The sequence below is a fragment of the Diplotaxodon limnothrissa genome, linkage group LG5 (genome assembly GCF_057381915.1).
Source record: "Diplotaxodon limnothrissa isolate DT_005_m linkage group LG5, D_limnothrissa_male_GT1.1, whole genome shotgun sequence".
Taxonomy (NCBI): domain Eukaryota; kingdom Metazoa; phylum Chordata; class Actinopteri; order Cichliformes; family Cichlidae; genus Diplotaxodon; species Diplotaxodon limnothrissa.
The window spans coordinates 28,227,881-28,299,814 of NC_140600.1; the positions used below are offsets into that span (position 1 = coordinate 28,227,881).

The 71,934-nt window shown below is 39.0% G+C and overlaps 2 protein-coding genes across 2 annotated transcripts in view; one reads left to right on the forward strand and one right to left on the reverse strand.

Moving 5' to 3' along the window:
• The window catches only part of pck1 (phosphoenolpyruvate carboxykinase 1 (soluble)), a 5,352-nt gene extending 493 nt beyond the window's left edge, over window positions 1-4,859 (forward strand). Inside the window, exons 2-10 of the mRNA XM_085353383.1 lie at window positions 119-401; window positions 925-1,109; window positions 1,480-1,683; window positions 1,921-2,108; window positions 2,263-2,425; window positions 2,541-2,765; window positions 3,088-3,219; window positions 3,345-3,440; window positions 3,689-4,859. Of these exons, the coding sequence (XP_085209509.1) occupies window positions 178-401; window positions 925-1,109; window positions 1,480-1,683; window positions 1,921-2,108; window positions 2,263-2,425; window positions 2,541-2,765; window positions 3,088-3,219; window positions 3,345-3,440; window positions 3,689-4,146 (1,875 nt within the window). The 5' untranslated portion in view covers window positions 119-177 and the 3' untranslated portion in view covers window positions 4,147-4,859. The remainder of the gene's footprint in view (window positions 1-118; window positions 402-924; window positions 1,110-1,479; window positions 1,684-1,920; window positions 2,109-2,262; window positions 2,426-2,540; window positions 2,766-3,087; window positions 3,220-3,344; window positions 3,441-3,688) is intronic.
• A 16,973-nt stretch (window positions 4,860-21,832) lies between these two features.
• On the reverse strand, window positions 21,833-55,805 carry pmepa1 (prostate transmembrane protein, androgen induced 1). Its single transcript, XM_085354462.1, has 5 exons — window positions 55,260-55,805; window positions 26,386-26,540; window positions 23,828-23,881; window positions 23,361-23,716; window positions 21,833-22,973 (listed from the first exon to the last, which is right to left on the reverse strand). The coding sequence occupies exons 1-5, from the start codon at window positions 55,354-55,356 to the stop codon at window positions 22,661-22,663; spliced, it is 975 nt and encodes a 324-aa protein (XP_085210588.1). The 5' UTR covers window positions 55,357-55,805; the 3' UTR covers window positions 21,833-22,660.
• Between the last annotated feature and the right edge of the window lie 16,129 nt (window positions 55,806-71,934).

Genomic DNA, 71,934 nt, shown 5'->3' on the forward strand with positions numbered 1-71,934 from the left:
ATTTTTCCTCTTCCTTGTCACCATATTATTCACCCATATTATTCAATTCCAACATTCTTCTACCATCTTCCTTTTTCCCCTTTCCTTTTCACACCCCCACTTAAATCTTTCTTTCCAGACTTCCTGTCACCTTTTCCCCTCAGTCTATCAGCTCACGCTCTCTCCAGAACCTTCACCATGCCTCCTCAGATCCCGTCCCAGAACCAGAGTGGTCCCAGGATCCTGCAGGGTGATCTCAGTGCCCTCAGTCCAGCTGTAAGGGAGTTTTTGGAGACCAATATGACCCTGTGCCAGCCAGAGTCCATTCACATCTGTGATGGCTCAGACGAGGAGAACCTTGCCATCCTGACCCAGCTGGAGGAACAGGGGATGATCAAGAAGCTCACCAAATATGAGAACTGGTATGTTTGTTACACTCAGTGGTTTATGGAAGGCTTTCTTTTTTTAAGAGACTTATTTAGTTATTTAGTTAGTTATTTTTTTATGTGAGTGAGGGTTTCAAATTGAAAAACAGAAGAAATTATTGTTAACGATAGCTTTAAATTTCTTGAATATAGCTTGGATTGTTTTTGTAGCTGGGACAGTGGTGCTTTGGTGCAGCTGGGAGATGCCCAGGGTTGTTGCTGTTGATAATTACAACACACATCATTCTGTCATCAGCAGCTGTTTAAATATAAAACATGCCTGGAAAATTTCTACTTCTTGACAAACCAGTATGTCTAGGTAGCTCAATCACACCATTCAATTTTACCAGCTGATATCAAGAAGACATATTGATTATTATTATATTGATTTGTGGCTGCTTTAGGAGATTTTAAAATCGTTGCCTACTTTAAAATAAAGTACAACAAATTAAAATTTAAAACAAAAGTCCTAAAGTTTTCAATATTTGTGCACTTCCTTTTCTTCTCCCTCTTCCTGCAGCTGGTTGGCCAGAACGGACCCGAGGGATGTGGCTCGTGTGGAGAGTAAGACAGTTATTGTTACCCAGGAACAGAAGGACACAGTGCCCACTCCACTAGGAGGTGGAATCAGCCAGCTGGGCCGCTGGATGCCCCCAGAAGAGTTCGACAAAGCCATGGCTCAGCGGTTCCCCGGCTGCATGAGAGGTACCAGAGACGAACGTGTTTCATAAATGCTATCAGTTCTTAACTCAAATATAGGACTAGAAAAACTTGAGAAATCAAAAGTTTTCACTCATCAATAGTACACTGACTAAATGAATACATTTTTTCCCCTTTCCGGGACCGCATTGAGAATCTAGACAAGTATATCCACAGTGCAGCAGGTACTTTTTAGAAAGAAGAAACACTATCGGAGATTATTTTTACAAGTTACACTGCCTTTAAAGTGTTTAAATGAGCTGGAGGCAAATTTTCTTCTTTTCCTGACTGTCTGAATGTCTCAAATACCAAAAACCTTAAAATAATATTGAAATAACATAATAATAAGAACATCCCTGTCTGTATCTATCCTCAGGTAGGACCATGTACGTGATTCCCTTCAGCATGGGTCCAGTAGGTTCCCCTCTCTCTAAGATTGGAGTACAGCTGACAGACTCTCCCTACGTGGTGGCCAGTATGAGGGTGATGACTCGTATGGGGAAAGCTGTTCTGACCGCCCTGGGGACTGGAGAATTTGTCCGCTGTCTGCACTCTGTCGGCTGTCCTCTGCCACTCAAAAGTATGTCAAAAACTGATCGACTCATTCTCTTGCAGCTATACGGGGGGGGGGGCACAGTAGCAATATGGAGGACTACTGCATATTGCTACTGTTTTACTATGAGTATGAATCAGTTACTCCTCTGATTACTGTTGCTCAATAATATTTTCACTTATATTTTAGTTACACAATAGCGCTTTTGCCACAAAACTGCTAATAGACCACTGAAATGAACAAATGTACTAATTTGTCTTTCAGAGCCTCTGGTGAATAACTGGCCCTGCAACCCTGAGCTGACACTAGTCGCTCACATCCCAGACCGCCGACAAATTATCTCATTTGGAAGTGGTTACGGAGGAAACTCTTTGCTGGGAAAGAAGTGTTTTGCCCTTCGCATTGCCTCACGCATTGCTAAAGAGGAAGGCTGGCTGGCCGAACATATGCTGGTAAGAAATGAAAATGAGACTGTCACTTAAATTTTGCATTCATCCACATTCTGTTCATTTTCATCAAACTAAATTTCCGAATTTCCCAGAGGAACCCACCTGAGGGATTAATAAAGTTTTATCTTATCTTATCTCAAATATTTCCTGTGTTCAGATCCTGGGCGTCACCAACCCTGCTGGAGAGAAGAAGTACATGGCAGCAGCCTTCCCCAGCGCCTGTGGAAAAACAAACCTGGCCATGCTCTGCCCCACGCTGCCTGGTTGGAAGGTTGAATGTGTGGGAGATGACATTGCATGGATGAAGTTTGATGACCAAGGTAAAGGAAGGATGTCTTTTTAAAGGTCTTCAAGGATGTACAAATGTCAAAAATGTCATAAATCCAGTACAGCGGACTTTAACATTTCTAATTTGTGTGTTCACCCTGGTTGTAGGAAACCTCAGAGCCATTAACCCAGAGAATGGCTTTTTTGGCGTTGCACCCGGCACCTCAGCCAAGACCAACCCCAATGCAATGGCAACAATCATCAAGAACACCATATTCACAAATGTTGCAGAGACAAGTGACAGTGGTGTGTACTGGGAGGGAATGGACCAGTCACTGCCCGAGGGAGTTACCATCACATCCTGGAAGAACAAACCTTGGCGCTCAGAAGATGGTAAGCAGCTCTTTGATTTTAAGCAACAGCTCACAAAAGAAGAAAAAGAAGCAAGACTACAAGATGTCTAAGATTTAAAACCAGTATTTAAGGTGGAAACAGAAGTGTAACGAAAGCAATTTTCAAATGTCTCGTAACAAGAAAAAAAGCTTTTAATCTTTAATTGTTAGACCCAAATAATTTCAGAGTACAAGATTATATTATAAAAAAATAGGGATAAATAACAGAAAGATCATATACTTTAAAACTGAGAAGAAGTGTGTGAGTGTCATAAAAGTAAAAAGTTCTTAGTTTCTTTCTTTTTTCTTCTTCTTCTTCGTAGGCGAGCCCTGTGCTCATCCCAACTCTCGTTTTTGCACTCCGGCAAGACAGTGTCCCATTATTGACCCACAGTGGGAGTCTCCAGAGGGAGTGCCAATAGAGGCCATCATTTTTGGTGGGCGTAGACCAGAAGGTGAGAAGAGACTACAAAAGATGGAAATGAATACACCAGTTGCCCTTTGATTAAATACATGAAATAAAAATAATACATACATACTTCTCAGAAAATAACTGGATAATGAATCTGCTTATTTTCAGGTGTTCCCCTTGTGTATGAAGCTTTTGACTGGCAGCATGGTGTGTTTGTTGGCGCTGCCATGAGGTCAGAGGCCACTGCTGCAGCCGAACACAAAGGTCAGCATACGATAGTGTCCTTTTTTGGTATGAAAGACAATCAGTGGATGTTTAAGGAGTTTCTTAGATGATCATTTTGACTTTTGCCTAATATTCTACAAATTGTTTTAGACTAGCGACAATTTAATCTGAAATTCTGCAAAGAAAAAACCACTTTCAGAATTCTTGAATGACAACAAATAACACATGAATGTCATTCACGTTAACATACAGTGTACTGACAAATCTCTAATTACTTTTTCTTCCAGGCAAAGTAATAATGCATGACCCCTTCGCTATGCGCCCCTTCTTTGGCTACAACTTTGGCCAGTATCTCTCTCACTGGCTGAGCATGGCTGATCGCCCCGGTGCCAAGCTTCCTAAGATCTTCCATGTCAACTGGTTCCGCAAGAGCCCCACTGCCGGCTTTCTTTGGCCCGGGTTTGGTGAAAATATCCGCGTTCTGGACTGGATGTTCAGACGGGTGAATGGCGAGGAGGGCGCCATGCCATCAGCAGTGGGCTACCTGCCTTGTAGAGACTCCCTAAATCTCCAGGGCCTTCAGGGACATGTGGACCTGGATGAGCTGTTCTCCCTGGATCAGGAATTCTGGCAGAGGGAGGTGGATGAGATCAGGAAATACTTCACCACACAGGTGAACGCTGACCTGCCCAATGAGGTAGCCCAGCAACTGGCTCTCCTGCAGCAGAGGGTGAAGCAAATGTGAAGAGGAAAAAGCCACATGTTAGCAGCTGTAAACAATTGTAGGGTTAATTCTCCAGACTATTTGTCTGTAATTCTAGACTACAGTGTTGGCAATAATAGAATAACATGTAAGACATTCTGGAAATTAAATTAAGTAACTGGGAAACAACATCTTAAAATCATAGAACATAGTATGAATAGCTAGATTATCTCTTTGACGTAGTCTTAATTTATAGTAAGGCCTTTATATCCTTAAGAAAATGAGCAGTTTTCCTTACAGCATTTGGTTATTACCACTGTGACATTCTATAATCTGCTTGGGCTGTTCATTACAAAAAATCCATGCAAATCATGGAGAATGTAAATCATGAAACTGTAGGAATAGTAAAGATAAACCTTCCTGACCATGCTCATTAGAACTATCTCAGCGAGATAATATCAGTAACGACTGCTACATTTCCATGCATCTTCATCTTCATTTGTAGTAGCAATATTTTTTCTTCTGTTGTTCCAATGTATTGTCCTATTGTCAGAAGTCTTCTATTTAATAATAACTTATTGTGAATGCACATCTTACTGTCATTGTCGTATCGAATTATATGACAGAGACAGAGTCTACGTTAGCTCAGGTCTCACAAAAGGGAATTTTGTATTATTTTTGCCTTAATTTATTTTTATACTGACTTAGTATCACCTGGTTCTCTTGTGTTGTAATCTAAGCCCCCAATGAGGTGAAACAACAATAAAAGTATTTAAACTTACTCGTCGTTCTGTTTCATTTTTCACGGATCTGGTTTTGTTATTATTGTTTTATTTTGTAAGTGTTGAAAAGAATAAAATCAAGCATTATTATATCAAGCTGATACAACACCTCCATCACGTCATATACACCTGCTAGGAATAAATAATGAGCATTTAATTGAGTTAAAAGTCAAAACTAAACTTCAACTAAACTACATGTATCTATATATCTGTAAACAGCAATAATCTAAAAATAGTCTTAGTTTGTGCTAAAATATCTGAAATCAGTCTTTCAAATACTAAGAATGCCAAAACAAAGAAAACATAATTATATAATGCATCTTTGACACTGCTATTTAAAATAAGACTTTACACTTGGTGGAATACTCTTTCTTGGCAAGCAAAGCTGTCAAATATTTCATGCAGTTTGTCCTGCGGTTTGCATACATCTACCTCTCCTCTTTTCAGATCTTCTCATAATCTTTTAGTTCAAAGGTTGTTGCTTGGAAACCACAGAGCTTCATTTCTCTCTATAGGTTTTCTGTTGGACTAAGACCCAGACAGTGGTTAAGGTGCTCCATGACTTTACTGTACTTCTTCCTGTATGATTTGGGTTATTGTCTTGCTGGAAGACCTATTCATGAGTCACTTTCAGTCCTTGGCTGAGTGATTAATGTCATGCAGTCACCCTGTACTTCTGGCACAAACACATTCCCAAAGCCTAAAGTTTCCATCTCCATGTTTTGGGATAGTATTCTCTGTGTCATCTTCAGCAAATGCAACCAGTAAATTGATGCAAAAATTGCTCAATTTTGGCCTCGTCTACCACATCACACTCTCTCAAGGCCTGAACATGGGTCCTCCGGGATTTCAAACCATCACAGCACAATGTATTACAAATATTTTTCTTGGTAACTGTCCTCAGAGCTGCTCTGATATCTATAACAACAGAGGAAATCTTGCAAGTTGCCCCACACTAATTATTATTGATAGTAATTTCATTTTTGTTCCATTTGTGATTAATCAGACCAACAGATATGATTGTTTTTTTGTTTTTTTTTACTATGCTTCTTGTGGATATGTCTATTAGACTATAAGAGTGTGTGAAGTTTAGCAGTCTTCTTGCCGATATTCTTAGCTGGCTTTTTGTTTTTGCAGCATTCAAGATGTAAACAGGTCAGAGGTTCTGGGTGCTATTCATAGAACTGGTGCAATTAACTGTCAGTGTTGGCTGTTAATGCTGAAGTTGCTGCCAATTAAACTTTTATTGAACAGTTTACTTTTGTTTCAGTTCATGCTGGTCAGTACAAGATCAAAGAATTATTTATCTTACATAAATTAGCATTCATTTGTAACTCTTACATCTCTAATCCTGAATATTTTGTTGACATTCTATCATTTACTATTAAAATAAACCTACCACAGAATTCTAAGTGGCTAAAACAATGAGTTCAATTTGGAATCAATATGTATTTCCCTCCACTGTAGATCAGCTGGTCGAGGATACTTACAAGAAGGTCCTTGTTTTATTGTTCAACTAAATCCAATGATATTTAATCCTGATTTTTTTTTTTTTGTCTCTTTTCAGTTAAGGTTAGGATTAAAATATGTAAACATGACAGGTGACCCTGTAGTAGCATTTAGTTTTAGCTGCCAAAGCTCAGGCTGTTGGTGATGTGTTGAGCAAATTTTTTCCCCCCCACTCTTTTCAATGTATATGCCACTGTGTCATGTCATTAATTTTTGTCTGTTCTGTATGCAGTTGTGTATTGTTTGTGGTCTCTCTGTGCTGCTCTTTTCTTGAGCCTGATGAATGAGTGTCAGCAGGACTGACAAACTGATGTGAAGGTCTAGCTCTGTGCTGGGATGTCCTCTGGAGTCTGTGAAGGCTGTGGGTGAGAGGAGGATGACACCCATCATGAACAACCCACATCAGCCTCTGCATGAGCCTGTTAGTATGCTGAGCAGCTCCTTTAGTCACAGACAGAAACACCCTCGCTGCAGGAAGGAGTGCTTTCACAGATCATTCATCCCAACAGCAGTTAGACTCTATAACTCCTCAATCATGACATCATGAGTCACTGGACATTGTGGACATCACACACTTCATGCATAATGCACCTTTTTATATGTATGGACGTGTGCAGGTACATACATATGTATATTTAGTTAGTACGTGTGTGCGTGCGTGTACATTTCTATACTCATAGATATCTATTACTTACATAGTAATAGTAGTGGTTGAATTGTTACATTTATGTCTTGCATGTCTTGTCTTGGTGTCTTATCTTATCTTAAACATAAATCATGATACAAAATGACAAAAACACAAGAAAACCCAAAATGCGGGGTCAAATGACTCAGAACCATGACAATGGGATTCTTCTTCCCCACCATCACCAAGTGCTACTCACAGGGAGGTTATCTGAACATCTGCTTTTTTTTCTTTCTTTTTTTCTTTTTAGAATTTCTGTAGTCAAATAAAAAAAAGCTTAAATTCAGTTGCTGATTTTATATTGGTATCGTGTGTTTTATACAGTGCTTTATCACAGTTACAGACACAGTTACATAATATAGCCCACTGTATACACTATAGTCAGGGGTGCACATAAGTGGTCCGCAGGTGCGCATTCGCTGTCAAAATAAAAGACGCGCACCAGATAAGAAGTTGCAACGCGCGTTTGCGTACATATAAAAGGCACTGTTTTTGTCCGCTAGAGTGGGATTTTCACGGCATATTCTGCACCACATCTCTCTGCGTTCATCATTTGTTTGAAGCCAGCTCACCTCCTGCAACCACTTTTCCGAGAATATGCGCTTCTTTTGCGGTTCGGACTCCTTCTGACATTTATTTGGAGGCTGTGTAAAGGAGCTTGCTTCTTCGACATCTTTAAGAGTTCTAAACAAATGTCTGTCCTCCTCCAGAAAATCTTATGTACGCAAACGCGCGTTGCAACTTGCGCACCTGCGGACCACTTATGTGCACCCCCGACTATAGTCAGTCTCTTGCTATGACCTCACAAAAAGCAAGCTAATCCTGTTTTTAACACGAATGTTGCTACATGCAAAACATCATGTAGACAACAAGACAATCTGTACCGCAATCAGGTCGCCTGGACTGTGGCTGTGTGGGCAAAAGACCTGCAACTGACAAATAAAGGCTATCTCATCATCATCATCATTATCTCACATGTTTTTGTCCCATGGTACACTGGAGCTGTTGTGTAAGATATGAAGATAATGATATGAACTGTAGTTAATCATCACTAACTTGTTTTTGACACTATCTTTGACTGAAATAATGTTTCTAAGAACATAAAAAGACAAGTAACAGAAGTAACTTTTCCACCAGAGGCTGGTTAACCAGTAAAGACTCATAATCAGTGACAGATCATCCAGAAGAATCATTGCAAAATGTCCTACTTATCTCCACGTATGAGCACTTAGACATTAAATAAACACAAAATAGGTTACTGGGGAAAGTTTTTGTTGTAGCATTTCCAGCAACCAAAGTGGATTTGCAGGTAAACAGGTAAACATTTTTATTCAGGCTGCAGTTCAATTAAATCATACAGATTGTTAAAGTTTACTGCTAAAAAGATCAGCACCACTTCAATTCACTTTTTAAGTTAAATCAAGGTGTTATTATCTAAAGAAGAAACAACAAGTTTCCATAAAGAATTCCCATCAGAATCCAGCTAACTAACTGCAGGATGATTGGATGTGAAGTCCATACAACTCCTGTAAATGTACAACAAATGTACACAGGACACACAGGTTAACAGACACATGACTATTTACTCTTTTGGCCTACAATGTTCCTGCACCAGGACCTGGTAATAACACAACCAGCAACCTCAACGGGCAGAAATCACGACAATGCAGAAATGCTAATTACAGCAGTTTTTATAATGATCACTCGAGGCTGGAACCAAAAGGGATAGTTGGTAGCTGATGTATCTAATAGGCTTAGCCACCACAAAATCAAATCACTGATTGATCGCCTGAATGTGTCGGTTATCTGACAGTTCATATAGTGAACTGCCACAGGTCAAAGGCTCAGTTTTGGTTTATGACTCCACATTGTCAACCAGGCATGCAAGTGTTAGATGATAATTTAGCATTTTACTCTTTCAGTGTCCAAAGAAGAATCCAAAATGTTTATGCGAGCTGTGAGGGATTCACAAAAGATACCAAATGGATGTTGCATTGCAGTTATTTTTTTATTAATATTGAAGTGCAGCTTTTTTTCCCATTAAAATCACTTTCACACTCATTCTTATAAACCTGCCTTTTTTTCTTTAAATTGTTTTATATTTTGTATTATATGAGGTTTAAGGAAAGTGTCAGTTTCATTACCTTACAGTGAACTCAGCCATTTTTTTCAATTGGAAAAAAAGTTCTGCACCATGCACAAAAACATCTTATGTAACATAATTTTGGCATAAACAGGATTGTTTGTCTGATTGTGTTGTTAGCGATTCATCTTCTTTGAGACAATGATTTATTCCTTAAGTTCTGCCAGGACCGGACAAGTTGTATATTCTGTTTTTTCAGCAGTCTAATCTGAGGAAATAATTACCTCGAAACCACACAGAGGCATACTTCGACTGTATGTCTGAATCTGTTTTTGAGCAAAGCTCTTATCTAATGTTCTAGACTATGGAAGCTATTTTTACATCTATAAAGTGCATTATTGTGGCCTATCCATGTCCATGCTTTTAATATTATTTTAATATTATTTTATACATGTAAGGCAATGATTGATTTTGGGTCAACCATACAATAAGGCTGCACAAAAATAATGAATGACATTTAAATGTGCTTTTTTAGTACACAGCAGAAACAGACACATATAATAATAATGGATTGGATTTATATAGCACTTTTCAAGGCACCCGAAGCGCTTTACAATGCCACTATTCATTCACTCTCACACACTGGTGGAGGCATGCTACAGCTGTAGCCACAGCTGCCCTGGGGCAGACTGACAGAAGCGAGGCTGCCATATCGCACCATCGACCCCTCTGGCCAACACCAGTAGGCGGTAGGGTAAAGTGTCTTGCCCACACAACGACCAGGACAGAGAGCCCAGGGATCGAACCGGCGACCTTCCGGTTACAGATGCGCTTCCCAACCCCCTGAGCCACGGTTGCCCCAAGCCTCAAGCTATTTTGTGCAAATATCAACTCTGATGTACATTGAAACTTTGGTTTTCTCTTTGGTCTCCCTTGTTAATTAAATGTGTAAATATGACAGATTTAAAATGCATTTCATGATGAAAAATGTTCCACATAGTTTGCTGATATGTTAAAAAACTTTACAGTGCATATTAAATTTGTAGTCAGAGTTGTTTGTTGTTTGGTTTGTTAACTTTAAACCTGCAGCTTGCAGAGTTTTTGCATGGCATGAATAAATAAAGTTCTGCAAAGACGCAGACTGACACAAAATTTTGCCAGGTGACACAAACAGAGGAGAATAGACGATGCTGTAAATGTGAAGTAAAAGCCAGCTGAGATTCTCCAGGAGACTGTGGATGAGCCACTAACAGTCTGCTATGGAGGGCTAGCTTATTGTCAGTGTTTCAACTTCACTGCAGACACAAAAAGAAAAACAAAGAAAAGAGTTTGAAACTTTGCTTCACATCTGAACTAAGACCCACAGTTAGACTCACTGGGTTTCATGATGGAATGATGCCTAACCCTGTCACCTCCCATCAAGAAGGTTCATGAAGGTTCTGGGTTTCACTTTTAATTTTCTCTCCACAAGCCAACAACATATTTTAGGCTCACTGATGGATGTGGGCAGATGAAGTTCACAGAATAAGGTAAATGTATATGGTAGTGAAAAGCAGTATTAAATTCATTTCAATTCAATTTTATTTATATAAAGCGCCAAATCACAACAACAGTCACCTCAAGGCACTTTACATTGTAAGGTAGACCCTATAATTATACATACAGAGAAAAACCCAACAAACCAATCATATGACCCCCATGAACAAGCACTTTGGTGACAGTGGGAAGGAAAAACTCCCTTTTAACAGGAAGAAACCTCTGGCAGAACCAGGCTCAGGAAAAAATTGCCAGGTCCGAAAATTCACTAAGGAGTACTTACGTATTTATTTATTTATTTATTTATAGTGTGTCAGGGCACACTGTCCTGCTGGGAGAGGCCGATGTCAGTAGACTTCGTGTGCAATCAAATGTAGGGTGGTGGTTAGTGTCATAGTGATATTCACATTAATTGTCTTTCTAGCTAATATGTCATAATGAGGATCAGTTCTGTTCAGTTCACCTGCTGGAAGTTTTTACCTTATTCCTCTGTACTGACAAGCTCCATACATGTCCAAAAACAAGACATAAATAGCTCCGTTGAACTGATTGCTGCAAGCACACAAACACACAGTCGGGTGTGTGCCCATGCTATGTTTTTATATCTTTGTGGGGATGAAACAATTGAAAGTTTACTATACTTGTGGGGAATAACAATCCTTATGGGGACAAAATCCACATCCCCGCTAGTTTGAAGACATTTTTGAGACTCAAAATGTGGCTTTAGTGTCAGGGTTGCAGTAGTCATAGAGTTATAGATAGGGTTAGGGTGAACAGCTAGTGAAAGCATTATTATAACAATTAGATGTCCCCTCAAGGATATGAAAACACACACGCGTGCAAACACACACACACACACACACACACACACACACACACACACACACACACACAGGATTTTCCCTCCAGTAAGTGTCTGCTAAAAAGATTTAGTGATCTAGATCAGTATGTATCTTTATACTCCCGTGTCTTCAGTCTGCTTTGGGCTGTTACAGCATATTGAAAATATTAGGTTTTGAAAAACAGAATTAAACTTCCCTTTTTAACCACAGGATCTGTATATAAAATATAAATAACAATAAAAATATTTATCAATTGTCCAATGTTAATGGATATACCAAATAGAAAACATTAAAAATGTGATAGAAACTGAGCCAGAGTGACAAAAAATACAGTTACACAATGACAAGTAGCAGCATCAGAGCAGAGGTGAGGCCTTATCAGTTTTGTGTGTGTTCTTGTTTGGTGGCTGCACAGATGACACAGTGACATCACTGCTGGGCCACTCACCCTCTCTGTTAGACGTCAGCAGGAATGCCTCTGCGCAGTGATTGGTCCGTGCTCACAGGGAATTCCGATGACTCTACGTTTTGCTGAAATGTCCAGTTCGCATGCAACATCTGCCCACAATACCTCCCCAGTTTCATTTGTAGACTCCATCATGAAAATTTGATTTGCTTAGATGGATGACGATAAGGTATTCAAATGCTGTTTTCTTGGTTCAAGATATCATGTTTTACAGTACAGTACTTTAAATTTCAGTTCATGCCTTCCAGGCATTGTGTGTGAGTCATTTCTTTAACCCTCAGACCCAAGGATGTCTTTTAAGCCTCATAATTTGTGACAGCTTTAATTCTTTTCAGTGGTCCTTTATAGTGAATTCAGTAGTTAATTTCTGCATTGACAGCATCTGTAGATGCTATCTAACCACTTGTAAAAACCAGGATACACAGAAGAGCATCTCCACACCTCGACATCGACATCAGACCTTGTAGCAAATAAGCTACAGCTACAAATAGTAAATTGTGTCAGAGTGAGCAAAGCTGGACAACAGTTGAATGGAAATAGGCTGAAAATATCAACTTAATTTTATGAACAGCATCCAGATCATTTAATAAGCTACATTAGTCTTTTGAACATAAACAAGAGGATGCCAAGGCAAAGTTGACAACTTGAACTCCCTTCTGCTAAATTCTGCACACAGATTTCAAAGTTTCTTTGTTGAGGTGTTAAAGTGCCTAAATAAGTTCAAATGAGTTGGTATAAGAATATAGTGCAGCTTTTCCCTTTTTCACATCACTGCAACTCTGCTGCTTTTTCCACCCTCGTTCGACAAGTTGTACCATAGGGAAAAAAAGAAAAAACAGGAGAAAGATCAAAAATAAATTTATGCCTCCTGTCAGAAATTGATCTTTGATGTTTTTTTAAATGACTTGCTATAAACGACGAAAGAAGAAAGGAGAAAATAGTTTTGTGAATTCACTCAAATGATCCTTACATGATCCCTGGAATGACTTTCAGTAATCAACCCTCATTTCTTCATCACCTCATTCATTGTTCCATCTTCATTTTACGATGCACCCGTAACTCATTCAACCTTTTTCTGCTCTCGTAGGCCATAAAACAAACTGAATAGTGTTTGTTCAGTAGGCTGACTGCCAAGTGTGTAGCAAGACAGATAGTAGAAAGAGAAAGAGAGATAGGAGAATGGATGACCCTGCAGTATGAGGTGAGAGCTGATGTAGAAACTTGGCAGGAACAGAAAAGAGTGTAATCTAATGTAAGTTGTTGAGTCATTGGAATCTGTTCAGTAACTGGTTCAGGTTCATCAGGCTGGAAGTCACTCAATGATCAAGAGGCTGACAGCTGACAGCCACAGATCAAAGGGCAGAGCTGAGCCTTTAATGTCGACTGTGACAAGTTTAGTGCATTTTCAAGTTTACCCTCATTTTAGCCTCACCCAATCAAGTCTCAAGTCCTCCTGTGCATCTAAGTTAGGCTTTCAAACAACAAGACCAAGTGGGTCTTAATTAAATTCAGATAAATTCAAGCATCAAATCAGTCTAGGTTATTGTATTTGGCCATGAAATCTTAGAAACATGGTGTCCAACCAAATGCTCACCCTAGATGACATTACCTTATTCGTCAGTAAAACTGTGAGGAGTATTTTCTCATCAGTTTTGACCAGGATATGTCCTTCAAGGAAATATGTAAGATTGCTTTCTATCATTAGAGCAATGTTCAAAAACTTAGAAACATCCTGTCCAAGAGTGACATTGGAAAATTGATCCATGCATTTGTCACTTCAAGGCTGGACAATTGTAACCCCTTCCTATCTTGCTGTTCTAAAAGCCTTCAGTTAATACACAATGCCACAAGAGTACTAACAGGGCCTAACAGAAATGAATGCAGATTTAAGGTACCTCTGCAGTGGTTTCACATTACACAATTTAAATAAAAATTTTTTGAAATGTTTTATCCAAACATTTTTTTAAATTAATTTCAAACATGCACAGGTGAAGCATGTAAATACAGATATGTTCATGTCAAGTCTCACAGTTTTTGAGATCAAGTCTCAAAGCGTGTCTTACTTGTAGACAGGCGTTTCTGAATGTGTGTTATTGCTACTTGTATTACATAAATGTCTGAATAATTGATGACATTGTAAATAATTACAAATGTTTATAGTCTAACCATGCATGGTGGATGCCTTAAAACTGCATTCTTTCTATTGGTCAGCAAGGATCACTTTTCAGGTTGCAAAAAGATATTCAGTTGTGCATTTGGTTTTAAAACATCAAGATGGCAATGACAAAAATGTTCATTTTGAGCCTTCAAGTTAATTTAGGGGCTCAAGTTAATTTGAGGAATGAATGCATATTTTGTTTGTTTACTTGTTTTGTCATGTTTTTGTTTTCTTTATAATGGAGAGTGCAAAAGGCCCGTCGGAGCCACCTCAACAGGCAAGGTGGTCTTCCGCAGGGAATTCTCATCCGCCATCAGGCCTTCCTGGCTTTGGTGATCCTGACACTGGTACTTTTTAAAAACTGAAAACAGACAAACACATTTCCAGCCAAAACACTCAGGGCGCTTTCTGCAGCTTAATTTAAAAGACCCAAATGAAAACCTTAATAGCAAGGATAGTGAATGTAAAACAGCAGAGCACCAAAGTGAGGAAACCCAACCGTTAAACTGTCTTAAAACCTGCACAGGCATTTTATTTACAACATATTTTCACAGTGCCATCATGCAGCAGACACAGCATGTTCAGAGTATCTCACGTTTTTACTAATATGCAAAGTCCAAAAAATAACATTTTTACAAAAAGTCTGACACACTTCCTCCTTTCTGTGCTTTCATGTATTTTCAACAAATACAAACAACACAATCAAAAGGCCTGAGTCTCCCTGGTGGACCAGATCAGTGAACACTGACCCGTTAAACACTAATAACTAGAAATGAAGTAAATCTAACAATCATAACCATGATGTGGCCATTGAGCCTTGAACTCTAATTCAAGTGCGCCATCTGCTGGATAAATATTTACAGCAACTTAACTCTGCAGATGAAAATAAAATGTGTTTCTAGAGTCACACAACATTTAAAAGTTATGATAATTTTTTTGCTAATTTGGATGCCACATGATGACAGTAGGATCATATTTGAGTTTAAATATCACAAAACCAATCATCCATGTTGCAGAGTACCTTCTGTCAGATCAATGCTTCAGCCTGAATCAAAGTACAGTCAACAGATCTGCTGCATGATGCTATCACATCAGCATGGAACAGGAGCTAATCTAAGGGATGTACCAGCAGCTTTTTGAAATGTGCATACAAACCAAATCTTGTATGTGTACAAAGTGTCTGCGCATGTGTGTGTGTGTCTGTGTGGTGGATGAATGAATGTGTGTCAAAGGCTCCTTTCTTGCAAAAACAAAAAAAGGAAAGCCTCCAACAATTACTAAATACAAAATAAATAAGCAGACGAGACTCGGGTGAATTTATAAAACTTTTTATTTGTTTTTTTAAATCGAAGGCTAACTGAAATGTGTCTGATTCATGTTCTGTGACAACAACAATAAACCATTGTCTTGTGTTTGTAACAGAAAAGAAAATAACAACATAGCAAACCCAGCAACACATAGACCATCCAATATAAATTAAAATAAACTGTCTTAATACACAAATAAGCAGTTATTATCACTGAGAATAAGCAGGCCTCTATATAAGTGCATGAGCCATGCTGTGACAGATAACAGATTGAAGTTAAACCCTCAGCTCCATGTTCATTCTTTTTATGAACCTGGTGCTACGTTTGAGTGATGGGAAACCCAGCATTGCAGAGAACAGATCGGAGTTCCCACATTTTTATCTGACATCTGGTCCTGAGTGAAGATTTCACTCCAAAGCTGCTGATTACTTGTGTGCAGTTTTACTTCCCTGGACACAATCGCAGCATTTTATCATGCTTTTCTAAAACATCTGCACCAGCTGCACGTAGGAATCCTTACCAGAACAAACTGGTCTATTGTACAAGCCCCACAGTTTACATGCTTGCAGGATAAAACTCAAGGACAGGTGGAAGACTTCTACAATAGTCACTGCGGTGTAAGATACAGAGGCTTATTTAAATATGAACACATAACATAACTGCGAACAAGAGTGCTTTTGTATACTTTTTCTTCGACATTGTCAGAGGAAAGGCGCCACACAGCACTGATTAAAAGAGCAGAGCAAGCAGAGAAAAATGCGATGATACAGAAATATGAAGGGAGAAAATGGTTTGCTTGTATGCCGTCCGCCAGTCTACTTGTGTTACTTAAATCATCCTTTCTTTTAAAACTGATCAAACATGTAGCAAAAACTGGAGGAAAAAAAAAGATTTTTCCCCAAAATCGAAAACAAAAAGTTCAAGCTTGACTGAACGTTTTTTTCTTTACAGTGGTTTCGTCTTTGGAGATGTCTTAAATAATGTCACATATGAATCTGGACTGTGTGGTGTGTGATTCTTTGCAAGCAGTCAGAAATGTTAAAAGCAAATACTGCGTCTCATTAAATTTCTGAAGAAAAGCATTAATTTCAGCTGTTTTTAGTTATAGTTCCAAACATATAGAGCAGCAATAGCAACAGTAATTTGTTTTCACAAATTTAGCTTCTAATGTCGTGATTATAGAAGTCCAGCTTTACCAGGAAAAAGAAAAGGGAAGAGAAGTTGGAATGATAACATAAAAACAATAGAAGCAACCACACAGGATTTGCAGATATCTGCTTTTCCACATGTTATTTGTTTGTAGTATTTTAAGGACTTTTGGTCCATTTTAGCTTAGAAACACTGACTGTTTTTTTTCCCCTCCATTTTTTTTTCTTGGCCTGACTGGGCTTCCATACGTCACGGCTGTAACGTGTTAAGATTTTGTGCTGTCCGAGGTTTTACGTTGAAAGGCAACAGTAAAGGATTTTTTTAAGTGTAAGTCTCCGATCATGCTGGACACCAGAAGGCACACATCTTGACACTGGGTCGAGTAAGGAGACGCAATGATTAGTGGGTTACGAGGACTAGGTGCTTACATGAAGATTTATACTTGGAACTTATAAGTGCGTGATACAAATGTGCTCAAAAAGGTTCCAATAAAAGGGAACTTTAGCTAGCTTTAACATAAGCTCATCTCAAGGGATGTTGATGGGGATCTGTGGCGTCGATCCCCGCACCAATCGCACCGATTTGCTCTTCAGACAGCTGCACACTGACAACTTTAAACTTTAAAAAAGGGCACTTAAAAGCAGAAGTACATTTTCTTGTATTTACACATCCTCCCCAGAAATCTGCAGTTTTTGTGTGTTAGGTAGTTTTACACTCTCGATGTTTACAAATGAAAAAAAAAAAACAAACACATTTTTTAATGATATGAACTTTTGAATTGAAGTTAAATCTTTTTGTTCTCAAGTGAATAAACATCATCAGCAACAACAACAACAACAACAACAACAACAACAATAAAAAAAACTGACATTTAGCACACTACGTTAAAATATGACTAATATAATCAAAAAGGCAAATAGTAGGTGTATTGCAACGATCTTTGCGGTGTCACTACCAAAAACATCTATCTTCATCACCATCATCATCATCACCAACAGCAACAATCTCATCACCATCATCTATTCATCGTCATCATCTGAGACAGTGTGGCCTGGGATGATTGACAGCCCAAACTAGCCACTCACATTTTGCCTGTCTCAGCGCAGGCAGGCACACTTGTACGACATAGCAACAATAACAAACAACGAACGTTTCCAAGGAGACTCAAAGACCGCTGACCCAGCGGCAGCGAGGGCCGGTTCTGAAAGGAGCTCTGTCATTGGACAGCGGCCATCTCTAGGGAACAGGAAGAGCTCGTTCAGACAGGAAGAGGGAGAGGGAGGGGAGAGGCAATCAAGGTGTGTGAAATAAATGTTTTTGCTACCTTGTGTGGTCCGCAATAACAAAAACCTCAGTGTGTGTGCGTGTGTGTTTATTGTGTGTGTGTGTCTGTGTGTGTGTGAGGCGTTTGGTTCTTCGGTGAGTTTGTTTAGTCTGCTCTGTGTGTGCCTTTATGTGTTTAGTTTTTGTCTAGACAGCTGGAGGTCTTTCCCAGGGCAGGTGGGTGTACATTAATTGCACACACGCACGCACACACATACAGTGATCTCCTAACACTTTCAGTATCTCCACGATGGATTAAAGCAACAAAAACTATGTGATCTGAGCATTGATTGGTTTAATATCTCTCTTTTATGTGACTCAAATCGAACTGAATTTTAAAAAGAAACATAAATAAATAGAATTGAGAGTTAAAGAAAAGCTCACAAACACTGGTGAACAAGTACAACTGCATGTAAACACACCAGTCTTTAGATGTAGGCAGCGCTAGGGTATTAGCAGCTGTGTAGAAATGTGTGATCTGTTCTTCCTGTCAGCCTCCAAATGACTTTTCCCTCTTTCTCCTCCTGTCTTATTTTGTATTGTCAGCCAGCCCGGGTTTTCCCCTGAAATAAGAGATTGATTCTACACATTTTTCCAACTTCCTTATACATTTTTTAAGTTCCTATCACTAATATTTGTGGTCAGAGCCTGGCCAGCCTTCTCATACCCGCTGCAAGCCCTCTGGTGCAGGAAAGGAAACCATTTAAGGAAACAACTCTGTTCAAAAACAAGTATGAAACAGAAAAATAGTTCAAAGTACCTTAGGACTGAGAACCAGGCTGCTAACCTCATTACAAGATCAAAGATTATTATTATTATTATTACAATAATTTTTTTTTAAATGAGCCAATCATCTTTCTTTTGGGGCTACAGAGAGCTACAGACTTAAAAGATGATGGGAGGGCGAATCTTTTTTCTCACTTTTTGTCTTTACTTTTTGAGAGGAATTCAGTGTTTTCAGATTTAGTAGTTTGCCGAGTAATGCTACAAGATATTTTGAAGATCTTTCTAACATCATCAAAGACTTTTCTAATCAGTTAGAAGAGTCTTTTCAATCTGTTTTATGATTTGAAATGTTATAGTTTGCTATAGAACACAAGACTGCATCATTGCGATGATAAAATGACAAGAAACAAGACTAGCATAAACACATCCAATCCATCTATCAAGCTGTAAACGTTTAGTTTGTATCCAGCAACTTAAATAAGAATTTACATTAATATCAAATTTACACAGTTTTCTATGGGGATTTTTTGTGAGACACTCATTTTTGAAGTTTTTGGATGTGGAAATGTCACCGTTCTATTTAATGGAATAGAACTGAATGGCATTTACTATGAAGAGCTCAAAGCACCAAAAATTACATCTGAAATATTCTGCAGCAATGCCTCTTTCAAAAATTGTGAAGCTGTTAATCAAAAAACATCCACCAACATTTTTGTGAGCAGTTTCATGCAGGAAATATCTTCTTCAAACCAAAAGACACCCTCGCACCTGTGCAGCTACCTGATGTTACAGGTCAAATGAGGGACATCCATTCAATCTCCCACCAGCAAGAGCCTTTCATCACACGCACATGGTTGCTTTCTTCTGCACATGGACATTTTTCAAAATTGCGGATCGGTACGAACTAAAGAGTTCCTGCATGAAATGGCTCACTGTAAGGTTTGTGGATTTTTAAATTTTTTATTTTTTGAATAAACAGGTCACAATTTCCGGAAAGAGAAACTGCTGCCGTCTTTTTCACATTTTGGCACTTTAAACACCCCAAGCAGAAATTGCCATTTACTTACATTATATTAAAGAGAACACAGGCATCGCTGTAGCTGATTTCTCCAGAACTGGGCAATTCACACACCAGTTCAACACAATCCAGTTGGATAGGAATGAATACAAAAAAATTGGGAAAATACATAAATTTACCTTTGGGCCAAACTGTCCCTGTAAACAAGGTTTATACTGGGGAACAAGTTCAGCAGATTGAATTCTTTTTATCACGATAGTTGATAGATGCTACTGTGACTCACCATGGAAGGAAAGTACAGACAAAAAATGAAAGATTCACCATATGAGATTATAAAATGTATTGTTTTAGCCTTCAGACTGTCTCTCAGGAGATTTGGCTACAGTTTGGTTCAGTCCCTGAAGAGGGCGCTGTTGCATAAAGGCTGGACACTAGAGGGCGCTGATTTTGTCTGGATCAAGCAGCAGCTTTAAATACAAAAACTACAAATACTGATCAAGTAGCTCAATCAGCTACCTAATGCAACTCTATTAATTCTGCACTCTTAATGAGATGACACAAGACGGGCTGCTATTAACACTCGTGCCACTTTTCAACACTTCAGTGTGTCTAGTTTCAACAACCAGCCTTGTGCTGCATTCAACACTCAAAGAGTTTGAGTCCAAAGCTTAAAAGAATGAGTTTATAAACAAGAAAATTAAAAAATTTCTCCTAATTATAGAATATATTTGTTAAAGTACATGTTCAGCTGGTTTTATGGAGACCTGTGGAAGGATAGTTGAGGATTTAAAGTCCGTATGTCTTAAAGTTCTTCAATCTCAAAATGATAAATAAAGTTGTTTTTTATTCCAGTAAATGTTAAAAGCTTTGGTCCACAACTCTTTGCATCTCTTTAAAAGCGCATCACTAGTAGTTGGAGAATCTAAATCTGAATCTAAAAACCTAAAAGGTTCTACCGTTGTGTTTAAGCTTTATTGGTTGGTTGGTCGGCGCTGGCTGACAGAAGATTGTTGTCTCTTTCCTGGTGCAATAAAGTGCTCAGAGTGGCCTGCAAGAGAGAAAAACTTAGAGAGCAGAGTGTATACATGGGTTGAAAACGTGGGAGAGAATCTATAATTCAAAGGAACCAGAGGTACGTGACCAGAAAATTTGGTCTTTTGGGTGTATGGGTGACCAAAGTGGTGCACAGTCAGTGCATCAGATATTCAGGACCTGCTGGGCGACTGGCTTCCTTCCTGAGTAATACACTACAAGGGGGGTGTCATTGGTTTGTTTTCTCTCTTCTCATCCAATGAATAAAAATATCTGACATTCAAATAAAATAACAGGATTAAAAACTAAGTCTACGACATCCTACTCTAGTTAACATCTATTGTTACATTAGACTGTCTCGATTAGTCCAGACATTTGTTGTGTCTGGTTAACATGAATAAACTCTAATGTGCTTCGCTTGTTTAGTCGAGGTAGTAATAGCCAGCTTTGGGATTGGCTAATGATTCGGCCAATAGGATGAGAGAGAGTTAAGACTTTCTGATTGGACCCACAGGTTGGATGCTGACTTGTGGCTGGCTCGTGGGACTCAGACATTTGCATAAACCAACGATTATTTATTCATTTTTATCAATGGTACAGTAACGGTTAATCCGAGTCCGTTGGGCCAAAGTCAGAACCTCCCCTTACATTTATCATGATAGCAGCTGCTGTGCACCGCTCGGTCTGAGCCTCACTCACCATGTTCTTGCTTCTCTCTTGTTTTTATGCCGCAATAGACAGAGCTCCTTCAAAATAAAAGTCCCAAAAACGTTCCATTGGCGCATACTAAAAAATAGTGCAATTCTTTTCAGCAATTATATAAATAACTTTAAATTCGTGCTTTTCACTCTAGGTTTGCATACATGTGTCTGTATATATGCTCCATGTGTGACGTATATACACGTCAACATGTACGTTGCAAAAGGTGAAAAGTTGGCACCCCAACCGATTACTGATGTTTGTATCTTTTTTTTCTAAAACTAGACAACAAATAAAAAAAAAAAAACACTAAACAAAAGCAACACAAAAAATGTACTCATAGGAATCCATCAAGTATAGAAAAATACCCAAACTTTCCCTACTTTCTGTCTCTTTTCGATCATATTGCGGATTATTCTTTTTTCCGGTGAACAGTCTTGAACTTTGTGCAAGCGTTCTTTAAAAAAAAGAACATACATTTTTTTTAAAAAGGAAAAAAAAGAAACAACCATTTCAGTGGCAACTCCTGCATCGCTTAGGAAATGTAAGGCAGAACTTTTAGCCTTGTGCTACAACTCGCGGAATAAGCGAGTGTGCTAAAATGTCCCAGCGATGTGGCTAAAGCCTGGTGCAGAAGTGGAGTTTTGAATATGGACTAAATGGACAGAAGCAGCGTGGTGGTGGGGGATTATCACATTTAAAAAAAAGAAATCCTACAAATGGAAGAACCAAAAAGATTGTAACATTTCGCCATTTGCTTGGATAGGAATTTTCATGGATGTGTGAATAAGATAAAGAAAAAGTTCAACGGAAAAAACAGACCAAGTAAATATTCATTGTGAAAGGTGATTACGCACATCAGTCTGACAGAAGAGAGATGAGGAGGACTTGTTAAGGGAAAGAATCATCTGCTTCCATCTCATTCCCTTCTAAATCTTCCTCTCTTTTCTGACATCAATGGTTCATCAGAAGACATGAAGTAGGAAGCTGCAGAACAGGATGTGCCAGATGTTCATGCGACTGTGCTCTGCAGGAGCAATGTGGTTCTGGGTTATCTTACCCAGAGAAGCCAGTGGGGAAACTGCAAAACTGACCTGCAACAACTAAAACTAACCAGCTCTTAAACCCTTCAGAGTGGATTTTAACAACTTCGTGACTTTTCATCATTCTCCACTGGTCATTACTCCAGTGGTGAGCAGATGTAATCCCGGTTTTCTCACTGGAAGCAGAGAGCAGCACTGTCACACCTGCTGGGGTTTCTGGGATTTCTCCTTTGTATTCCTTGTGTTCCTGTTGTCCACACTTCCTTGCTGTTGATGCGGAGGTCGGAGCAGGCCTTGTATGAGCGAGGCAGGTGGTGCTTGTGAGGATATCACAGTCCGATTGTTATGGCTGGAGGTTACAGATGTTGGGTGGTAGTAGTGCCCAATCACCTCGCTGTAGGCTGGAGGAGCTCCTTCCACTCGAGAGCCCTGCTTCTGATGCCTGGACAAAGCCTCCTGGGCTTCCAACACACTGATGCCTGAATGGACACTTGGAGGGGGGGCCTGCAGTCTGAGAGCAAAATAAATGAATGAATAAATAACACTGATGAAGACAAGATGATGGCAGATAAAAAATGATTTGTTGTAGGTTTTCAGCTAATCAAATTTCTGCATTTAAAACCTTATAATGCATCATAATTACAGAAAATGAAACATAATTAAACATTAGGCTGTGAAGAGAGGATGTCTAAAGCTCTTAGTCTCTTTCTCCTTTACTGTGCAGTACATCTAGTCACAGTTAGTACAAAGTCGGTACAAAGAACATAAACATTTCTATGACGCCTTTTATAAGCTGGATAAGTCTCTGATAAAAATCCTTAACACAGGAATTAGTCAACACAACGACAAGTGAGTGATCCAAAACACAATAACGGACCACAGACTTGCTCATTGTTACCTGGCCTGCAGACAGGAGTTGGATGGATCGAGAGGGTGGGAGTCGAATACTGTTCGGTTGGGTGGCGCTCTGACCGACTCGCGGTTCAGCTCCATCTGCTGCTCGGGGTCTCTGAGCTGCAGGGTGCAGGGCCCCTGGTACGGCGGGGGCTCCTCTCCATCTGAGAGGGAGATGGTGGGGGGAAGATCGATGAGGCTCTGAGGCAGGTAGGGATAAGTTGGCTGAAAGCGACTCGGGGCGTATGTGTGCTGGAAGCGCTGGGGCTGCAGCGGAGGCTGGGAGTGGCTGTGCTGTACTTCCCGCTGTATATAGGAAGAGCCCCCTCTCTCCGGGGGGTGGGTGTTATACACCTGGTGCTGTGTGAGGAGAGATATTTAATTACTGCTGTGCCTCTAACTAATGTTGGTTTAAATGAATTTTGTACTAAATCAAACTCGAAGACCACCACTGGTTGAAGCAGCACTCACCTCATTTAGACCACTGTTTGTGCCTGTTCCCTCAGAGGACCACAGACTTCCCTCCTGTGTGCAAAAAAGTCAATTTATGTAATTAAATAATAAAAATAATTCTTTAATTTTTTCGCAGTTTGCATCTCTATTAGCAAAGAACAGCAGTAAGCAAAAGAAAATGTGGAGAAGAAGAGCATAAGAATGTCTGCATGGTGTAAACACTCAGTAGGCAGGGAAGCAGGTCTTGTGGTTGGCGCATTAGCCACTCATCTGCTGGCTGACCTCAAACCACATTTAGCACTATTTAAAAGTATAATTTATTCCTCTGATTTGTAATAGTTCAAATTTCAATAAAATTGAGCTGGTTAAGACATAGATACTAGAACGGGAATATACACTGCTGCTAATAATGATTTCAACACCGCTGTGTAATTTTTAGAGATGAGTGGTTGTAACTTCCTGTCATATATTAGTTCTTGTTTTAAACACTGTCACAAAGACTTTCCACTGCGATCGCCTTTCCCCAAACATAGAACATGAGACTTGGTACTGATACACTTCTTATTGTTTGCTCAAACTTTACTGGATGGACGGATGGATGAGTGCGTGTTATTTATTAGAGGACTCTGTTTATATAAACCTGTCTGTGCAAAAGTGTGAAGCTAACTATGATCCCTGCTATTAAAGTATTTTTAAATCTAGGTTATACTGCCTAATACTGTCTTCTCCAGTAAAACGTTGTACCTTTTACCTGTGTTTGACCTTTTCCTACAGTTAATATATGAGCTGTATTGTGTAATGTATGTGCATAATTTGACACTGTAAGCTTCACATTCAGTTAACAAAGTAAAAAAAATTTCTGTGCTCATTTAAAATCAGCAGCACATATAGTTTGGTACAACATTGCCCAACACAAGTATGACTTAAAACGTTGAAATTAAGAGTGTACATGAATCTATAATGGATTGAACAATACTTTGAGCTCAAGCTGATTTTTAGAGGGTGTCTCGATGCCTTCGGTGTCACCGCTTGTAGTGAGGAGAAGACAAAAGTAGTTCTTTGCTTCTTTAAAAAAAAGTCTGAGAGGAACTTTTCCAACTTTTGTAAAAAAAAATATATATATACTCTCTCTGGTGACAGTTTTCTTGCCTGCTTGTCTGGCTGCATGTGTGTCACCATGTCTGTTTGCTAATCCAAATTAACTAGGACACTATGACTCCCCTGAGCTTATAAGGAGCTCTATGTGTGTGTATGTGCATGTTTGTGCTTCATTCTTTACTCATATTTTAAACTGAAACTGAAGCCACACAGATACACACACAGACAGTGATTCAGTGGAATGTGATTCAGGCAGCACTAGTGAAGTCATATGTTTGAGGAAGCCTCAGGTGTAAGTCGGTGCGTGTTCTTCAAATAGACATCGGCAAGTCGCCATGGCCCTTAATGAAGAAATGAGTCAGTGCATTAGCGTTAGCCTGCAGCACAGTTTAATCACTGTGATCACATGCGGCCAGTTGGCACGCCTCTGAAACTGCTTTTATTGTGAAACTGTCTGAAACAGATGCTAACTTCCTCCAGGAAGTCTGTTTATAAAGATGAATGACTGTAACTATAAAAGGTCAGCGTGGTTGAGGGGTTTGTTATATGTTTTATCTATTTGTCTTTATAAATCATTTCGTTCATTTTTCATATATTTCTTTAACTCTCTCTCTCTCTCTTTCTTCCTACATATATCTTGTTCATAACCTTGCAAAGTTGGATAGCTTTACTGGAAAATAAAATTTCACCTGTCGAGACACTAACTTTATTCCATGTCTTAAACAGACTGTGCTATTTTATTTCTTCAATTAATGAATTCATGTATCTTACATAATATCTGCCACCATTTACAACTTTTCATTTTCTGTTTGCTCCACATATTCAAACCGACTTTATCTGTCTCTGACACAGAAACACGTGTATGTTTAAGCTATGTAAAGGCACTATGGAAAAATGAGCGGTGTAGTGATGCAGTAGGTAAGCAAAGTTGTCACTCATCTCACCAATCTGAGCCATGGTCTGAGTAACTCTCATCACTCAGGCGACTCACACATGGACTCTATACTCTGACCGAGCCCTTTGCACTACTTTCAAGCACTTTGTTCTCCAATGTCTGCCTTTCTACTGTTTTGTAAATGTTTCTCCTGCTTGTTATTTATTCCTCCTGTCTTATCATTTATATTTAATTCCTGCACAAAGCACCCATAATTTCATTGTACATGTACAATGACAATAAAGGGCTATTCTATTCTATTCTATTCTATTCTATTCTATAGTCTGGATACAAGTGCACATTTTGGTGTATTGAGGTTGAATAAAATGAATTTCTTTGAAATGAAAGAAAACAGTGAACTACAGGCCTTAAAATACATTTTCTCTTCTTTGCTCGGTGTGTCAGAACTGTGTTACCTTTTTAGCAGCAACATGTATGTAAACCCAACTGAATAAAAAGTCTTGCACACATAATGAATGAGCTACTGTAACTGCATAGCTTGGGCAACACATCATCATGCAGTCCTGGCATAAGTCTGACTTACGTTGGCCAGTGGCAGGTGTCTCCTGCGTGTAGGGGTGTGCCTGGAGAGAAGGGAGCGTGCTGATAGGCGGTAGTGGTTGAGAAGACAGGTGATGACCACCACCATCACCATCATGACTATTACGATCACCAGAATCTGGACGAACTCCAGCTGGGCTGCAGTGACAGAGAAACAAAGACTGACATAAGTACGAGTCTCAAGAAAGCAGAAAACAGTCCTCTGTGGCTCTTTGTACAATAACCCTGATGATGGTACAGTCACATTAACACCGTTAGGTCAGGCCTTGCAAGGACATGAAAAGTGTATGATGACATCTGCCTATTTTGCATTATATTTGAAGATCTAATATTTCTATTTATTTATTTATTGGAAAATTCAATCATTGTCAGAGACTTTTTAGATGGCCAAAGGCCTCATCCCCTGTATAGTTGCCTCAGATAACATAATCACCATCCTCTTATTACGTTTTAGGGCAATAACAGATCACGGCTCTCTAGTTTCATTCCAAGCAACAAAAAATACACATTTCAAAAGTTCAGGGCTTTCACAGAAACAAAACACTGTTGTACATCCTGATTTAGTTATTCAACTGAAATACTAATGATAATAATAACAAAATAACTCATGGCTGGATTTGAAAAATAGTATTGTCCATTTAATCATTGGGGATGTTGGTAGTTGAGGTCAAACAACATGGAGAGAGCTAAAGTACATAAAACAGTATTGCAACATATACCCAATAATTACTGTGTAAAATATATGAGTTCATCATCTTTTTTGGTTTTTTAGTACTACTTGGAGTGCTTCATCACATTCGTGGTTAAAAATGACTTCAACAAATACAAAAACACACATTTAAAGCAGGCTGGTATAATTGATGTTATTAGAAGGAAAAACAGAGAAAGATATAGTCTTCATGTCAGGTCAGGGTGTTTCACACACACACACACACACACACACACACACACACACACACACACACACACACACACACACAGCCAGCCAGCCGAGGCCAGGCTGACAGACAGGGCCACCTTTGTTGAGAGACAGCCTGCTTTAAATACCCCTTAACCCTGCTCCACCTCCCCCATCATCAGCACTGCCATTATCCACACACACAGAAACGGAGGCTTTTTTCTCACACTTTGTTTTTGTTTTGTTTTTTTCACAGGGAGCAGGCAGAGGTCAGGGCCAAGTCAGACACAAGAGCATAAAGTAACTAGCAGACAACAAACCAACCCTCCCCCGCACACCCCCTGCCCACACACACTGCATTCTGTTTTTCTCACAGTCCACACCGGTTCTCACAGTCTTGAGTTCCTCTTACCAGTAAACCATCACAGAAGATGAAGAAGTATAGAGTCAGATGACTCCTGTATCGCTGGATTCATTCACGTATTACTTTTTATCACATTTATTTATATTAGCTCACAGGCTACACTGACATATTAAAGCAAAAAAAGAAAGTTTCAGAGATGCGCAGAACTGTTTGATAGAGAAGCAGAGTTTTAAAGAATCAATAGAAGTGAACAGCCAAAGTTAAAACATATACTAGTTTCTGGGAACTAAGCACCAGTTTTTTAACAAAACAAATCGAACATTTTATTTTAACCATGATTAAAAGCATCATTCTTCCCCTTCTGTTAGGCACTTATGCTTAGCACGTATGGTCTATATCAGCGGTCCCCAACCTTTTTTGCACCACGGACCGGTTTATGCCCGACATTATTTTCACGGACCGGGCTTAAGGTGTGGCGGATAAATACAACAAAATGAAACTAGTACCGGTACCGAAAAAAAAGAAGATTTATTCATAACACACCTGAAAAGACCCAGGAAAACCGAGTTAACGATAAAAACGATAACAAAATAATGCTGAAAACCGATAAAAAACCCTGAAAACCATACATTTCACACCTGAGCCTCAACTATCGCGGCCCGGCACCAAACGACTCATGGACCGGTACTGGTCCGAGGCCCATGGGTTGGGGACCGCTGGTCTATATACACAAGAGGACCCCAAAGAACTTCAGGGAACGTGGTCAGAAGACCACTTAGGACAAACTTCTGTAAGACTTGCAGCTGCAGACTTCCTGGGATTAAAAGGATTTCCACAACAAGATAACCCAAAGTTGGCTGAGATGATGCATTTAAATGCCATTTCACTTGACCAACTGTCCAAATTTCCAAGATTTTTAATATGCAGTGACGCACATAGTAAACCTGCAAACTCCCACATGTAAGAAAAACTTTAATTGACAATTTAGATATATACATATGTAACTATCTACAACTATCTGAAAATATGCTGATTCGCATGCATTTAAAAGGAAAAATGAACTTAAAGACTAAAGCGTGCTTGCTTAAAAATAAATCAGACTCTAGTGCATACAAAGGAATCTGATAACATCCATCTTTTCATCTCAGATAAGAAACTCACCGCACAACTGTGTCTGAACACAGTTGTCATGGTTGTGACTCTGTGATGAAGGTTGCATAGTCTCGTCACTCAACAAGCCTCACAAAAAAAAAGGTTGATTTCCAGAGGACAGATCCCGAAGATCTGCTACTGAGGGAAAAGGAAGAAACCAACGCTAAACCAAAACAACAAAAATAAAAGAAAGTAAAACAAAACTTTCCAAGCTTCATATCCCGTGGATGCTCCAACACCATGTGTGTCCTCACCGGCCGTCACACACACTCTGAGCCTGGAGTAAGCTTTGTCTGCAACTTTTTCTCACACACATTCCCACACTGTCCAGACACACACAGGCGCACATATCGAGGAAACAGCTGACCAGACCCTTTCTTCTGCCCTCCCTCGCCACCAAAACCCAATAGCTGTGAACAAAAGGGGTCAGTGTGAGGGAGGAGGGGAGGCAGAGAAAGAGACAGAGGGAGAGGGGAGAGAAAAAGAGGGGGAGTGGTGGGAGCGTCTGGGAGAGGAGACAGATGGGTCAGTGGGATGGAGAGAATAATGATGAGATAGAGAGAGAGACATGGAGAAGGGAGGGGGAGCTGAGTTTGAAGTTTGAACTTCTCTGCTCATTAGGACATTCAAACACTGAGGCAATTAAACTCTTACAAGCAGAATACAATAGTTAGTACTGACTGCTTCATCACTGAAAGGATCGTTGTGGTCTGGTATGGTCTGTCATGGCACGGTATGGTGCGGCAGGGGTCAAGAACAAGAGCGCAGCTTTTTAAATATTATATGAAGAGATCGTGTATGAAATGATTCCCTGCAAATGTTGTAATTCATCCCTCTTTGACTCTCAAATCTATTTTTCTGGTGTACAGATGCAAAATATGGAAAATTGTGTCACCGTCCATAAATATCCAGACCTAAATTTAGCTGTAAGGCAACACCATCCCTCCAGGACAAAGCCCAATATGTTGTCTCCCACAAAATAACACTTTTATCCAAAATGCTAAGAAAACTAAGCAAAAGGCAAACCATGAGAATATTTAACCTCACACTAATGAAGCCCCTTTTCCCTCATATTACTTGGAAAATGTTATAATAATTTTTTTTTTTAAATTACCAGCCAATGTCAGGGGTTGTGGGGCCTAATTACATAAGTGGATTCAAGTGGATTGGACCCACATGTACAGTCGTGGTTTTTCGGTCCATCACAGAAGATCAGCTACTGTCACGTCTGCATCTTCTCTCTGTCTCTAAGTTCTTTGGGCAGAAACCAGAGCACCTGGATGTAACCCACACATCCACAGGGTGAACTCGGAAAGCCAGGTTGGTCCGAACCCAGGATCGTTCTTGGTATGAGGTGACATTGCTAACCACTGCACTACCATGCAGCCCTGTTACATAACGTCAGAGTTCCTGTTGACGTTGTGAATGCAGAAAAGACGGCTTGGAAGGTTTATAGTTACCAAAGAGGCCACTGTGCTGTGTACGGTATGTTGCGAAGGGAAAGGAAAGGGAGGGAAAGAAAAGTTGTGGGAGTTTAGCACCAGCTGAAAGAACAAGCTGTCAGCAGGCAGTGAGCCCACAGACACGCGCACACACACACACACACACAGTCTGGGTGGCTTCACACAGATGGCGAGACTGGCATCGCTGTATGTTTAAGTGCCTCTGTTCCTTTTTTGCCTTTGACAATAACAACAGTTCGCTTTAACAGGCAATGTGACTGTTTACAGATAATAATTTTAGTCTGTTTATGTTTGCTCATGTGGGTGTCTGTGTTCCTTTCCTCCCATGTCTGCTACAGTACGTCCCTTAATTTCTCCCTTTGATATCTTTCCGTCCTTCCTTTCAGTCCTTTTTTTTCTCCTTTCTGTCCGAGGTTTGAACATTTCATGGCAACATTGTTCAAAAATTAAAAGTGGATTTAGCACATAAAGCCATACTGTTGCATTCTGGCACTTACACACCTTTTTTTATGTGCTAATTTAGTTGTTTGCTTCCTACTGGATATCTCAAAACTGGTCATCTTAATATTATATTTATAGCACTTCTATTGACATATTTATAGCTTTGTAGTGACACTAGGCTTGTTTGACTCATTTTGGTAAAAGTACATATATAGCCAAATCTGATGTAAAGTGGGCCCCAACAGCAAAACCCATGCATATTAAATTAACAATATTAATAATAAGAAGTAAACATGTCCACCTTCTCCGTTGCTTTTAGTCTAAATAAGTAAAACCACATTTATTAAACCATTCTTTACAAAACACATGAAGAGCAGACTATAAGTGATAGATTAAAGTAGATCTACAAGTATTTTGGAACTACAGATTTGTTTTTTGTTTTTTTTTACTTTTTTACAGTTTAGACAACTTGTAGAGATAAAAAAAAAATACTTTTAAGCTTCCAGATATTTCCACACCCTTGTAATATTTTGGCATCGACACACCAGGGGTTCTGGCCCGTGGACCGAATGTTTGAAAGCTGCATTTACAGGCACAAGTTTGAGCCACTCTGGAGTGCCTTTCGCTGACGTTTTAATGTTTGTTATCCTGTTTCCTTTCGGCTTTTGCAAATTGATGCGTCATCATTCAATAAAAAATCCCTACTATTGCTATAAACACATACTCTGTCAATTCCCTTGAACACAGAGCTCCCAAAACTGCGAGGCCAGCAGGTCGGCCAGCAGCTCTCCTCCCTTCCCTTTCTTTTCTGCTCTTATTTTGATTCTCTCTTTTCTCTCCAGTGTCAATAATGCTGCGTTTAGCTCACTCCTTCCATTCTGCATGCTAACTGTGTTTTAATCCACTTATGCCGCTCATTTTAAGGTGCATAATTTTGCAGAGAGATTTTATTTTATTTTTTGCAGAATTTAGGGCATGTTTTTCCCCCACCCTGTGGAGATTTAAAATGCGCAGCCATTCCACCTCATTTTCCCCATTCCCTCTTCTTCTCTTTTCTCTCTGTCATCTTATTCTTCATCCTTATTTCTCTTCTCTTTCAATCGCAGAAGCCTTTTTGGTATGCCAAAATTATTTTTAAAGCAAATGTGTTGTGCAGATGCACCACTGAAAAACATCCTTGAGGCTAAAACATGCTCCAGCGAAGATACATAATAACACTGTGTCTGTGGTATGCTACAAAAAGCAGGTTTGTGCAAACCGCAGAGGCTCCAAAATCTCAGCTACATGCTCATATGTGTGCATTCAAAGAGACAAGAAAAGAAATATAAAACAAATAGGCAAACAATGATTAGGCTTTAGTGTATTTGATTTCTTCCTGGCAGACAAAAATGTGCACCGCCGAGTATTTGTGCCAAATGCAAACAGAAAACCGCATTCATGGGTTTATTAAGCCTCAGCCCACGCTGCATTGACAATTGCTAAGGTTATAAGTCAAAGAAATCCCTCTGCCCCAGATAAATTTCAAAAGACACTGCTACCCTTGTTGACTTCATCAAACTCTTTTATTTTTTGTCTTTAAATAATGGACAGTGGACTGTGATCCAAAAGACGACTTCTCTAACCCTAACCTTCATTGTATTTCACACAAATGGAGTCTAAAAAAATCTCTTACTAATTCATTAGCCATCTGGGGTGCAACTGTATTGTGCAAAATAATTTTTATTTAATCCTTGAATAGTTAAGGCGATATTTTCAGCTCACCTGTTTGTTCTAATCTGATCTACTAAAAAAATTGTCCCATGTGTGATGGTGATTAAAAATGACTTAAATGGCTCATCCAGTTTCAAATTATCTTCAGTTGACTGACTAATTGAATCAGTGCAGGTGCTTAACCTTCAGCCAGATTAGACAAGCAACCAAAATAACTGAGAGGATTCATTTATGACCCCTTATCTTTTATGCAGGAATATTTTTTCTAATGACGCCATTTGAGTTTATCATAGCTGCCGTCTTTCCTTAATCTATGACAGATGCCTTCTAATATATAATTGTATTGTGTAATTGTTTTAATCATTTTAATGCAATAAAAGCATCTCCAACTCGTCTCCATTAGTTGTTTTGCTGTTATTTGCCTCAAGGCTTCTGCAGCAGCACGTCTTGCTATTCTAGGCCTATTAGCTATGCTTCATTGCAACATTGTAGCGATCAGACACTGAAAATTAGTGCACGATTTTAAAACGTGCATATATTTTCAAAGTGATAAAAAACTGAAAAGTTGAAGAAGTCAAAGTTTGACTTTATGACTGAACTTAAAACAGTTGAGAGTTACATTTCATTTTTTGTTTTTATGAATTTGATTATGCCAAAAAGAATTTGCAGCATATTAAAGATAATCTCAGAAAAAGATGGTTTGTGTAAAAACTGATCATCAAAATAAAAGCCTGACATCTCTCATTTCATCCTGAGTCTGATTGCACAGCTTACATCAGCTTAGAGACTAAACAGAAAGTCTGTGGTGCTTTCTGGTTTATCAGGACTGAAACAAAAAAAAAATGGTGTCAGGTTGAATTATGCAGGATTTACAGTGTTGCACTAAAATTCAGCATATTTTCTTTTTGAAAGATCAAGGTTCAGACCTGTGTCTTCCCAGTGCCTTATCTTCAAGGAAGAACAATTCTAAATAGCCGTTTGAAGTTCCTTTAATTTTCCTTGTGCAATGCTAAAGAAACATTTTCACTTCTCAGAATTGTTGCATGAGAGAGATTGCTGATCGCTTCCCTCCCTCTGTGGTGTTGTCTAGACAGGAGGAGGCCGTAAGCCTGGCAGGCAGGCAGACACTCCATGGTTAATCTAAAGCAATTAGCTCATTTGTCATCCGCTGCCTGCTCTCAGTCTATCTGCCTCCTTCTCCTCCTCCTCCTGCATTCAACTAAAGGTCACAAGCGGTCATTGCCGAGTCAGATGGCTCTGAGAGTGCAGACAGAGAGAGAGAGTGGGGAGGGCAGGAGAATTGAGGGAGGGGTGGTAGGAGAAAGGAAGACAGGGAGGAAGAAAATATGGTGGGAAGGAAGGAGGGAGTGGAAGGGAAGAAGTTGAAGAGTGCAAAGCAGGGAATGTGAAGGGAGGCAGAAAAGAAGGCAGGACATGAAATATATTAGCAAAGGAGATGGAAAATATGAGGTTGAAAAGCTTAAAAAGGGAGGAAGGAAGGCAACCAGAAAAGAAAATGTAAAAAAAAAAATCAATGATGAAAAGAGTAGAAAGGGAGAAAGGGAAGAAGAGAGAGAGAAGAGCTCGCTAATTCCTCCCCCCTTTCTCAGTCCTCAGATGACTCGACAGTCTGGGTAGTCAGAAATAGCACAGACAGCTGTGTGTGTGTGTGTGTGTGTGTATGTGTGTGTGTGTGTGAGAGAGAGAGTGTTTGTGCAAGCTCCTATATGTGTGTGAGTGTGAGAGGCAGAGTTATAGGTCATAGGTTCACACAATTTTGCCTGCCAATTTCCATGAGAAAGGCTATAGGGGGCAATGGGTGGTGGTATATGTGTGTGTGTGTGTGTGTGTGTGTGTGTGTGTGTGTGTGTGTGTGTGTGTAAGGGAGGTTTGCACAAACACCCACACATACATACAAGAAAGACACACAAAATGATACACACTGTCTCTTCCCATTGACTTTGGAAGTCATAGTCATGGTGCAGCCAACAAGTGTGGGAACTTTGGTCCATAAAACTCCCACTGCTTGATTCAACAGTGGGAAAATAGAGACAGAAATGTGTGTGTGTGTGTGTGTGTGTGTGTGTGTGTGTGTGTGTGTGTGTGTGTGTGTGTGTGCATGTTTGAAGGGGTAAGTTATCATCCTTCCTCATCTTTCTCTAACCGTCATCCCATTTCTGATTCTCATCTTTCATTAGTCTTTGCTCTGACAAAATGTAAAACCAGAACTGTAACTTTACATGATCCACTTGCACAGTGTGTAATTTTACATTACCCAAAGCCTACTTTGCAAATGAGGACCAGATCCTGCTGGCTAGGGCATTGTTTTAGATGGTGGAAGAAACCGGAGCTCCCAGAGAAATACGTGCAAGTACGGAGAGAAGGTGCAAATGAGTGAAAGGCCCTGCCCGGGTTTGAACCCAGGAAGAAGTTAGAGGTAACAGCAAGCAAAATGTGCTGACATATGTACCTGAATCCATCTCAAATGGAGATTCTTTCCCTGTAAAAACAAAAAAAATGAATGCATGCAAATCAGTACAGAGGTTAACTATGTCAAACCACTGTACTGTAATAATAATAATAAAACAAATACCGATATCACAGTCTATATATCAAATTTTAAAACTAAATGGATAAGGGAAAAAAACAAAACAGCCATCACTGCCATTGTGATAAAGAGCATTATTTCACCACGTAAGTAACCACCTTATCTAAATGTTCAGTGCAGACATTTTACAACAAGACAAAATAAAGTAGAACTGGAGGATATGTAATAGGTGTAAGAACTGGGTGTATGGAATAGATGAGTGCTGGAGTGGAAGAAGGACAGAGAAGCATTAGTCTAAATTTAGAGTGTTAATCCAGGGAACTCCCATGTTAAATTGCAAGTCCCATCTGGAACGCTAGCTATGCTAACTCTAGCAGAGAGTAGGTCACTGACTCTGAGTAAACTAAATATCCTGACCATGAAACACATAAAGCATGCTGCCAGCTCTCACCAATACAATACAGGTGCTGTGACCTTTGACACTTTGACCTTCAGACTTTAATGACCTTTCAGAGTCCACCCTAATAACACATTTGACTCAGTTTTTTTTAAATACGAATGATAAAATACAAAAGTCTTTGTTTTTTAACAAGAACCAATGACAACTTTAATAAAACTGAATAATAATAATAAGGATTATTATTAGAAAAAAGTAAATGTGTTTGGATAGCATTAAAAGCTATAGTACTGAAACGTCTCATTGAGCAGGTCGCACTAATCAGTAAGTTTGGTGCTTTCATGTTTTATGCTGTTTTCACCTAAAACAATTGCAACACAGCTGATTAAAGTTCTACGAGTTCACAGCTTTTTGAGGTTTCTTGTAAAAATACTGGAAGAAGAATTACTTTCGTGACAGGTGGTGAATATACTGAGCTACAGTACTGTACATTAGCTTACTTACATTTTATTTTAAAAAAATGCAATTTCAATACCACTAATGCATTTTTGTAATTGTAAATAATTTGCTTTTTGGCTTGACTTTGTTTTACTCTCTGTGATATGTATGCGTATGTCTGTTTTCTGAAGTTGGCCATGTTTTGAAGTTGCTATTAAAAAGATATAACCATGCTGTTTGTTTGACTAGCTCTCATCAGCATGTGGGCTGTATTTATTATAGTTGTCTTGTGTTTGGCATCTGTTGTCCAAAGGTTTTACAGAAATAACTCATTTTTTATCTTTAATTCTGTTATAGCAATTGCACTGTTTTCACCAAAATTATTACAGTAAAAAATGTAAAACTGTATAAAAGACATTATCCTGACCACACAGTTACAGTTATGTTTCTGCATGTCTTAAGAATATTTGTTTTTTCTGGTTTGCAGGAGTCTGGCTGAGCTGTGGGATGATAAAGGAAATGAATAAAAATTAAATAGAATCCCTGCTGTGCTGACATCAGAAACATCAGCGAAATGGAAACAAGGCACAGACAAACGCAAACAACACACCTCGTGCTGTACTGGACACGCAAAGCCATCAATGTTAACAATGGAAAAAGTGACAGTATGTAAAGTCCAACAAGGAGACCGGAAATCATTCACTCAGTGTTCTCACACACACACACACACACACACACACACACACACACACACACACACACACACACACACACTGCTCCTCTGTGTACTAGCTGACCTGCAGAGCATTCTGTCTGAAACATATGAAAATCAAACCTCATTATCAGCTGCTTGTCTGGCTCTGTGTTTGTGTGTGCGCGCGCGAGTGTATGTGTGTGTTGCTCATTATAATTCTAGCCAGAAGGAGCTAGACTACCCCTGTCGTCTCGCACCCCCGCACACGCAGACGCGCACGCACACAGATAGACCTTCGTTCACAAACACACACGGTGTTCATTTGAATGAGAAAGAGACAAGAAAGTCACGGGGCAGGTCACATTCGCGTGTGTGTGTTTATAATGGACCTGATCCAAAGTGACACTAGACATAATAATAATCATTAGCAGCGTGCAATCAGTGGCTGCGCGCACACAGACACACATTTACAGGTCATCAAATAATTATTGTCCCTCATTCATTTTTTAAAAATTCAGCGCTCCTCTTTTCTTTGTAGCTGTGCACTTTTTGACCTTCTTTAAAAAAATCAGTTACTGGTTCAACTCTATTTCAAATAACTGAAAATCAGCCTTTGATCAACAAAATCTTTCTAGTGGGAATTAAAAAGTTGAAACACACTTTGCATGGATAAACCTGCAGAGGGCTCATTAATGGTTGGATCATTAATGATTGCCTACAGTTGCCTTTTTCTCCACATTGCTAATGGTCTCTTGCCAGGCCCACTTCACGTCAGGACAGCTCTCCCTCACTCTCCACATCTGTGCCGAGCCACAGGCCTCACTTGGACCCACAGTCTGGGCCCAGCTTTCAACATGATAACCCAGTGTTCCCACCACGTCCCCTGTTAATGAATGTGTGTGTTTGTAAAGCCAATAGTTAAATAATCACGATTTCATTTTAGTATACACAATTATTATTTCTGTCATAAAAGAACAGTACGGATATCATGCATATTATAACTGGCATACACTAGGGGCTGAGAGCCAAGGATCAGTTTTCAATATGATATTATTACATTAGGTTGTTTACAGTAACACATCACAGTACAGTGACACCCCTCTCTTCACTTTACCCTCATTCATTTTATACGCTCCACCATAAGGAGTCTTTAAGTGACCTAAGACTGGCAGGGTAGCCCGTTTAGATCTCCTGAATGCTTTAATAAAAATGTTAAGTATTTGGCACCAGTGTGTTGATAACTTATCACAAGAGGACGTGATTCAATATGAAAATGTGCCAGTGCACGATATTTCTTTCATAGCTCCAGCTAATGACTCTTCTGAGATTATTTCTGCTTATTAACCAAATATTTGTTCTATAAAACATTAGAAAAAGAATCGCTGTCACATTTTCCTAGACTCCAGACAGCATTGTCAAATGTCTAGCGGTGTCTGATTAACAGTTTGAAGAATAAAGAAATTCCGTTAATGTAAAAACTGGCACAGATCTGTCAAATGTTTCATGTTATTGGCCAGAAATGACTTCAATTATCCAAACAGTCGTTGATTAATTTCCTGTTGTTTGATTTAAATTAATGTTAATAATGAATTTCAATGTCACGATTTAATGCATTAAGTAATAATAATAGATTGCATTTATATAGCGTTTTTCGGGACCCCTCAAAGCACTTTACAATTCCACTATTCATTCACTCTCACATTCACACACTGGTGGAGGCAGCTACAGTTGTAGCCACAGCTGTCCTGGGGCAGACTGACAGAAGCAAGGCTGCCATATCGCGCCATCGGCCCTTCTGGCCAACACCAGTAGGCGGCAGGTGAAATGTCTTGCCCAAGGACACAACGACCGAGACTGTCCGAGCCGGGTCTGGAACCGGCAACCTTCCAATTACAAGACGAACACCCAACTCTCTACTCTAAGTAGTATTAAGATGCATCCTGTATACATGGATTGGGGAAATTGGGCTGATTTTTTTTTTAAATTTTGATGAGATGTTACTGATTTTTTCCAGCTACTATTAGTTTAATCTTAGTCGGTCACTTTAGTGAGCAAGAATTTGTAAGTGTGCTAAGTCACTAAATGGGTTTCTAACATCTAAGACATTTTGAGCTACGTCCAAAAGCTGAAAGAAACCAAAAGTTTGCTTTTATCTGACAAAACAGTTATAAATTATTTTACTTGCGTATCCTCAATAGAGAACTGTTTTAAGCCATGCTCCAAAAACTTGTTAAAAATGACTCATAGCATTAAATGTATCACAATAGCCCACTAATAGTGAATTTTTATGCATTTAGAAGAATATAAAAGAAATAATACTGAGAAAAATTAGTGGTGTTTCAGTGATAAAGGGTCACTAAGGAGGTATGAATTTAGTGTAATAAATATTCAAGGACAAACCTGTTGTGTTCTGCAGGTGTGTGTGCCTAAGATAAGCTAAAAGCAGTTATAGAGGTAATGAGTTTGCGATCAAGCCTGCAAAACGAGGCAAATATGTGTATGTGTGTGTGTGTGTGTGAGCCAGGCATTCGTCTCCAGCTGCCAAATCAAAACTCGCTCAGCCAGTCCTTTCATGCACACACACACACATGCGCACACACACACCTGGCTAGACAAAACAATGTCTGTCTGACCCTGTGTGCGTTTTTGTGTGTCTGCATGGGAAAATCAATTCCACATTAATAAACAATGGTTAATGAATTAAAAGCACTTCTGTCTGCGGCTACAGTGAGTGTGTGCGGAACACAAGCAAACACTGAGAACGATGTTAATGATTTACTGTGCACGAAAATCTGTTGTGCTCAGACTGGATGCCATGTGATTCAAGTACCAATCCCCACTAAAAGCTCTACTATTAAATATTTTGATATCAGTGATGAATTGGATGACTAAACATAATCTAAAATAGATCACTTGTATTGATGAATTCACAAATTTTACAGCTCTTTCTTTTAAAGACTTGCTAGGAAGCTGTGTTCATAATTAATCTCTTTTAAAAACGACACACCTGTTACGCAGTTACAAGTTACACACTAACAGCTGAAGAGGTGGAGGCCAAACAAAGACTCGAAATAAGGAGTAGGTTTGCTCAGAAGGCTCTTAATTCTAACTTTCATTATATATTTTTTTCTCAATAATGAACAATTTTACTATTGTAGGGTCTACCTTACAATAAAAAGCGCCTTGAGGCGACTGTTGTTGTGATTTGGCGCTTTACTCATTTATCTGCTCAGGATCATAGCGACGAAGTCCAAATTCCAAACATATTTGGTTTGCTTTTAGAATTTAAAAAACATAATAAGCAAACGCTGTCATTTCACAAGCAGCAACCTGTTGAAGTTTAAGGTTTCACGATCTATGCTTCAAGAATAAGTCATTTGGAAAAGTTGTACTATTTTCCTTAGTATCTTCTAAGACTTTTTTGTGGTTTTGAAGTGCAACCAGACTATTTGTGGTTGTATTAAAAACCAGAAAGCCTATCCTAACATACATTTTGCTAATTTTCTTAAGTTAGTAGCAATTCCCCTCCCAGGCAGTCGCTCCTTTTATTTCATTGAAGAATTGTAACAGATGCCAATACCTATGATGATGGTGGAATAATAATGTAAATGCTACATTTGATGATCTCTGTTTACATTAACATGCTCCATTAAGGAAATACTGAACCATTTGATGACTAAACACATTCTTACCCTCCCTTGACCAACACCGCCACCCTCACTCTCTTTATAAACTGCAATCCAACAATAGCAACAAGTGAACACCTGAATGCTTCCTTTATTATTCAGGTGCCGTTGAGCAAGAAACCGAAGCCTCACCTGCCTCACGAGAGCTGATTAGAGGTGAGTCTTTAAGAAAGAAAGTGCACTCTCAGAGCCCGGTGGCTAAAACGTTCAAAAACACCTGGCTCTGAGAGGGCACTTTCTTTCTTAAAGACTCACCTCTAATCAGCTCATGTCCTTTCTTTATCCTCCACATGAATCAACACGCCTTTGCTTTTGTGCCTTTGCGTGTGTGTATGTGTCTGTGTGCTAGAGATGAGATAACCTCTAGTTTAGACAAAACAATTTTCTGCAGAAACCCAAACAGCATGACTGCAACAAAGCTGAAACAAAGAACTGCATGGAAAGTATAAAAAGGAAAGAATGAGCAGGAGCGGGGGGTGGGGGGGAATAAAGGGTGAAAATATTTTACCGTCTGAATATTTTGTGGTAGACATGTAGAACTCTAACGTTTATTGCAAAAGACATCTGGCAAAAACCCAACATACACGTGGAAATCTGTCTGCGAGAGAGCAATGATATTTTCCCTGTACTTACAGCCGACAGTGTTTTAATGCTGTTGATGTTTCTCCGTATCATCAGGGTCAGAAATGTTTACCATAAGAGGGTGTGTGTTGTGAAAGCTTAATGGATGGATGGCAAACAAGCTGGGAAACTGGCTCCATGCCTCCAGAGCACAAAATGATATGGGCCTCACATTAAGCTGTGCATGCCAGCTGGCAAAGTCTACCGTCTCCTCACTGAGGAAGGTGTGGGAAGCTAGTGGACACAATGTGAGCAGCGATCGTGTTTCTGATGTAGCCAAGAATCTGTCAGTGCAGGTGTGATGGGAATTGTTTGTCTTTTTTAAAGAAACTAGCTATTTCAAAGTTTGTCTCCTGTAAGAAGACTCCTTCCATACTGTGGTGCATTTAGGAGACAAACAAAAAAACAACTTCTAAGAAGTTCCTTAAACCTTTCAAGTTGAATTTTCACTTCAACTGACTCCAAAAGGTCTTGTGGACTTTGTGTGGGGTAGCCAAATACAAATTTAAGTCTGATGCCATGGAGCGGCTGGACACTGAGTCATGGCTAAAAATAGTAAAAAGAACAAACCTTCATCAGACATGTACATCCGATGAAGGCAACATGTTGTTTTCTTTTAAATTTCCTGTTTTCTCATTCCTACCCATCATCATCAAGTCTTGTGGTCCCCATGCTTACATGAAGAGCACAATCAAGGCCGTCACAAAGACTTTAATGGACTAAAATTTGGTATGTTTACGTAAAACAAAAACAGCTGTCAGGCTGAGACACCACAGATGCTGGAAGCTCCGTTCACAGATTTTTCTGCCACTTGTGGGCAGCAGAACTATCTAAGTCCTTCCAAAAGCAAGTCTTAAAACTCGACAGCCATCTCAACAGCTCATCTCGATAGCATTCGAAGTAGTATTATTACCTTTATTGTTGCCGAGACATAAAAACTGCAAATACAGAAACATGAAACAGTCAAATATTTGCTAAATCTGACCAAAAATAAAATTTCAAAAAGCTTTCTTCTTCTGCTGAAAAATTCTCCTACAGCGTTTTCATCTTATATAGTTTTGAAGAATCTATATAATGCAATGCCATTATCATAATATTTTATCAGAAATAAACACTGAGCAGAAATTTGGAGAAACATTAGGCAGAGTCTTCATGTTAATGTGCAGGTCTGCGCGCCCTTATACAAATAGCATTAAGTGAAAATTAGTGCTGCAAAGGAGCCTGAAATTTGTTTTACATTGAACTCTTTTGCAAAGTGGTGAAATTTTTGAGATGGGCCAGTGCCACCCTATGTGACCCCCTGAACACACCCTTGATCATAGGATGTTAGCAAACCATTGCACCGTTATTTGCATCATTATTTATTTGGGGATATGTTTGTGTTCGAAATTCACTTTTTCCTCTGCTTGTTTTTTTACAGTTTAAACATTAAATATTTAAATGCATTGAAATGCACTCTGTGAAGTCTCCAGCCATTTAAAGCTCTTTTTCTTTCTGCAGTCTGTAGTAGTGCAGACATAGCTATAAAAAACTGACTGAAAAGCACTGAGGCTGCTTGTTTGTTTGACCAACAGTAAGTTTAGTTCTATTCTATTCTCAGAGCACATTAGTTTAAAGGTAAACCCCTTACTCCTTATAACCCCTTTCTAAAAAAGCGAATAGATTCCACCATAAGCAGGCTTAGGTTGCATACTTTTCCCCATGATCAACTTTTCGATTTTTCCAATGATCAAAAATCTGAGGCCAACATTTACATGTTTAGCTGCTCTGTAGACCAGGAGATCTGCTTTGGGCTTTGAAAAACACCATCGAATGTGAACAAAAGGCCACAGTGGAAAGGAAAAGATGTGTTTTCCGACTGAGCCAGCTTAGTGGGGATGTAGACTTGGCCACAGTGCAAGAGCATGATTGTAATATAACTTTGTTTTGATGTGCATGTGGGCTTTTATTTTCTCACCTTTTAGCCCTAAAACCATTAGAATCACATCCTTAATGTGCATCTGAAGCGGAGTACAGGGGCTGTCTGTGTGCTTTTCTAGCCTGCTGCTCTGTCTAGACACACTGAAATCCACTCAGTGTGTACGTGTGTAAATGTATGTGCGTTTGTGACAGTCAGAGAGTGAGGGGGTTACTTGGCGTTTAGGTGGAGCTTGGTTTGTGTCTATGTGTTTGAATGGTTGAATATGTAATGATAATTATTAGCAATATAAACAGCTAGGAGGAGTCACGGTGGCATTCTGTGTGTGTGTGTGTGTGTGTGTGTGTTTGAGGATGCAAATGATGTGGTCCCAGCTGTTTCCTGTGAGCCAGAGGGCAAAGGAGGCAGACGCGTTCTCTCTGGAAGTCTGAGTGTGTGTGCGCACAGGGGTCAAGCCCACGGTCATGAGCGTCTGTGTCGCGTGGGTGGGGGGAATGGGAGTGTATGTGTGTGCTTTGTACACTGAAGTGTCCATTGTCTAGACTCTGTCTAGCAGTGAGGGCAGCTGATTGGTTGACAAATCATCGTAAATGTCGCACAAAACGTCTTTGTGTGAAATCTACATCACGGATTGCTTCCGAACATAATGTAAGGTATATCCACACAAAAGGCCAAAATACGTATGTGGTGACTTACGTAACTCAAATTATTTTTTCACATTTGGTGAAAATCATCTATGCTTTTGTCTTTTTTGTAAGATGCTCTCCAGTAGTTGACAGTCATCCAAGTTTAGTCTTGACTCTTTCATGAACCACATACAGCCCAATTTAATCTCAAGTGGGCTAGATCAGTGAATCAAGGAAAAATAGCAATGAAAAAAACACTGTCTAAATTTTTCCATTTGTTTTAGAAGACACTCTGACTTCATATGAGCCATTCATTTCAAGTCTGAGATGTCTTCAGAAAAGTATGTGGAATCTCAATAATATGTGTCCGTCTTCCATATTCACTCAGGCTACTGTCACCACAAAGGCTACTGTCATAAATCAAATAAACACTTTGCCTACCTGGCTTAACAACTTTGCTTTGGTGTGGTAGGGCAGGCCACACGTAAGGTCTTTGTCAGTAAGAAGGCTGTAAAACTGGTGATGATTCAGACATCTGGCTTGAATGATACAGTATGAAAGACTTTCACGACATGATTCATTCTCAGACACTGTCAGCACAGTGCTTCCTTTTTCAAAAACCCAGAGAAAAGTTTAAAAGTTAAGACCTGCTTCACTGAAATTTTCAGACATTGAAAAACCATCCAGTGGGTTGTTTTGGATCTTCTGGCTGGCTGGGCATTTGACACTCATGGTTTAGACTTCTAACCTTAAATTTTAAGCAATAATTTCATTGAGCACTGCAGTTTCAAATATTTTCTTAGACAAGGACGTCAAAAAAATGTGTGTTTAAAACGCTCGTTTGTTCTAATTTTTTGATTTCAGCATGCAGATTTTTCATTTTTGGAGCCTGCTCCAACCCTGTGCTGAGACTTGGCTATCTATATTGATCTGTGGCTTCCTGCAGTCAGCATCAATATGTCCAGTTGTTATATTTACTGGTAGCTTTGTCAGCAGGTGGACAGAAACAAATCAATCAGTCATCAAAGGTCTCATAAATATATCTGCACTTAAAAAAAACAAACAAGGAACATAAAACTGAATTCATTAACATAATATAGTTAGTGAGGAGAAATATTATGGGAGAAGGCACACAAACAACCAAAACCAACCCCCTCCGCTGTGACAATGAACCTTTCACCCCTCCTCCTCCCTGCCTTCTCCTGACCTGACCCTTGACCTTTACCCTTAAAGATACTCAGACTGTTTCACTTCACCCACTGCCTCCCAGCAGATGCAGCACGACATTGGTTTCAAATGCAAAAATGCCACCATTGACACAGCAAACATTTGCATACATCTGAATATCCGAATGTCTAATGAAAATCTGCAAACTGAATTACTCATGGAGGCCTTTGACATAACTTAAACATAATCTTGATATTTCTTCCCACAACGTCTGAAATCACTCAACTACTTTCATGTTTCTTCAAGTTAGGTTAATGTGTGTTACTAACCTTTTAAGGCAAAAATATTGCTAAATGTTAATTAAACAAGATGACTCATAAACTACAGTTTTGATGACTTTCATTCTGAGTATCACTCTAATTCATTTAACACCAGAGATTCCATATTAATGCCATAGGGGTGCGATTCTAAATGACTAAATAAACATTGATCTTAAGTATGAACAGATTCAATTGGAGAAACTTTGTAATTGAGAAAACAAAGGAAAACGATTCACCAATTTACTTATGAAACTACTGACGTGTCACTCAGAATAGTCTCTACATGACATCACGTTTAAATTCCATGTAGACATCCAATCATATCCGTACAGAGGTGACAAAAACACAAACTCTTAAAGATATAAAATAATAATAATTTAAATTTTCTTTTCAGCAGACAAGCCTGCGTTCATGACCTGTTCCACATTAGCAGGTGACACCACGCTCTTAAAAGACCAGACAGACAAATTATGACTCAGACCAATTAACAAAAGCCAAGGGACACTTTAATTTCTTCTCAACACGTAATCAGACATTAACGTTAGCAACTTCCTCTGTCCCAGACTAATTAATAAGAAAACAGTCTTTTTTTTAAACTACACTGACACAACAATTGAAGTATTTAGACCAGACAGTCATAAAGGTTTATTTTTCGTCCTCAGCGTAATTAACGAAAAACAAGAGACAATCTTTTCCACATTACTGTGTGCGAGTCTATGCCTACAGCAGGCAGACAGTCATTGCCTTTATTTATAGAGCCAGCCTCTTGGACCTCAGACAGTCTCTGTATGGATTTATTCACACTGAGAGACAGACATATAGGGCTGGCTCTGACTTCAGACTAATTAATGGGACAATATGGGTCCAACAGCCTACAAGAGGCTCAGCTGAATGCTGACTGGTATGCAGATAATATGCAAAAAGCACACACTCACACAAACTCCCCAAAGTGTTGCTGACCCAGAACCCCTAGACACACACACACACTGCATGCATCTACATATATGATGATGAGAACATGCTGATGACTTTTTCGAGCTGTGTGTGTGTTGTTGGTGTCTAGACCGAGAAACAATGAACAGCTGAGAGGCTGAATAAAAAGGAACGAAAGGATTTAAACAAAGAATGAAGGAAAAAAACACTTTAAATCTGCAACTGTGTGTTATTTAATCCAGTAATTGTTGAATTAATAATGTTTTTTGTCTACTTAGTCAAAATTCAATTTTTAAGAAAAGAAAAATTATTTAAAAGTAAAACCTGACCATGTTTACTTTAAACATATTTATTTGTGTGTATATGCATATATACATCCTCGACCCTACGCAAGCAAAAGCTTTTTTTTTGGTGACTCTTAATTTACCTACGGATGATATATATGTTTAACGTGACGTGAAACAAACGGAAACAGAGACCATAACAACGTTCCCACAAGGAGATGCTGAAATAAACATAAAATATATGATATAAACCAACCAACATATAAACCAAATTATTTTACAGTTTTTGAATGTTTTATTCAGACTGCTTCACCCATTAAAGAGAAGACAGGGCGCACATATATGCATTATAATAAGATTACAGCATCACATTTTCACATTTAAAATTCAGTAAAAAGATGTTACAGCCCCCGATAATGCATTGCTTTAGATGGAGAGACTCTTGAGGGATGGCTGTTATGAGGAAAGGCTGCCCAGAAACTTTACCAGCAGCACACATTGTTGTGTGCCTCAACTTTCGGTCTTTCACCCACTATGGAAAAAAAAGGCACAGTTGGACGTTTCTTGCATTAGAAATTAAGTATGCAGGCTGATACTCATCTTCTAGTGGCAACTCTCGCTATCTTCTCTTGGAAAACTTGTTTCAAATTTTTTAAACGTTCTCTGGTTCTTCAAAGAACCATCACCAACTAAGGAACCTCTACTTATGCAGGTTTTTAAATTACAAAAGGCTCGGTATTAGTATTGACTTTGCAAAATATAAGTATATATATATCTACTGTGAAAAGACTGTCAAAGTATAACTGACCGGAGGTTAAAGCTGCCTGATACCTATATAGTTGCAGCTCGGGAGGTAGAGCAAGTAGTCTACTAATATAAGGGTCAGTGGTTTGATCACCATCTCCTCAAGTCCTTGGGTAAGATACTAAGCCCCAAATTGCCCCTGATGCATCCATTGATGGTGTGAGTGTGATAGGTAAGTGTTTAAAGTGATAGAAATGAATGATGTTTGAATGGGTAAATGTGGTTTGTAGTGTTTTAGGGCTTTGAGTGCTCAGCAAGAGTAGGCAAGCACTATAAAAACACCAGTCCATTTACCTCCCATAGATTTCAGTCCATACTTCATTGAGAGCAATGCGTCTCTCTAACATCTCTGAAAACCCTCATTTAACTTTGTCAGTAACTGATATTGTTGTTGGGTCACATACATTTTGCTCTGACTGAATTTTCAAGGATAATGTGATGGAAACCTGAAAAATTTTAAAATGAAAAAGACTTTTTCTGCTTCTAGGGAACAAAAAAGGAACTAAATTAAAAAAAACAACAACAATAAAAAACAATACAAAAAAGAAACTGATAAAGGGCATCGGCTATTCCTCAAATGATTAAATATCATAAATATTAAATATATAAATATGGTTGATCTCTGTTAAAAACCACTAATGAAAATGAATCAATTTGACATATCCGCCACTAGAATTTTAAAAAATGCATGAAATTGAATACAAGACAGGAGGTGAAATGGAAAAATCAAGGATGAAACAAGCAAGGAGGTGAGAAACGTTGGAAAGAGGCAATTTCTCACCAATTCGCAGTAAATAGGAAATGCTATTCTTTGTGCCCTTAAGCAAGACACTGAACCCAGTTACTCAGGAGTCGTGCGTTATCGGAAACTGAACAAAGGGGAAGCAGATGTGCCAACTTTTTGTGGTAATTCTTTTGAAGACAAATTACTATCTGTATATCGTACACGGGATTAAAGCGATTCTGTTTCTGGGACGATGCCAGCTGTCAGTCACAGAAAAATGAAACACAAAAGGCAGAATTTGATCCACGCCAACCCATCTTCTTTAGCTGCGAGAAAAGTCCAATAAGGAACATTATTGTTTATATTGTTTTTTCTTTCTCAATCCCCCCTCAACTGACTGCTCACACAGAAATACACTGTCACACAGGGAGGAAATTACCAGACAAACGCAGACTAACACATGTGAATGCGTGCGCACACATGCACACTCACACAGAGGACTGAGACAGCCAGACAGAGCGGTTTACATAATAAGTCTAGGAGGCCAGCCAGAACAGACTCAGTCATTTAATTTCCATGATTCACTGAGTGAGTGAGAAAGGAAGAAAGAATTTAACTCTATTTTCAGCACTTTGCTGAAACCCTTTCCCTGAAATAATACACTGTTTAATTATTCTGAAGAAATAATCAGTCAACAGCCCCCAAACAATGTGCCAATATAAAGGTGACAGATATGTCAAAAGGAGCGTTATGCGTCATTCCTGTGTTGCTACCACAGTTTACAGTAAAACAATCAAAGACAGATTTCCATGCAGGTTGCCTCAGGATGTACTTTCGTGCCAAAAATAATCTGTCAAAAGCAGAAATGGGAGAAAAAAAGTGAAGCTTTTTTTCCTGTTTTTTAATGCACATCATGTCTTGGGCCACATGGAAGCTGCAGCCCAAACAGGATGTGGGAGGGATTTTCATTTTAACAGCGTGACACATGATAGCGACAGAACGACGGGATGAATTTTAGATGTGAGATTGTCACGCTATACATAAAACTTACATGTATTCTTGTTGAATTTGGTGCAAGTAGGTGCAATTATCCAAACTAAGATCAGGAGAGAGTAATGTTCTTGTCACAGAATTACGAGTGAAAACTGGATTCTTTTGGTTGTGGTTAAGGTTAATCAGAGTCATCACTTTTACTGGTTTACAACACAAACTTCATATATTTAATTCCTTAAGAAAAAATATGTTGTTTAAAATGCAGGAAAGTGTAAATCAATTAAATAGTTAGGCTAGTCTAGTGAAATTATCTCCCTCTTCCGTATCATTTTAATGTGAAATTCTCTGGACTAATGTTTTATTTAAGTGGACCTATTAGGCTCCTTGTTTTCTGCCATACAACTCTGTTACAAGCATTTTCAATTAAACTGTTCAAGGAATCCCTGTCAGCAAAAGTTAAAACACCCTGTTTCAGTTATTTCTTCCACTCATGGCTCTGTATGATGTCACTGAAAGTGAAAATGTCATATACATTGAAATCCCATTCACCTGCTGGCCATATCTTTCATATACGATTGGGCAATCAGAGAGTCAGCTTTAAGAAAAGGGAAAAAGCTAAAACCAAGAATGATAATCTCATTTGTTTAGAAAATCTATTCATCTATCTCCCTCCCTGCCGTCTCCTCCAACCAGTCACAGCAGATGGCTGCTCTTCCCTGAGCCTGGTTCTTCCTGTTAAAAGGGAGTTTCTTCTTCTCACTGTCGCCAAGTGTTTGCTCATACGGGGACGTCTGATTGTTCTGGGGTTTCTCTCTGCTATCCTTTCAATTTCAAGCACCTAAGGGCAGCTGTTGTTGTGATTTAATGCTACATAAATAAAATTGAACTGGATTGAAAAGAATATTATATTAAAAATATGGAGCTGAAAATGGGTATAGTGGGCTTATAAATCATATTGTTCAGAGTCTGATCTAGTGTGTAGACATTTATAACTGTAAATAAAGGAGCAAATATGTCTTGATGATTTTCAGATTGTATATTACTTATGTTGCCACCCTTACAGTTAGTAGAGGGAACAAATATTGAAAGCTAAAGCCTGTTAGTATTACAAGTTGTCATTGTTTCATTACCAGATTTAGTAGAGGTAATTCACTGCTAAATGCAAGAACAAAAAATCAAGAACTGTCTTCAATGAACCTGTTAACAGCCAAGAAGTCACCAGCAAACCACATTAGCTTGCATTTTAGCAACATGCTAAACAAGCATAGTTTCAAAAAGCAGAAGATGTCATCTTGGAAATTGACTGTCTTTCATGCATTTCAACTCCTCTTATCTCCGACCAGATGAACAACATTTCCTTATGAAGCGTTGTTGGGAATTTAACCCTAACACTAAAAGGTTCACTGGCGATCTGGTGGATGCTAAGAGGTTAAAGTACAATGTGATCAAATAAGGGTTGTTGCAAGGATCAACCTTGTGACTGAACATGATGCGTGGTCACATTGTGTCCTTCCTCCTGCCAACGTTGGCGTCATCCTCCTCTCCACTCAGGAACTCTATGACTGTTTTTCTCAAATTCGTTAACCAAAAAACCCACACTCCTACCCTCCAGCTGAACTCACACATACTTCGACACACACTATTGATAACATTTATGTCAGCTATAGAGTCAGACTGAGGACGTGTTGATGTTAAGGCAGCCAGACATGTAGTAACAAATGAATAGCGAAACTGAGCTACTGGTAGGAAATGATTCTTACAAGCTGATACCAGCGATGACTTCACTCCCCCTCTCCACATACACACGGCTAGTCTGTGAGTAATGCTGATGTCATGTGCTTTGACTATCAATATCTGCTGCTCAGAACAGATGTGTTTTTGCATATGTGTGTGTGTGACTGCACAGGTACACAAAACCCTACAATTACAACTTGTGAGACAAAGGAAGGATGCGTATGAGAGGAAGCGAGACAGATAAATGATAATCTGAGGTGACTCAGAGGATCTGCAGCTCTTTCACAAATCTCAGATGAATGCTTTTATCTAAATTCAGTGACTTAAAAGTGTTTAAATGCTTCAAATCCAGCTTTGAAGGTACACGGTATGGGATGCCAAATTGGTTTGAGATGCATTATGTCTTTAGAACTCAGCTAGGAGAGCTGCTTTTCACTTAATTTCATTTCCAGTGGTCGTCTCAAAGTGTCTATAAGAAATACTATTTTAATTATCTGCTAGTTAGATGCACCATTTGTGTTGGTTAATGCAAAATTAACACAACCATGTTAACGTCTTTTATAAATCTCAGAAAGAGATATAAAAACTTGGACAGATAAAGCTGAAACTTTCTGATTTATACCGCTCAAGTGAAATGACTAAAGATGGGGTTTTTTTTAGTTTTTTTTAGAGGTGAACTGAACCAGGCAGCCTTAATATATGCAGCAACAGATATGTCAGGTGTCTGCTATGAAATCTGTGCTTTCTTCTTCAGATCTATTTTTAAGATCTTCAGAGGTAAAAAATTTAGGGAACCCCTCCTTTTTCTATCATGTCATCCTTTGATCACCGCATCAAGTGCATAACGGGGATTATCTTTTACTTTGTTCTACTGTGCTTTTCATCTTTCCTGTCACACTCCGGTGCTTACTGCCCAGTAAAGCTGAACAAGCTTAAATGTGATATTGTTTTTGGTTTTTTAATAAAAGCCAACGCATCGTTAGTTTCAGTCTGTCAACTCCTACGCAATCTAAAATTCACCAGAATGTCTTTTGTTCCGTTCTTTTTTCCTCTTATTTCTCCTTCACTTCCTCTGTCGTTTTCTTTTACAGACACCGTATTTGCTTTTTCCAAAGTTTTGACATTTTCTTCTTGCTAACTTCTCTCTCCGCTGTCTCTCTAGTCTGCTCAGTACTCTTCACTGTCTGCCTCTTTGGTTTATCTGTTTCCCTCCTCCTGTCCTCCAGACTAAACATCACGTCTGTTTTCAGACAGAAGAATTGAGTATGCGCCTCTGTCTGCATTCTTATCTTGCCTCTCTGTTACAAGTTGAGGCAACTATGGTTATCACATGGCTTGATTGCCATAACCCCTATCAACATTACTACATGCTTACATGGACTTACTTTCTTGGAATTCTAGTTGGGAGATTTCGATCGCAGACTGGTTCTAAGAATAAAAAAATCCTATTTATATTACCAAAACATTTCATGTGACTTACAGCTATTGCATTTCTACAGCTTGGATCGGCACTACAGTGCTTTGTCAAGTTGTGCACCAACCCAAACTGGTGATTGAACATTTTAATGCGCTTGTCATGCTAGCTGCCGTATTTTGCTGATATTTACAATAGTCTGCTTATACTTCTTACACTTAACGTTTTTACCTGCTTAAACAACAAACAATGCTATATCAAGTAATACCTGCTAAAGAGCTGCTAGCTAGCTGTCACTGGGAATGAACCAGCACTGAAATCTACCATCACACATTACATTTTGTACTAAAACTTGCTGTTTGGAGTGTTTCATATATGTCTAACCATAATAACAGCCAGAAAGTTGAGGGAACACATCGTGTCATCTTAGCTATGTAGCATGAGAGCTAGCTGGAAGGGGATATGTCATTAGAGTGTCTAGCTGTCTGTCAGGCACGCATTGTGGAATAACTTGGGTGTTTTGTGCATTAAGAATAAATTGTAAATATCTGCAAAGTGCAGCATATGAAGCAAATGTTATTTCTTGGTAAGTGCACAACTTTCTACACTATACTGCTGAAATCTATACATCACAAAAGTAACTCCATTGAGGCCACTGACACACTGACCTTTCTAACTGTCACAAGTATACCATTTGTATGTTTTCAAGGCATTGCACATAACTTTATTTATCATGCATTTACAGAATCAAAGTATATTCAATATGGATTATTGTTGGGAAACCTGGTCTGACAGCATCTGCTTGGGACTTATGTCATCTCAACATGGCAGCATGGAAAAATGACAGGTGACACCATCATGAACCATTTCTGCACAAAATACATTAGTCACCGTTCTCCATTATCATGGCTTCTAAATTTTAAATGAGAAAAACACAAAACTTGTTAAAATATTGCTTCAACCATCCAGAAAAATCACTTTCAGGAGAAATTAAGCCTTTTTATTAATGCTTCAGTTTAGGTCTCTCACACATTGCTCAAAAGGCTTTTCAGTTTTTAAAAGGCAGCAAATCACGTCATCATCTAATCGCTCATTTGGATTAAGCTCTGCAGATGTGATTGCGAATAAATATCTTTTAGTTTTGATCTATTTATCAGATCAAATAAGACTTCTAATAACGTCACGTCTGGCTTTTTATCACTATTTCTGGCACTTTAGAGGATGTATGATTTATCTACTGAATGAAAACTAAAAGTAATCATTTTTACAATTGTTACAAATACATCTTCCCAATTATGAAGGTGAACTTGCAAATGCTTAATCATTTCATCAATAACCATTTCACTGATGTGATTTATACTTTGTCTGGTTCTTCACTATAACTCGTTTTTATTGTCTGTTGATGCAGATGTTGTCTGTGGCTTCTGTGTGTGTCAGCAGGATTACACAAGCCGAATTTGATGAAACCTGATGGAGAGGTGGAACATGAGCAAAGATGGAGGCTGTTCAGTTTTGGTACAAATGCAGAACATTTTCTTTGAAACTGACCTTGGTGGAGATAAGCGCTCTGTGTGTAGCTTGCTTGTTTAAACCTGCAAAACTGCAAAGATTTGTTTGCCCTAGATCTTAAATGTTTAATTCGTCATACATGACAAGATTTGGATAAGTGGTGAAGCAAAAGACATTAAAGGTGCTGTGGAAAAGGAAAAGGCCATCTATCTGAAACTGCTGCTGGAACCTCAAACATGATTAAGAGAGATATATTGCTTTACTTGTGACAATCATTGTGATAATAGGGTAAGGGTAAGTAAATAACACCCAATACAGACTTGGTGATTGGTCCATGACTATCTGGTAATCACTGGTCGTGAGGGAAAAATCAGTATTCCCAGCCTTCTTAGCTACCAATTTCACCTAGTGAGAGCCAGAAACCTCCAAGAACCAATGCCATCCACTTGGGAACAAAAACATTTTCCCTCAGCAACTGACAGTTGGATCACATCCAATATGGCAGACCAATATCGAGCAACATGTGCATGACGTCACATTAAAAAACCTCAATAGGCTTAAATTGTTTGCAGTGTCTGTGTGTGCACTGTCTTCTTCAACAACCTAAACTGCGTCTGAAGCTGTCTGAGTGACACACACATGCACACACACACAGCTTTCATGTCTTAAATGACCTCACAACATTATGATTGTTTGCAGTTTTAATAGTAGGTGTCCCCAGCTGGAAGAACCCCATAACTTCACTCAAGTACTTTAATGAAGCACAGATTGCACTACAGTGTACTCTATATTTTCTGTGCAAATACTGTACTTTGTGATCCATGGCATTTCTTTTAAAGGTTTAGTTACATATTTTGAAGATTTAAAAACTATAGATCATACTCATGCATCAGGAACTATGATCCAGTGTTATCATGTCTGCGATTTATTTTATTTAAATATACTGGGACTGTGAGTTTTACTCAGCTAAAAAGACCTAAATCACCGTCGTCAAACATGAATCAGGGAGTCAGATCCAGCTAGGCGAAGGGTCCCATGGACAGGGCAGTTAAGTCATTAATAACTCCAATATTACGACGCAATAGTAAGAACACATTTTATATATATCTACACAGACAGGGACCGCTGCTGCTTTACTGTCTTGCTAGACCAAACAGCACACAAAGATTCCGACACAAAGTATACGCCAATATAAACACACGCAGTGGAACACAGGGATTTCCCGGATACGGCCACACACATAAACACACGCGCGCGCACTCTCACACGCGCGCACACAGACGGGCGGCTAGACAGCCGTCTGGCTTTGCTCGAATGACGAAGCGACGACAAAACTTCCAACTCCCCTGCTTTGTCACCGATCAAACCCAGGTATTCCTAGGGCATCAGCTTTCAGTGTCCCCCCAAGGTAACGTCCTGACAGTTTCGTCGCACTTTAAGTCTTACTTTCACCGTCAAAATCCAAAATGAAGGAGCAGGTTTTCTCTGAAACCCAAGTCAGCTGAGCGTTAAGTTCAAAAGCAGACAGAAAACGCCAACGGCTCAGAAAGTCGACCAAAAAAAAAAAAACACAGCAACCCCAAACTGTCAAAGTTAGCTGACATGGCGAAGAAAACAGCTCGAAACAGCCATGATGTGATATAAATTAAACCAAACAGAAGAGCTTTTTCATTCCGAGTCTTCAGGAAGAGATGGGGAAGCCTGAGGTTTTTGGTTTAAGTTCAAAATGAGGCGTTATTAATCACAAACGTTAGAAAAGGAGAAAGGGTAACGTAATATTCACCACAGTTAATAATTGCAGGGAGTACCATGACACATATTAAAACTAACAGCAGATTCTAAACTGACTCAGAACGGAAGACTTAACTCCAGTCGTTTAAATAAAAGAAATAATGTGGAAAGAGCAGAGGGAAACAGAAACTCTTCCGAGTACCTGCAGCGAAGCTTCACAGACGCATTTTTAAGACACTTGAAAGGAAAAAGTGAGCGAGGTAGAGGCAGAAAAAAGTCATTACTCACTGATTTCCATGCTCTGGAGGGAGGTGTAGCGCTTGCAGTTACAAGTACAGGAGACATTGGCGGCGGTGGCGTTTAAAACACCCATCAAGTTTAACATTTAAATGCTCCTAAAATCAGACATAAATACTCCGGGACAGAGAGGACGAGTGGAGGAGGAGAGGCGACCGGAAGAGAGAGAGGAGACTAAAAAAAATAAAATAAAAATCTCACAACAAACTCCCCTCCAAAAAATCCTCCTTTTTTCTCTGCTCTCTCTCCAATCTCCTCTCCTTTCCCTCCGGTCCTCCTCCTGTCTCGGTTCTCTCCTCCTCCTCTCTGAGGTTTCTCCTCCTCTTCCACGAAAATCTATCTATCTATCTATCTATCTATCTATCTATCTATCTATCTATCTATCTATCTATCTATCTATCTATCTATCTATCTATCTATCTGCGTGCCGCTGAAGTATCGCTGCAGCCTTTAAATGTAGTTTCAACGTTGTAAAAATGTACTTCAGCTACTTTCAGTCCCTTACAACAAATCAGCTTTAGAGGATCCGCGTTTTGCGCCGAGTGACCGGCGACTAAACTGCTGAGGGAGTCTGTCTGGTCCTGTCTGTCTGTCCCCCTCTCTCTCTCTCTCTCTCTCTCTCTCTCTCTCAGTCTGTCTCTAGGGATTTCTCTCGCTCTCCCTCGCTCTCTCCCTCGCTCTGGCTCATCTGCCAGGTCGTACAGGCAGGGAGGAAACCACAGATAAAGCAAAGATCACACATTTGCCTTCCTCAGAGAGGCAAACCTTGCAGAATCACATGACCCTTATTTCATATTATGAATACTGTAATCATAAATATCTTTTTTTACTGATCCATTTTATTGTCATTTTTATGTGGTTTAAATGTACCAAGGGGTTCTATTTTGTACATTTATGCGCGTCATTGTCATGATTTTTAATCATAAAGATGTTTCCCACCATGTATATGTCGACTTCTTGTGCAACTTTTTTCTTTTAAATATTAAGATAATGGAAATGTATGTACGCTATGTAAATTAAAGTTGTGATTTTTCAGCATTATATGCTTTGCTTTTATTGTCAATTGTTAGATGAGTTGCCCAAGCAGTAATTTGACATACACAGCTGCAACAATCTAAATATTCTTGAGTATAAAAAATATCTGCAAGACTTCTTTTTTCTTAAATCAGACTCACAGCAGAAACAAAGGATAAAAAAGAGAAAACAGCTTGACTGTGATGGATTCATTGTAATTTGTTCTTCATTAAAATATTACACAGTCACTTGTTCATCTATATTTAATTATGACAATGAGCAGAAACTAACAGACCAGGGTGATTGTCTAAATAAATGTGATTTTGTTCATATTTTAAACTGCTTTGATTAAGAACACTGACTTATATACGAGGAAAAACAAGCAGACAGCCATTCAAAATAACTTTTCGTCACAGGGTTGGTCACTTAAATAATGTTGCATGGAACCTTTTTTTTTTCTTTCATTTTTCATTATGGAAGTGCAGGTATCAAGGAAAAAATGTTGCTACTAAAACTATGCAGAAAACATTTCCAAGGTTTTCATTCTCAGCAGGTTAGACTATTGGGTGCTTTTGCATGCAAATACAGCAGCCTGAATCCTCACTAACACCAAATAAGTAGAACATATTAGTGTAGTCTGTGCTCCATAACACACAGCTTTCTGCATTTCAAAGGCTAGATTTTAAAATCCGGTTACAGAGTACTAAACGGACTCAGGCCCAGATGCATCTTGATTTTGCTTGTGCCTTAGATGATATTATGTTTCTTGAAGCCTCTCGCCATCAGGATCCTAGCATAAAAAAAACAAACTTCTAGTTTTCATACTGCTCGGCAGTGGAATAAACTTCCAGAACACCTGAGAAAACTGGGAGTTTAAAACTTTACCATTTGGAAATAAATGAGAAAAGGATCACGTCTGCTATCATCTGAACTTTTTTATTTTTTTTCTGCAGTTTTCTGTTTTTGTTGCGGGTTTTTTATTATTTGCCTCTGCAAAGAACTTTTAATGGCTTTGTGTCTGAATGGAGCAATACAGATAAACCTGCCTTACAAATATGTGCAATATGTTTAAAAAATGTACCAGAAAATTACTTAATATTTACTCTTGAGGACTGTGCATACACATTTGTGCTCCCAGATTACATCATTTCTGCTTTTGAATTAAATCATGTGTACAAATGACTAATTTGTGCTCTCGGATGTGTGCAGCATGCGTCCCCTGAGTCAAGTGACACAATTCTAAAACCGTACACCAATTTATGGCCACAGATAATAAGCAGAGTGCCAATTATTCAAGCTACTGAAGTTGCATAATTTGTCCTACTGAATTACTGATTTGTGCTTGCAAATTCACAGAATGTAAAATTCAATGCACTGACAAAAACAAACAACTTGAAGTCCAATTACCAGAGTTTTTAACAGACTTAAATATGTGTCGATATGTGACTAAAGCCCCACTTAGCATACATGGTAGTCTGTGAATTATCCACTGATGAAGACTGTGATGCAGTTGAAATCTCCTTGAAATTGATTCCACTGCCATATACCTGTGTTGTCTTGTTATCCTTATTTTAAACTGATCTAAAGTTAAATGAAGGTAAAACTGCCTTATGTCGAGTAAGACGTGATGTGTCAAGACGTGATTAATGCCTTTCATGGTACAGGTGTGACATACAGTAGCAGGTAACTTACATGTGGATATGAACTGAAGCTAAATGACTAAGTAAATGACTGAGGATAGATCAGTAAACTGGTTTAAATGAACAGAGTAAATCCTCAGTTTATACAGTTTACATTCAGTGCTTAAAGCAGAACTTTGTTAAAAAAAAAAAAAGATACAAGTATTACAGTTACCAGCAATATAAGCATTTCGATATGAAAACCTGCCCTTTAATTTTAAAAGAATCATAAGCACATTTTGAGGATTTATAACAGACATAATCACTTACATATCAACTTTTAACTTCATCAGTTGATGCATCAAGAAATGTAATTTTGGATAAATAACAGTTTTCCATGCATGTTATTAAAATAGAGAAACATGATATGATATAGTAATTTCAATAACAGATAAAAGCAGGAATATTCATGATCCATTATTTCTGTCTTTTTTGCAGCTTTTTTAGATAGTGTGTGATTGTAGGACAAACTTCATTTTAAAAGCAGCGAGTTAGCCCTCAATGTCAAACCACAGCAGCTGAAATTCAAAAGATTCTGCAGCAGCTTTCCAGCCTTTCTTGTGTCTGCTTGTTTTTCTACCCTCATTCTGTTTCTCTCGCTAATGAAAGAGGCAAAATACGGGTAAAATGAACTTCAGTAAAGCTGTAAATGACAAATACACAAACCCACACCATTTAAAGCTGTTTTTTTTTAACACTGTGTTGCCAAAATTTGAGCTCACCTAACTGACATGCAGGCAAAATCCCATTAGGAATATAACTGCATGTGCATCAATATACACACACACATATATATATATAACCTTTATAATGTTCATCATTCCAAAAGTCCAATAAGAGTTGATTCAAAATGTTGAATATTAGTGTTGCAGCAGATCGACAGAGCCAGACAGCATTACGTCAGCCCCCATGACTGACAGGCCCCAGGGACCAATGAGGCTAGACTGTAACAGCATGTCTCATCTGAGTCAACTGCGTCTAATTACGCCTGCTGAAGTTTATAGCTGCATGTTAAAGTGGTTTTATTGCCCAGCTGGACTCCCCAAAGCCCTAATCATGTAGACAGAAAAAACTTAATCACCCAAAATACATTGCTCAATATGTACAGAGGGAAAAAAACTGAAGGAGGAAAAAAAATACAGCAAAAAATGTATAGATTAAAACATGTTACAGTTTGCTGTGAATATGAGCAGTGAGATGAACAGAGCAGGAGGCAGCATTTTTCCAAAGCTCTGAAACAGAAAACAGGTGGTAAAATGCTGGAAATGTTGAATTATTTAAGTTTTCTACTTCTTGATAGAAAATGGCACGGAAGATGTATTTGTAGATGAGATCATAGCTAACTTAATAATTGGTCATCTCAGCCAAATTAGAGAAACTATCATAATTTATAATAGATAATCAAGGTAAAGTAAAAAGGGAAATATACAAAATTTCAATACCTCAAACACCCCAAAGGAGTGCCCCTTTCATTGTAATTTGTGTAAACTGATTTTTAACATGTTTACCATGATATGATATGGGACTGTATTCAATTAAACAGTCTCACTATCCTTTGTGTCATATTGACACTGAAAAGCAACTTAAATTAGATAATAAACTAAAACCAGGTCAGTCTATCCATCTAATTAAATCAAATCTGATAGGATTACAGAGCATCACTGTCCAGCCAATAAACTAGATGTGCCATGTTAAAAAGTGTGTAGGGCCTCTGCTGCCCCCTGCTGAAGACTAGCGGCAAGGCTGCACAGAGATGGGACTAAATCATGTTGTATGAATGGAAAGAGTAAAGCAATTTGACTCAAATTGCTTTAAGAAAATTTTTAATTTTTTTGTACTGTTATAACAGTACAAATAATCTGCATAAAGACAATAAGCTTTAAAGAATTCAAATTAAACCTTAGTGCTATTGCTGCCATAACTAGAGCCTATCCCAGTTGTCTTAGGGCGAGAGGCAGGGTACACCCTGGACAGGTCGCCAGTTTGTCACAGGGCTAACATATAGACACAGACAACCACTTGCACTCACATTCACTCCTGCATTCACACCTAAGGGCAATTTAGAGTTTCCAGTTAACCTATCCCCACTAACTCCATGTCTTTGGACTGTGGGAGGAAGCCAGAGTACCCGGAGATAACCCACGCAAACACAGGGAGAACATGCAAACTCCAAATAGAAAGACCCGGCCTGATGGTGGACTTGAACTCAGGACCGTCTTGCTGTGAGGCAACAGTGCTAACAATCAATCAAACAAATATCAGGCAGCTGACTGTGTATTTTAGAGAACGAGTGCTGTTGCGTGAATGTGTTTTCATTGTCTGACCTAAAGTGGACTGAAAATTAAGGATCTGTAAGTGTTCAATGAGTTCATATATTTTTATTATGAAATAATTCCCAAACCAGTTATCAAAATGGCTGCAAGTTTCAAAAGTAACAACACAACATCCAGCACACAGACATTAACATTAAAAAGCCAGGTGGCAATTTGGGAAAGCCCAAATATAGTCACAAAACATTTGTCAGTATTAAGAAAGACAAAATGGCATACACACATGGAAGATTATTAAAGAAGCTATTTGCATGAGCTGAGAAGTGCTTTGAGCTCTTAATTTAACTTCCCTCTACAAACTCTCTTGCAACAAGATGCAACCTAAATCATAAAGCTTTTTTTCTACCATCTCTCTTAGTATAACAGCAATTGACAGTATAATTGTGTCTTGGCATCTAAAACTGGGACTGGAAAATGAGCTCTGTGAAATAAAAGATATGAAAGAAATTTGTCACAGTGGCTTATAAATAAAAATCTGCCAGTGACATGCTGGTTGTTTACTGGAAGTCTCCTAGCCCAATACGCAGCTCCTGTTTTTGTCTGTGTTTCCTGTCGAAGGCCCTGACACATGCAGCAGACTGAGACAGTGATAATCGAGCTGGCGGTGAGTCAATTTACCGTCTGAGGGGGCTGAGTCACCAAAACGGACAACAGGTGTGGTCATTTTTCCTGTCTCTCTCTTTTTCTCTCTGTATCGTAGCCTTTCTTTGAAGACTGAAGTGGGTGAATCATTTGGTTAAGGACTTGCTCTTTTCCTGCTCGCCTGACTCTCTCTAAAGAGTGAGTGTATCTATTTATCACTGGTGCTCAGACAGAAAATGGCTCTGTATTAAAGGCAGGGGCTGCACTGGTAGGGGCATGTTGTTTCAGTGACTGGCGAGAAGATGAAATACAATCCAGGAAGGTTAGCTTGAGTAACACATCCTTGGGGTTGGCTTATCTGATGAAAAAAACACTGCACACTGCAGCACACTTTTTTCTTTACTGTTACAGAAGTTTACAAGTTTTTATGGCAGCATTTATTTAATCCACTGTGAGACATGCAGTAGAATGAGATTTTATGTTTAAAGAGATGTATTTGCTGTTTGCACACAGTTGCACACTGATATGGACACCTTAATCTGGGTTGTCAAGATGGACAAAGGAGGTAGAAACCATAAGCCTTTGGGATTATCACAAACAAGATTGCATGTAAACTGGTTTGTGCTTCAAGTTCAGCCTATTCTCATTCCTGAGGTGTCAACTAATGCACCTTTGTCAAACCTCATGTTCTTAGGCTTTGAGTAACATAACAAGTCTGTCACTCCCAGCATGGACGGTTACTGTTGTGAAAGTGGGGGCAGAATGCCTAATAGGAAATGAACCATGGTCTTATGACTGATATTCTTGCAAACACCTATACCTATACCACCACCACCACTTCAACATCTTAATGTGGACCATGCAGTTATCTAAACTAGAACAACTCTCACTCAGTGCCCAATTTCGCCTAGTCTAGCACATCAGGGATCTAGTGCTAAAAGATGCCTTGTGTATTATAGTGTGCTGCAGCCAGCATTTGAGAAAACTGCTGGCTGAGTCCTGTGATTCCATAGGATAAAAATGCGTTGTGCAAGTCAGTTTTGATTTTTGATTTTTTTTTATCCTTGAATCAGTCGTAAGCCAGTGTACCCCTGCCAGTCCCAAATGGGAGGGTTGAGTCAGGAAAGACATACAGCATAAAATCAAACATGCAGATTATAATGAATGCGATTTGCATATGGATCAGTCAAGACCCAGGTTGGTAACAACCAACTCAATCACCAACAACCACAGAGAAGGAGAAGTCATTTTCTGAGGCATACAGAGAGAAGGAAAGGCATGAATTTGGGGCTGAGAGTACGACCTTGTAGGTGAGATGTAAGGACTATGACTGGTTAAAGAGTGAGGGTTGGCTGATATGATACAAAGAAGAAACTTAGATTTATTGTGTGGGCAGGAGACCAAGGTGAAAGGTAACCAAGGCCTGGAACACTGGGTGTGGATTCAAGTTGTGCTATGATGGTGTAGACAGGAAGAGAAATGGGGTGGGGGTAATCTTGAAGGAAGTCTATGTGAAGAATCCTATTGAGGTGAAAGGAATGCCAAGTGGCAACATGAGTTTGAAGCTGGATATCAAAGCAGCGATATTGAATGTTGTCAGTGCATATGGCAAGTTGAACGTCAGTTAGAAGAGACAAAGGAATTCTGGAGTGAATTGAATGTTGTGAAGAGTGTCTCTCCAAGGGGTAGAGAGTGATCACTGAAGCACACTTCAGTGAACATGTAGATGGAGGGAACAAAGGCGATGAGGAGATGCTGGGTAAGTCTGGTGTTAATGAGAGAAATGCAGAAGGACAGACGGATGGGGATTTTAGCAAAATGTTGGAAATAGCTGTTGTGAAAATGTACTTCAAAAAGAAGGAGGAACATAGGGTGACATATAAGCAGTGTTGGGTAAGTTACTTTAAAATAGTAACTTAGTTACATTACTAGTTACTTCTCTCAAAAGTAACTCAGTTACTTCAAGTTACTCGTTACTTTCAAAGTAACTAGTTACTAGGGAAAGTAACTTTGGTTTTACTCAGAATTCTCTTGTTAATGTGTTTCTTCCATAACTTTGCCAGTCTTCTAGCTTGCTTACTTGCCACAAGTGCACTGTGCCACCTACCAATAGAAAGGATATGATAACGTGCATATTTCCACGAGAGAAATCCCACGCCTGGACCGTCATTGACTGCTGCCATGATTCTAGCCTACGTCACAGCGTCATGTGCGCCTTTTACATCCAACACAAAAACTGCAGTCGTGGTGCTTTCGATTGTACTCAGAACTCAGAAATTCTGCCTTCTGAATAGGAAGATGTAGGTAACACCAGACTGCAGATGAGCTGCATACAGGGCTGGACTGGGAAAGAAAATTGGCCCGGGCATTTTGACTAGAAACTGGCCCACCATTATAGGAAAAATCATAAAGCCTTTGAATGAAAACAAACACTGTTGTGACAGTGATGTTCACTGTTTTGATGGTATATATGCATCAATCTATCAATCGTTTGTTGTAAGATTCAGATAATTATTTTTTAAAAGCTAGACATTTTAAATGATAATAAGAAAGAAAAGTATTTCTTTGTGCCCCCCATTCCCTGTTAATGCCCTACATGCCCCCTTGGCCACACTTTGCTAGATCCGCACCTGCACAGTTACCAGCTGTCAGCTACCTAAAAAAGGATCCTGGGGTTATTTGTCTCTCAGAAACAGTTGATAACTTCCCTTCAACTCATTCATGTTAACTAAAAGGTAAACCTGTTTCTCCATCACCTGCTCAGCTCTGATGATCCAGTAAGGACATCTCCTGGTTTCATCTTCATGTTTCCCTCTCACCAGATAACCAAACCATATCATGACCAGCAGCTTTTTTGCAGCTGTGGCTCCAGCAAACATCAGCTGATACTAGAAATTAATATTAAATAAATTCTAACAACAGCTGATCAAGCTTAAACGTGCTGCTGTTGTTTAGCGCGACATCCGCTGGTTTCCTCTTTCGGCGCAAAGTGGGCGATAAACAAACAAGAGAGCCGATCAGCTGATCATTGATCAGTTTTCATGACTGAAGTAGAAACGGGAGAGGGAGGGGGGAGAATGAGAGAAGAAGAGGCAGCTGTGCAGCGTAAAGACACAGAATAACTCCAGCTTTGTGCCTTTTTCATTGTAGCTGAATTACGGGACAAACTGTTCCTTTTCACCTCAATAAGAAACGCGTAATATTTTCTCTGAATGCCAGACGGGACGGCTGGCAACTCTAATAACTTATGAACAAAATAAGGTTCAACATCATTAACTTCATAGCACCACCCAGCTGTATAGAAACTCCGTCATGCTAGCTAGCACGCAGTACGGAAAAAGTCAGAATAACGAAAATAAACTCCACCTAAACTTGGTTTATATCTGACCCAGAGAGACTGCAGGTCATAACTTCTTACCTGAAGTTCAGTTCACACTCGGACCGGCGGCCGCCTCGGGTCTCTTTTCCTTCTGCGTCCCTTTTCCTTCATCCACCTGCTGCCTCCACCACTTGCTAATGTTACTGAATCTGTGGAAACTCCGCGATGCCACCACACGAAGTAACGAGTAACGACCCTATCTAAATCCCAGTAACGAGTAACGCGTTCCTGATTTTGGCATAATAACTAGTTACCGTGCTCGTTACCACAATAATAACGTAGTTACTGTAACGCGTTACTTAATAACGCGTTAGTCCCAACACTGCATATAAGAGTGTAGAAAGTTGGAAACTTTCTACACTCTTATATGTAGAAACCTTATGCAGAAGGTGCCATTTGAAAGACAGGAGAGTGCAGCTAGGCAGCAACAAGTAGGATGTGATCTGTAGGATGACTTTGGAAATCAGGAGGAGGAAATGAATGAAGATAGAGGATTAAATGGTAAATGTAAAGAAGAATGAATGTAGTAGTGACTTCAAAGAGTTTTGAGACAGGCTTTGGGTGATAATCCCAGATGCCTGGGAAAGCACAACTGAAGTGGTAAACTACCAAGAAAACACTGGCAGAGGAAGGATGAAAAGGAGACTTGGTGGTGAAATGATGAAGTACAGGTAAGTATCCAAAGGAAGTGCCTGGCAAAGAAAAAGTTGGATAGTCTGAAAGAGGGAGAAGAAAAAGACTTACACTGATTGACTGGTCAGAGAGATTGAGCTGGAAAGGACGTGCAATGGGTCAGGGTGATTAAGGATAGAGATGAAGATGTACTAACAAATGGAAAGAGCCTGTTGAGACAATAGACAGAGTACTTTGAGGAGCTAATGAATTAAGAAAATGGGAGAGAGATTAGGACAGGCAAGTTAGTGAATAAAGAAGTACTTAATAATGAGGAAGTAAGGTAAAGAGGATGTGAAGAGGATGAAGACTGGAAAAGCAGTTACCTGCAAAGGTATGGCGATGTATAGAAGAGAGGATAGTATCATTTGAACCACATTTTGTAACAGAAGTAAGAAGTGGATGTATGAGGAATGAAGACGTGTACTGGTATAGATTTTCAAGAACTAGGGTGATGTGCAGAGCTGCAGTAACTACAGAGGGAAAAAGCTGATGAACCATTCCATAAACGTATGGAAGTTGTTAGAGGTAGGTTAAGATAGGGTTACATCAGGAATTGACTCATAGCTCGTTCTTGTTTGCCCTGGTGAAGAATAGGTTGACAAATTAGTTCAGGCAGAAGTCTTGGTGGAATATGAAGTTTGCAGATTAAATTGTGATCTGTAGTTCGATTAGTTGAAAAGTTCAAATTCTTGCCTCTAAACTGCTCAGAAGCAAGAGTGGGATGGTTTGGACATGCACAGAAGAGGGCTAGCTGATAGACTGGGCAAAGGTATATTGAGCTGTGTTTAGAGGAAAAAGGTATAAACAGATTCATGGATATGGTGAAGGAGGATATGCACAGAGTTGGTGTGCCAGAAGAGGGTACACGGTATTGGGTGAGATGGACACAGATATTCTCCATTTTCTCAGTGATTCTTGCACAAATTTGCATCATGAATGAAGTAGTTCAGTTACTTATACCACCTGAAATGGTTTTCACTTCACAGGTGTGCCTTGTCAGGGTTCATCTGTGAAATTTCTTTCCCTCTTAATGGAGTTGGGACCATTAGATGTGTTGTGCAGAAGTCAGGTTGGTATACAGCTGACAGCCCTATTTGACAACTGTTAGAATTGATATTATGGCAAGAACCAATCAGCTAAGTAAAGAGAAATGACAGTCCATCATTACTTTAAGGACTGAAGGTCAGTCAGTCCAGAAAAGCTTTAAACGCGTCCCCAAGTGCAGTCACAAAAACCATCAAGCACTAAGATGAAACTGGCTTAATTACAAGATGGTTTGGGATGAGATGGACCGCAGAGTGAAGGCAAAAGAGCCAACAAGTGCTCAGCATCTCTGAGAACTCCTTCAAGACTATAGGAAAACCATTTCAAGTGACTACCTCATTAAGCTCATCGAGAGAATGCCAAGAGTGTGCAAAGAAGTAATCAAATAATCATAACTCCATATGTGTTCATTCATAGTTTTGATGCCTTCAGTGAGAATCTACAATGTAAATAGACATGAAAATAAAGAAAAATCATTAACTGAGAAGGTGTGTCCAAACATACACTTGGCCCTGTGGGGGGTCTTTATCCTTCTAGCTTGGATCCATTTGGTAATGGTGTTCCATTAGTACATCATCAGTTGTGGCCATCTTCTCCTGATTTACACGTGGGTCTTTGTTCTTTCATCATGAGCAGTGGTTGTGACAATCAGTAGTTCTCTGCCACATTTCTTCTGCTTAGCATACAGCCTAAGGGTGCTGGAGTTGTGGTTTCACTCCCAAGTCTCAATATATAACTGATATTGAGACAAGGAGCTTCCTTGTTGTGATATCAGTGCCTTCTAAGTCCTCCTTTCGCCAGCTGATTCTCCCAGTGGGATAATTGACAACCAGCAGGCCAAGGCTGTTGACTACTTTGATGTTGTTCTTCCCATTCAACTGACTTAGTACATGCAGTGCATATTCTCTGCAGGTATTTGGTGCTTGTGGCTTTCCTAATGGCCTATTCATTGTTCCCAATTGCCTGCGGATTTCCCAGGTACTTGTAGCTGTCCTCAATGTCTCCAGTGTTGCCTGAAGGTAGTCCTTCTTCATTATTCCACCTACTTTGTGCAATGTACCAGTACCACTGGCAAGAAAAGAGCCCCAGAGCATGATGCTACCACTAACATGGTTAACAGTTGATAGTGTTCTTTGGTGGGAAGGCCTATTTCACGTTCTCAGTCCATGAAAATGTCAAATTCTCTTTACTTAACTCTGGACAGTGGAATTATTGTTTCAACGATTTCCAGCGATTTTTTTTCCAGACCTAGGCAAAGTGCTGAAACATCCAACAATTTTAAATACATTTTTTTAACTTATGACTGTGGAATCTGCAGTTGTTTAGAAATAGTTCCAGCAGACCTCCCCAGCTTTTGTAAAACGGCAGTTCTCCTGCTTAGACTTTCACTGAATTTCTTGGACTTTCCCATTGTTCTGATTATTGGTGTTTTAATACTGGGAAAGAGAAACTGCCAGCTGTAGTCAACCATGAATGAGAAGTTAGTGATAAGCATGATAATTGATAATTATCATTTCCATCAAACGATGCAGCATCCTTTCATTCCTAACATGTTGCCCAGTCCATATCAGTATGGACTTTTTCCCCATTAAAATCTGATGTGTTCCTTAATTATTTTTTGAGCAGTGTATTTGGGGTTGTATGTATATATTTGACCATGTTTGGCTTAGTGAAAAGCCAAAATATAGTCAAACTTGTGCACCCAATTCTTGTTTTGTAATATCATTAAAGATATATTCTATACAATCATTCCACCCTGGAAAAAGAACAGTTCAAAGGAATCCTTAAAAGCATCAAAATACCATGACATTCATGACTATAATGAGTGTATGTTAGCTTTTGACCACAACTGTATATTCCCATTGATTCTGTTCTGTCATTTAATCCTTTTTGGCAAACCCACTGCATTTTTTTTCATCCTGACTGCTGTGAAGGCATGTTCAGGCAATGTATGTGTCAGGGAGCTATCACCACCCAGATTCAATTATTGTAGAGTAATTGCAGAAGGGTGGCTGCTCTTCAGTGGTTACACGGCAAAAACATCATAATGCTCACCCCCCAAAGTAATTTGGATTCTTCTTTATCAACAAATGTTTAGAGAAGTGCGGTTCTGGAAATTACCTTTTAACTGACTAATGTTCAGTACAAAACCTCTGCTATTGTTTATATATGAGGCATGTGAATAAGTGCCAATATTTAACAATATTTATACTATTCATATTATTTTTATAACTAAATCCAGTTAAAAAAAATTGTAGACTTACCTTTTCTAAATAGCTTTAGTTAATAAACTGTATAATTCCTTGGGTAGTTCTGCTGCTCTTCACATTTTGTTTAGTTGGCATTTTCTCTATTTTCAATGTAATTTTTCCACCAAAAATCATTTGATATATTACTATAACAAACACCCCCCGATAAGCGCTTCAAATTCTAAGCAATGAATCAGTTTTGAACAATAAATTAAATTTCAGGTTCTATTTGAACACTTTCCTAATTGATATATATTCATTAAATCATTTGAGCTGTATTGCATTTCTTCTTAAAGATTATTCTTTTTTGAAATTAGTATAGAAAATGAAAATGTGAATGTGGCTTGGTTGTTGAATATCTGCTTGCTTAAAAAGCCTGGAGCTTTTTTAGCTGTTTCTAAAACTGTGGAGACCACATTTTTTGACAGCAGATAGTTTGGCACGTAAGGAGGGATACAGCTAACATTACTGCATTTCCTGTAGCTGAACCAGTTTCAGGGTCTTGTTATTGTGTAGTCAGGCTTGCTGTCCGGTTTTCTCGTGATATGTAATGCAACTGAGCCATTGTTAATAATATTTTTCACCTGTCTCCTTTCTCCACTAACAAGTGTTTGTTTTTTCTGTGTCCCTTGTCTATCTTCATGTTTGGTGTTATTCTTTATGTGTTAGTGTAATTTGTTTTTTGGTTAAGTCCTGTTTTACTTTGAGGGTTACTGTCCAGTGTAACATTTTGGTTTTAATTCCTACTGTTGTGCCTTTCCCTGCTCCCCATCCACATTGGTTTCAATTGTGTTGTTTTCACTTGTGTTGTTTACTTTGGTTGTCTTTTTGCCATGCACTTGAGTCTTCTTATTGCATTCTTTTCAAGTTAAATGTTGGTTACTTAATGTGCACTCTGAATTTAATGGGGAGCCAATACAGTTGAGTCAGAAACAGTGTGACATATGAGAAACCTTCATCAGACAATCTGCAAATATTTCAAGATTTTGTTTAGGCCATCGAATAATGAACTACGGTAATCCAGATGTGATTTAATAAAGACATGAATAACAAATTCCAGTTCAGAGTTTCCATTTTCATTACCGTAGGCAGAAATCTGTCCAAAGCACAAAGAAAGACTGACTTTTTTCTTTATTAAGTTGGAGAAAGTTGTCAGCCAGTCAAAGTTTAACAGGGTCTAAGCACCTATGCGGGCTCTGAGGCTAATAAACATCTTGGGATTTAAAAGAAATACATAACTGAATGTCATCTGCGTACTGTAGCAATGATGAGAAATGTCCTTAAAGGTTCTCAAAATTTGCTGAAGAGGGAACAGATATAACATAAATAGTTAGAGCCCCAAAACAGAACCTTGTGGTATATCATAGGTAAAACCATTGGAAGAGGATTTGTACTAGAAGCAGCCACAGAAAAGGATAATTTAGACAGAACTTCAGTGGCCATTTCAGCATTTGTTGTTCTTTTTAATGCACTGAGTTTGTTTTTATTGTAAATATATTAAATGTTCTTAACTACTACACTGGGTTTTGTGATCCTTAGCTACTATTCCCTTTATTTTAGCTGTTTTCTACCAGATTAAAAAAAAAACCCTCCTCATTCGTTTTTATAAACACATGGGAATACAAATTTTATTTAATCTTAAATTGTAATTCTACTGAACTCACACACCTTGAACATCTGTTATACAGAACTCAAACAAAGACAAAGAAAGGGATTTTTTAAATAGAGCTATTTGCTGTTGTAGATGAGTGACTCTTCCTCCACAACAAAAAGGGAAAATTAGTAAATAGGAGAACCCTAAGATCAGATGCAGTGGTGCAGTGTGGGGAAAATGATCACTCAGGAACAAGTTACAATATTGTGAGCACATCTAGATTTTGTGTACAGGCTGTTAACTGAGCTGTGGTGATGCTACTGCTCTGAGATTCACTGCTATTCGGTGCTGTGCTTTTTTGGAAATCGAATTTCCCAGAGGAACCCACCCGAGGGATTAATAAAGTTCTATCTAATCTAATCTAATCTAATCTCTCTATTTCTGGGTTTACACAACTGAATTCAGCAAGATATGAGCAGATGTTACATGAATTATAATAACTGATTTTCAACACCTAGAAAGTGTAAAGGTTCCCTCAATGTAACCTCACACTGACCATGAACACCATAGTTACTCTACACCAGTACAGCACAATGCATTACCATAGACTTCACCACAGTTAGCACAGATAGCTTTAATTTCCATTATATCAAATGTTAATGAGGGTTCCTTATCTTCCCAAAAAATCTCTGTTTTATCTCTCTTGTTCTGTCTTTCTTACATCTGTCTCCTTCTCAGAATGACATTATCTCATATTCTTTTCAGTCCCTGGGAAATAAATAGACACACTGTGTGATAAACTGTATTGCTGATGTTACTGTCTTTATGCTTGCTCTTCTTTTGTAGCGATGGCTAGATGCCGTGACCACAATTTATACACTTTCTACACTAAAAACACGATTCGATATCGTTCACATACAACAATAATGTATCATGTGGATGGGTATTAGCTTAACAGCTAAAATAATACTCCTGTTTTCTTTAAGCTTGTGGTTCCAACTTAGAACCAACTTATTAAATAGTTTTTCCATTTTTGTTTTTAAACTGTAAAATGGCTTATTGGACTATTGGAGGGGAAAACGTTGAGAGCCATTAAACTAGCATCTCAATAAATTTTTTTATTGAAAGCTAAAATATTGCCTGCACGTTCTGCAAACGAGCCTCCATGCAGTTCTCCAAAATCCCAATTACACATTGCTGAACATGGATGACATTTGTCATCTAATGCTGATTGGTTTACAAGTGGGTCAGAATAGGGAAGGGAGTGACAGCAGAGTTAACCAGGAATGAAAGAACCATGAAAATAATATCAAAGATTAAAAAAAAAAATACAGTATGAAAAACACAGACTGTAACTGCGTTGAACAATCGTCATTGTTTTTAACAATTGGTTTCACTTCAGTTCTTTCTTTGTTTTAGTTTCTTTTCTCCACTGCTGACTGAACAACCACCAATAGCACAAGTAAAAACAGCCCACAGACCGGTTGTACCACATACTTTGTATACTGCCTCCATCGACAGCAGATGCTCTCTGCAGGGGCTGTCCATGGACTGCCAGTCCATTTCTCTCCTTACAAGTGAAATTACACGAATGTACACTCCTAGGTGTAGTTAATAAAAATCAACATCCAGTACAACATATCAGTAGTAAAGTGGTCCTTAGAAAGGTACATTAAGTGACTGTGCTTGGCCAAAATAGTAAAACTAGTAATGTTATTCTTAATTTTAAGGGTTTTACTGGGTCGTTCCCTGAACACATTCTGATTAGCACCACAATAATGCAGTGGTTAGTACTGCTGTCTCACAGTAATAAAGTTCTGTATGCCTTTGTTCTCAGCAGACATTAGATAAAGACTAGAGTGGTCAATAGAACAGGAAAAGTGCTATATAAATGCCATTTTCAAAGGTATAAAAATGTCACTTCCAAATGTATGAATAATTACAAATAAATGGATCCCTTCCCTTCTGTACCTGTTTTAAGAGGTCAATTAAGACTTCATTAGGTACCACCTACAGGGGCACAAGTAAATATCCCCTGTCAAAGTTCAAACTGTTATATTAAAGATATAATGCATACTAGTAATTTTCCTGTTGCCTCCTTCTTTTCTTTTCTTTTCTTT

What these genes read in the sequence shown, in the direction of transcription:
- pmepa1 (XM_085354462.1), bottom strand. Translation starts at nt 55,356, where the DNA reads ATGTTAAACTTGATGGGTGTTTTAAACGCCACCGCCGCCAATGTCTCC. An exon ending in GACACCTGCCACTGGCCAAC is followed by an intron (nt 23,882 to 26,385) that starts GTAAGTCAGACT and finishes TTTTGCACACAG; the next exon opens with GAGGGAAGTCTGTGGTCCTC. An exon ending in CAAACAGTGGTCTAAATGAG is followed by an intron (nt 23,717 to 23,827) that starts GTGAGTGCTGCT and finishes CTCCTCACACAG; the next exon opens with CACCAGGTGTATAACACCCA.